Genomic DNA, 72,089 nt, shown 5'->3' on the forward strand with positions numbered 1-72,089 from the left:
GTCCATCATGCTTTGGAGGAGTTGGGGGTGCTGGTTTTGGAATATAAGGCATAAGAGGAGAGCCATGTGCAATTGGTTTGGGCTTAATGGTGGCTTTTGAACTGGGAACAGGATCAATAGGGCGGTAGTCCTCCAAATTTAAGTCAGTGTGGCTCTTCCTCTTGGTGCTTGGATCAAAACTCTCCTGCAAGGAAGATTTTCAAGCAAATTATTGAAGGAATAAAAAGAAGCTAAGATCAGCTATCCAAAGGATCTTCTGTAGATAACTCATATACCTTCAATTTCCTGCTATGTATCAGTGTTATCAATGTAACAGAATCCTCATCAGTAGCAGACTGGACCATATCTGTTGTATGCATTCTTACATTAGTGTTTGATCCGTAAGTTACAAACAGTATTATCTGATTAATAATGCTAAGTAGATCAACTTAACCTAAATACAATCTGTCTAGTATCCAATATAGCTAAGTTTGAATTCAAAAGCTACATCTACATGAGCTCGTGCTGGTTTCAAAGTCTACATGAGTAAGCTATTTTTTCCAACGTTTTAAGCTGTCAGCCTGTCACTTGCAGTGTCCATTATGGCGGCAAGACGGTCACTTCCTACTGTATGCATCCATGATCCATGGAAAGATGGGAAAAAAAGATGGGAAAAAGAAGAGAGACTGGGAGTGCAATTCCATTCTACTGAACTGGAATAGATAGCTGCTTTTTTAGTGTCATAAAGTTCTTCTTCACAAATTTACTTCTAAGCTTTATCCTGGTCATGTAACGTACACGGTACACTTGATTTAGCTGATTCAAGAAATCCAGAAAACCAGGTTGTTATTGCTGACGCTTGTTCAAAGAAATCCAGAAATCCAGTTTCTGTTTGCTGTATCAGTTTTTGCATTGATAAGAGATACACTTGATGATCTTGAATTTTATCTCCGCATGTTACTGTTTGACCATAAATCTGCATGGCTTATATTCTTATACAATTCGAGATTCTTAGCATACGATACGACAAATATATGTCAAAACTCAGAGCGAGTGGAAAGCAAATGTGACAAAACCGCAAGGAAGGCATGGGGATAAGGTAAGGGCAGCCCTTCAGAAAAAATATGAGCTAGGTAGTTCATAGATCAGAATTAGTTGCAATGATGAAAACCCCCACTACTGAAAACTCAAGTAAAAAAGCACCATAATATATGTCGAATATACAATTCTCCAGTGATCTACCACATCTTCTAAATTGCAATCTGGGTCAGGCTTTAAAACTGTAAATCATTTTGACAGAAAATTGTTCAAATGAGTAAATCAAAACGTAAAAAGCTAAAAATACTTCGGAGAATTGAAAGAGCCGAAGTCGAAAGCAACAACTAATTTGAAAATAGTATTTTTTTTTTATATGGAATTTGAAAATAGTCAGCCGAACTATAATCCTACAAAATATACTAGTGAGAGTTACCAGTTAGCTTAATTATGAATACACACATTGACACATGTTAACTCAGGTTTAAGCAAATTGCTCTGTGACCACTTACATCATAAGTTATACAAAGATAGCAAAAGCAGCTGAAGAAGGCATCAAAAGCTCTGAAATCAGATTGCTAATCAATCAGTACGTGTGGAAGTTCAATGCATGGTGGGTGCATCAGTAACGCCAGATCCATTAACTTATAATTTTAGAAAATTGGGTGAATGTAAACTGTAAAGTGCGATCAAGTACAGCTTTCTTGAAACATTTCAAGCAAAGATATCCCCAGACATCTTGTCACCATGTATCAATGGAAACATATAATCTCAAAACTGCTCTTAGTCTATTACCACTCATTATTCTTGTAAAAGGAAAAAACTCACATGACAAACCAAAACACACACACACACACATTTTTAAATATTTTTCAAGAAAGGGAAGAAAAGGAGCAACATTACCATGAGGGGAGCTGATGCTGCTAAAGGCCATGAACATAAAAGCTGTTCCCACAACCACAAACAGAACTGGAAACACAAAAGACCTCATGATCAAAGCTCACTTATGTGAGTACCAAAATCCAAGTAAGAAGTTCCTAGTGCTTTGTTTTTAGCCAAGAAAATGGCTACTTGGCTGTTTTACTGTTTTTTGAAGACAATGGATTCTCTCTCTTCTTTATTTTCCTTATTTAATGATAAGATATGGTCTGTGTTGGGATGAACTGTTGCAGAAAAAGGATAGTGAAAAAATTGAATGCTGAGGGTGGTGGGAAACGAGCCGTCTGAGTGTGGGTGCATATGAGGATTTAATGGAGTGATATGTATTCACCAGTGTGTATCAAGCTGTCAAAACTGTACATTATAATTGGCTCGTATTCAAAAATATATATAAAATGGTCCGTATTTCTAATTTCAATCAGAAATATCATCAGTAGATTACTAAAGCTAAGAGGCTTAGTAGATTCATTCCAAACATAGCTAAATAAAATAGAGAATTGGGCTGCGCTAAATTGAGATCTCAAGTTCTCAATTTCACTGCAATTGTCTAGCCCAAAAAAGAGAACGGTAGTTACACTACTTGTCTACTTCCCACCATTCAATATGTTTTAACAGAATCCAAGAGGACGGAAGTCTGAACTTTGGCTTTCAGAAACCGGTTCACAATTTCACATAATAAAGCCACCCTTCCAATATTTTTAATCCAAAAGTTTTTCAAAATTCAAAGGAGTTGCTGAATAAATCAAGAAGTCCTCAACATATGAGAAATACGCTCGTCCCACAAATAACATAATCCACAGAATATAGATTTTGGAGCTCTTTGAAACAGGCTCCAAGCATTCAATTTGTTAAGTCTAATGACAACACTAATCTACTCGTTGTGTATGTATTGCCATAATGCCATGTACATCACTTAATTCCTAGATAATAGATTAAAATTCAATTTTGATAGGTCCTTCACCACGACAAAATCTCAAATGACAAGTTAAACAACTCGGGCAAAATAGTGGGATGAAGACATGAAGTAAACCTTGACTTCAATCCAAATATCTGTTCTTTAATGCAGTATCTCGAACTGAGGCCAGAAAAAACAGAGTAACCATACAAAACGTTGTAGAAAAAAGTATCTTGTTAAACAAACAAGTTGCCATATCACAATTCAACCCAAATCCTAATAAATTCTACTCCACATAACGTTGGCCGGTCATCTCCACCTCCTTAACAGCAAGCTTCAACCTCTTAGCGGTACTGAAAATAAGTAAAATTCACCACTAGTTACAATATGAAGAGTTGTAGCAGTCATACATACTACTATACAAAAGTATAACAAAATAGTGAGGTGTTTGATTGCTCAAACCAAACTGTCCTGCCAAACCACCTCTTTTCAAGGCATTAAGCATACAATAGAAATTTCACCAACCTCAAAGAGCTCTGATGAAAAGTTTCATCGTGCATTCCTATCTAAGGTTTTCTTCAAAATTGCTCTTAAAGTAGGGGGTAAATTCTGCTGTATCATCACAGAACTCTCGACAGAAGTGGTTTGGCAAGAAAAATCCCCTTGTGCAATTAATCAAAGGGTTAATCAAAGAAAAATCCCCCGAGTCAATTAGGATTTCCATTTCCCCCCTACTAGATGGGAAAAAGTCAACTTGGGCTGACCGAGTTTTTTTTGTGTACTAACTAACCCTTAATCAAAACCATAAAGGTAGGCGGGCAAGTTAAACTTTAGAAATCCAAGAAATGTGTTAACATCTCAAGTCAACGAAAAACCAGTGTTCTAAAAAACGCTAGGCGATAGTCGGGCAGTGGGAGAGCGCCTAGGCCATCTAGGCAGTGCCTAGACGGGATAGGCGCTAGGAGGTTTTTTTTCCTAATATATATAGTAATACACACCTATACTATAAGAAATGAAGAAAATCATTTACCATAATTCAAAAAAAAACACAAACAAAAATACTTATTACAAAAATGTGTAATAGTTGAGGAATATCGATTTTATATAAAAACATACTCTTTGTTATAGTGACATAATTTACATTAGACTTTAGTCTTTTAAACTCATTCAAATCTTAAGCCTACACGGGCCTTTAATTTTCGACATTTAATCATTCAAAAAAAAAAAAAATTGACTAAACCGCCTAGAGGCCGCCTAGCCCGCCTAATTGATCCGCCTAGTCGGTCCACCGAATTTTCAAACGACTTGGGCCTAGGCGAGTCAGTTGGGCCTAGAGACCGCCTAGACCGATTTTTAGAACAGTGCAAAAAACTAACCTTGATGAAGCCAATTTCCTTGGCATTGCTGCGGAAGCACTGTCTGCAACACATCAGCCCATACTTTCTGATAAGCCCATGGGGATTGCCACACACACGGCTGCACAACACAACCAATGACCAACAGATATCATAATCAAGTAAGAACAATCATTCAAGTTACTAAAGAGGAAATTACACGTCAGAACTTGCCAAACAAGATGATGATCAAATAGCAAAATTAATAGATCTAGAATAAAAGACACAAAACAATTTTAAAAAATTGAAAGGTAGATGAGAGCATTGATTACAAGGAAAAAAAAAATCTTCTGCTAGAAAATTACTTTATCAGTACAAGCATTTTGTGGGCATAATAACTTTTTACAGATAATTATTCGCAACTTTTAAAACCTTGCAATACATTTACTGTAAACCATTTTCTAAAACCTTTAATAGCCCTCTAAAGCATCAAACCTAGATGCTGAAGCCAAACTGAACACAACAGGAAACAAGAACGCATACACCGCCTCCTAAGAAGCCTCTAAGTTCACTCGGAACGAATAGACCTATTTTAGTTTATAAAAAACAATGTGGGCTCTTCTTTTTTTATTCAGACACAGTAATACATGTTTGGCCAGATATGCTGCTCCGAATGCAAGGCCTGTACCTAAGATTATAAGCTACTAATTGAAAGTCAAAGGCTATGTTTGAGCTGATATCAGAAATGTATTTATAGAAAAAACTTGGGACGATCAGTCACAGCCAAAGCTGACACGGTCGGGGCTAGTTCATAGCTTTGTGTGACACCAAGTATATAATTTTCATATCACACTTGTAATAACCAATAATCATCACAAAACAATATGATATGCAAAGTAAGACAAAAAACACTACTAGTATGTCAGTCAATTACTGAGTATCTATGAGCAAAATAACAATACTGTAATAGTTCTTACATAAAAGCTTATTTTCTAGCTATACTATCAAATTAATCAAGCTATATACTTTTTACAAACACTTTAAGCAATACAATCATTTTAAAACGAAATATACCAGGTGCGGGATCCAGGGCCGTAAGTCTTAGGGTGCGAGTTCCACACATTTGAATGCCCCATCTTTCACGAACTTCTTCTTCTTCGGCGGTGAGATAAAAAAAACCCTAATCGCTAGTTTGTAGACAATCATTTTTTTTTTATGCTGTTTATATATACTACGGGAAACCCTACTTTGCCTACTCACTGGATCCATATTCGGATCCATCATGGGCCCATCCGAAGTTTGGCCCATCCATCTGTGGACTTTTTAAGAAGTAGAGATATATGAGAATGAATGAAGAGTGTTATTGTCATTATTTGATGGTCAAGTTTATGCTATCAACGAAGACACTGAAAAGGTAATTTATTTTACTGCTTCCATTTGCATTTTGTATAAGTTTTTTTAATCACAAAATTTATCAGTAATTTTTGTATGGCAAAAGTATTTTTTCGGATTTAATGATCATCTTCAATTTCTAAAATCTGCTGCCTCCAAATATTTCCACCAATATTTTCTTATGCTATTCGCTCTATTTCATGTAAATGTGTCATTTTCCTAATGTTTGCTTACTTCCTTACAAGGTTCTTAATTAGAAACTGATTCTTGCTTTAGTGTGTGAAATTAATTAGGAGTTGGCAGAAATTAATTAGGAATTGGCGAAAATATTATAATGGACAATTAATGAGAGAAATTTTTGAACCCTCTTTTAGTTTCGATGCAATTTCTAGCTTGCGAACTCGAGTTTGCAAATCTGGTAACTTCTTTCTATTGATTTTTGTTGTTCTACTTGCATTGATTTTAGACTTTCAAGCCTTTATATTTCTAAGAAAATTTCATTCCATAACAAGTGCATTTTGATTCTTTTATTTTTTTTCAAAAAATGTGTGGTCATTTCATTTCTCTATGTTCACCTTGATTAAGCTTGGCTAGATGAAATGGCTTTATCATTTCATGTTGGCATTTACGTGTTTGCTATGGCCTCAATTGTTTTCTCTGTCGTCTCAGTCATATTTTCTGCAAATCCCGCTCAATTAAATGATTTAATTTTAGGTAGTAGGAGTACTTACACATTTGCCTGCTAATACAGTTCGTATATTCGAAATATGCACAATTAGTAAAATTGTATGCATGCATGCAATTGGATACATTATGGAATCAGTAAAGTAGATGATGGTGGATTGATACCAATGATAATGCAAAGTACGTGAAAGCTTTAAATTCTACTACTCCTAATTTTTGAAGGTTAATAATTTAGCATCTTGATATATAGTTCTCTCATAGGCATGGGAAAAGAAGAGCATAGATGGGTTGGGTGTCACATCCTCAAACCATAAATATATTGAGCGTGATGTACTAGCATAGGATCCTGCTAACAGGGTGCTCTAGCAAAAAAAAACTCGCTCTACAGCAAAGCAGAGCAACCCTATAATACCAAACCCTAATAAACTCTTAAATCAACCAACCTCATCTAAACTATACATAAAACAACTCGGAATCATCTACCCATCAGCAAACCTCCATCTACAAACCTATATCAAGTCTCAAATCTAAGTTTCAAATCTAAATTTCTTCTTATGGAGAGGGAAGAAGCAACCCCACATGACCTAAGAACTAAACAAGTTATGGAAGATCTCCAGGATGAGTTATTAGAAAAACTCATATTTTCACAAATACCAGTAGAAGTTGATCTGAACAAACTAAGTGAGGAAAACATGAAGGAATGGGAACTTATGGCTATAGTCAAGTTATATACCAAAAGATGAATCTCGCTCAATACCATTGCTCTGGATCTCCAGAACCAATGGTGTACTTCTGGTAAGTTTCATATTAATACCCTGTCTAATGGAACGTTTACTATTATGTTTACAAACACCAAGGATCTAGATCATGTTGTTAACAATGGTCCGTGGGAAGTCCAAGGATATGTTTTCTCGGTTAAGAAATGGGAACCATACAAAGATGTAGAGGACATCAAGTTTCATCTGGTGCCTTTCTGGATTCAAGTAGCTGGGTAACCAATTAAGAAAGGCACAAACGGGAAGAAGACCTTGAAATCATTGGTAATGCTATTGGGAATTTTATTGAAGCCGACATGGAATGTTTCCATCAGATCCGGTCTCCTACTGTCAGGATTAAAGTTCTTGTGGATATAAGGAAGCAACTAGCGAAACAAGTTAAGCTGAATACAAGGTATCCTAAACCAGTGCTTGGGAAGGTCCAATATGAATATCTACCCATCTTCTGTTATTTTTGTGGTATGATTGATCATGGACACAAGGGCTGTTCTTTGAAAAATCGTCTTCTTGAGAAGGATTTGGACTATAATCAGGGGAAGAAAACTATTCCTTTCTTGTTCTCAAATTCATCCAGAGTTATAGGGCAGTTTCAAGGCCGGCTGAATAGCTCAGAAAGAAGGAAGGAAGAATCAATGAATGAATCTCCTATAGTGCAGGTTAGCATGACATGGAAAAACTCTTGTCAAGTTGAAGCGTATGTTATCCCAACTGCCAAGGTTTGGGCACATGTCACTCAAGGACCACCCCAAGGTGTCTCAGTGGTAGAAAAAGAGAGCCAAGGACCACTCCACTGTGTATCTGATACAGGACAAAAGAGTGTTGGCCTACATCATTAACGTGACCTCCAAGTTTTACCTACTTCAGAGGGTAATCAAGTAACATCTTTCTTACAACAACCTAATCACCAGTATGGGCCTACTCCTCAACAAAGCCCAAACCCCCAAGATAACCCAAACCCACTACAAGGCCCCATACCCCTATAAAACCCAACGGACCAGTATAACCACTTCAAACCAACGATAAATGAGGCCACCCCAAACAATCAAAATCTACCTAACCAACCCATACCAAAACAACCCGAACCCATCACTATTCAAACAAATATCATTGGTCAACAAAACGGTGGGAACAATAACCAAAGTGCTGACTTCTTTTTCACCTCCACAATCTCCCACACAAACAACAATCCTTCACAATATCTCTCTACAGAAAAACAAAAAACTCATAAAGCACCCATAGCTCAACCTAACCAAAATATTCAAAGAATGAGTAATTTAGATAGGGAAGAAAGGTATCTTCGTTTCAGGGAAAAAAGGTATCAGGAAATAACTAAGCTGAAATCCATGAAAAGAACTCTGGAAATTAGAAAGGCAAGAGCACAAGGGAGAGTTCAACAACCTCCAGAAGATGCTGTTATTATTAACCTCGCAAGTGAGGAGATTATCCCTTTCACTGGCCCAGAGCAAAACATAGGAATCTTGGAGACAGATGCTGTTGTTACAGGGGAAATGAATGCAGAAGGAAATATTGATGAAGTTGGACTAGATTTTCCTCTTAACCAAATCCATCCTGCTGAGTTTGAAGTTCTAGAAAGTGATATGATAGATACAGTTGTTGAGATTGAATATAATGAAGGAAGCAGTAAAGATAATACAGACACAAATGCAGAAGTAGTCATCAGGGGTAACAAAGAGGACATGGATGAGGAGATCGTTGCCAAAGAATTTGCTGATGAAGAGGCTCGAAGCTTCAGTACTTTGGAGGATGCAGAAGGACAGAAAGATTTTGGATGTGAAAAGAATGAGTCAAGAAATAACACTAAAGAAGATGATAAGAATGATACAGAGGTGAGTGAAGATGATATTTCTGCTAGGTTCAATGCAATGGTTGTCCCATATCACCCATTGTTGACTTTTTAATGATGTCTTGAAACTAGGGGTGTAAAATGGGCCAGCCCGACCCTCAAATCATAAAGCCCATATGATTTGAGGGGTCGGGCCTGTGAGGGCCAACACTTAAATTATACAGCCCTTGCCCTCACCTCAGCCCCCTTTAGAAAACTGCGGGCCGGGTCTATAGGCCGGGTTGTACAACTTGTCTATTATTCGAAACTCTTAATATAGTTGTATCGGAATAGGCCACTTTTTTTTCCCTTATAAATTACATAATACATAAAAGCAACGCAAGTAGTAACGAAATCTTGCCTGCGTGGTGGTTATGGCAGCAACGCAAGTGATGAAGGAGACAAGGTGGCTGGTGCATCCATAAATTTGCTTTGACGAATGTATTTGTCTATATATTAGCAGTGCTTAGAGTAGTGGCTTTAAGTTAAAATCACTTCACTTGTAGCATTTTTTCTTACATAAGTTATGGGGCAATTTAGATGAAGCACGAAACTTCCAGTCCTCCCTAAGAGTATCATCATTAAATAAAAATACTAACTACAAATACAAAGACTAGTTACAAACTTACAATTTACAAACCCTACACAAGTGGATGGTTTTATTATCAAACCTCTCGACCTCAAGTACCATCCATTGAACTTCAATCCACAGTTCCACACGCCAAACACACCTTAACCGACTTCAAAATTGGATGAGAACCTAACCCATTGTCCATCGAAAGTAGAGTGAACTAGCATTTCTACAAGGAAAACAAAAAATCAGAAAAGGCAAAAAGGAAAGTTGAAAGAGTGAACCTAGACATAGACAAAGAAGTTTGAAGTTTGAACATACCCGAAGTTTTCAATTACAAAATGTATCCTATGGTGTGCAAAATAACAAGAGAATTGTTTAAATGCATCATTAAGCTTCATAGTATTCTCTGTACTTGATTCTTGATCACAACTTATATTTGCTTTAGTCTTCAAATATCTGCAAAGCAAAAGGATAAATATTTACAGTTAGACAAATCCAACTCTTATCATTGGCTAAGTACTATGTAAATATAAAGAACTGACCTCTAGATAAAAGACATCATTCTATAGTCTGTACACATGCAACCATGTCAGAGAAGAAGAATCAACCAAAATCAGCAAGTTAAATTTCAATTAGATATAAAGAAATTAACTAAAGAACAGTGTGCCTGAGACTTCTAAACTTGCAACATTACTATGTAGCAAAATCCCACTTCATTTCAAAAGTAACTGAAGGCTTGTGGGATCACTTCATTTGGTGCAAAACAAAATTGCAAAAGCCCCCTTCCAAAATCTGCAAAACAATAAGTTAATAGTCAAGATTCTAGTATCACATAAAAATAAATACATAAATAAGTCACGTACACCACAACAATAGAAAGTACTAACGCCAAAATCCTCACGACCAAAGTCCACACGCTAGTACTTCACTGGCCGCTACATCCCCACGCCGCTTCATCGTCTCTTCCACTAAATTTTCATCTTGAAGTCCTTCCTCGGCTTGAAACCAATCCTTCAAACAAACCAAAGCTTCCATCGTCTCCGCAACAAACAACTCCTATATTTGGTTACCACTGCGTTCGCTTCCACTAAAAGCCGCCGGATGGAAAGTAACAAGCACCGTTAGTAGGTCACGTGCCAAGGCATGTAACAGGATAAGTACCTTTTTCATTCTTCCATCATCCCAAAAGATCAAATGTCTTTTCACTACAAACATTAACAATGGGCAGATCTAGATATCTGCTGCAATTCAGATTTGCTGAGTGAGTCTAGATAGCAATGTGGCAACCATATCTTCCACTACACAAGTGTTAGATAATGCCACATTAGGACTGGAACATTCACCTTTATCTTCATTTGGTATTGATAAAAAGTGCATACAATTTTCTTTTATATCGATTCAATCTTTTCTGACTCACAGTAAGGATAGGTCCGGACACAGTATCGGTTTCAGATTCATGATCAGATAAAGGTTCAGATTCATAGTTTAGGTCCAACAACAATTCTAAAATAGTAAACTTATACCTTGGATCCATACATGAAGCTAAACCAAGAAGCAAAGGGACACGCTTCCAATATTTATCATACTTGTCCTTCATGTCTTCATACATAAGTATAAAACCAAGTTCATTGACATACTTCTTTAATAGCAATGAAATTCTACTCAATTGATAGCAAAAGGCAGAAGAAGTAACATAACTAGTCCCTGAAAATAGCTTAGTCGAGTCAAAGAATATTTGAAAAAAATCTCTAATGACAATGGCATTATTCCAATCTTCTGGAGAAGGAGCATGTGGAAAATCACTATCATAGAAAAAGAGATCAAGAACTTTCTGATATGGAATTGCATCACGCAACATTATGAATGTCGAATTCCATCGAGTTGGCATGTCAACATGCAACCTCTTCTCCTCCATGTTCAAACTCTTACAATTCTAAAAAAACTTTTGCAATTTTGCTGGAGAATTTTTCACATGCTTTACACTCTCTCTAATGTTATCAAGAGAGAAATCAACATGTTTCAGTCCAACTTTCACTATAAGATTCATAACGTGTGCATTACAGCGAATGTGACACAATTGTTTAGATAACAAATCAGTCCCAAACAATGAATTTTTCAATCAAGACACAGCAACATCATTGTTAGAAGCATTATCCAGAGTGAAAGAACCTATCTTGCCACAAAGATTCCAACTCAGAAGGTTACAATACATTGCATCACTGATAGACTTACCAGTGTGGGGTGAAGGAAGCCAAGGGAAGCTTATGACCCTTTTATGTAACTTCCAATCTTTAGTGATGAAATGAGCAGTAATACACATATACCCTAGTTTCTGATTTGAAGTCCACAAATCTGAAGTGAAAGATATTTTTCCGGGGACAGTGTCTAAGAGAGCTTTCAAAGCAGCTTTGTCCTCTTCAAAAATCATCATGACATCACTTCTCATTGTGATCCTACTTGGAGGTTTAAACTGGGGACCAAAAGACTTGGTAATCCACCTATGGAAAGTCGGGCTTATCTACTTTAATGAATGGCAACTCTTCACGAACAAAGTATCGCACAATCTCGCGACGGGCTCTGTCTTGGTTAAAGGTGAAAGAGAATATGGAACCAGAAGGGCCAACACCAATGATGGTTTGTCCCGTATTAGTTGCTGTTCTATTGAGACAAGATTCCTTGTGCCTACGGAGATGACTAGTCCCACCCCTGTTCCCACAAGACAGCTTTTGAAAACATATTTTACATATAGCAACCATTGAATCAGACCCATCAGCATTTTTTACAACAATACCATCATCATTAATTTCAGCGGTTTTATCAATTGGGTCCAAACATCGAAATTTTGCGCTTTTTGTTTTTTAGGGGTCGAGCATAGAAATTCACAGACTCTCCTTCGCCCCATCTTCTTCAATTGGAGTTTCTACATCGATAATAGTATCTAATATCGAAGCTGACACGTTGGCCATTCCAATCATATACAAGTGTTAAAGATCTGCAAGTTGGAACAAACAAAAACCTTAGCACCGCACAAGCAAAATTCGTTAAACCGGAAGTGTGATACCAACCTGTCCAAAAAGTTAACGAAACAACACAATTTCAGCGGGATATTCATTCAAATACAAGCTGTCTTGACATTGTATGCTCAAGGTGCTTACATGAGTTGCAGAAGGTTAAGACTTTAATGTATCATTTTTTCAGTATTGTGGCATGGTTTTCAGACAAGATTTGGCTTGACCCTTCACCTATGAACACTTTATTATTGTCTGATATCTTGAAAATCTTCAACGTGACATTTATTATTACAAAATATGGTCTAGTGGTCAATCATCTTCCTCATGATTTTGAATTTATTTATACTGAGCTTTGTCGATCGGTCTAGTTATTGATTCTGGTGATGGTGTCACTCATGTGGTAAGATTCTCTAAAGGCTATACAAGAATTTTGGTCTACAGGCAATGGGTTTTCCTTGTTTTCTTGTCTAACTATGTTAGAAACTTAGAATTTGGTAGAAACTTGGGAAAAGGGATATTGGGGGACAGGTGGGATATAACCTCATTGGGTGTAACCTTTTGTAAGATGTGGGATATTGGGTGTAACTTGCTAAGATTATACATATATTCCAGGTACCTGTGGTTGATGGTTACTCATTCCCACATCTTACAAAACGAATGAATGTAGCTGGCAAGCATATAACCTCTTACCTTGTAGATCTTCTTTCGCGAAGAGGGTAAGAAGATTTATAAAACCGTACCAAAGAATTCCAGCAAGAAACAATATACAAAACCGTACCAAAAACATTTTGTAACAAAGAATGAACTTGAAATATATATAAAACAAGCTCATTAGAAAGCAAAGTAGAAATTACATCATATCATTAGAAAAATTATAGCTTACCTCCTTAGCAATTCTTCACTGATTGTCACTAAGTGTTACTTAAATAAATCCAAGCTAACTTGACCAAAACAAGTGCTACAACAGTCTTAGCCTAACAAGCCACAAAGAAACACACAACAAAATTAGAAAACAACACTATGAGAATGAAAATGAAACCGTACAAACAAAAAAATAAAGAAAGAAGGATGAAGATACCTAATTTAAAAAGATATAATTGGAAGAATGATTATGGGGGAAGAATGATTATGGGGGGAAGAATGGTTAGAGGAATAGAGGGATTAGAGGATGCATATTGTGTCATTTGTGTGCGGCGGAAATGAAGGCTAAAAAAGAAAAGAGAAAAGAAATGAGAAGTAGGGTTTTATTTGGTTGAATTTATATCAACCACTATACTTAAAATTTACATTTCTACCCTATGTAATAATAAGTAAAATTTAAAACCCCTAAGGGTATTATATGTAATTTTGTTTAGAAAATCTAAATATTAATGAGGGCCTTAATACGGGCTTTGTGAGGGCCTTAGAGGGTCGGGCCGAGGGCCGCCCTCATGTTTCCATATCTAGGCCCTTACCCTCCCCTCAAAACATGAGGGTCGGGCCGGCCCTGCCCTCAAATTGCATGCGGGCTTAAATTTGAGGGCTTTTTTTGTTCATGGGCCGGGTCGGGTCGGGCGGGTCGAGGGCTTGAGGGCCGTTTTTACACCCCTACTTGAAACTGTTGTGGCATGGCTACCGCCACTACTGTTTGGAATCTAATGGACCTCGTCCGAGAACATGAGCCAAATATAATCTGTTTATCAGAAACAAAGGCACAAGATGCGCGTATGATAGAAGTCCTTAAGTTAGTCAAGTATAGAGGTAGCTATTTTGTACCAGCTGTTGGAGCAAAAGGTGGGCTTGCTGTGATGTGGAAAGATGGATGCAATCTGGAAATCTTGGGAGCAACCTCAAACCATATTTTAGGTAAAATTAATAATATTGGTATTAATTCTGCATGGTACTTTACTTTTGTCTATGGGGACCTTAGAGCTCATAAAAGAAAGCGAGTCTGGGATGAGATTCATTCTTTTGCTCCCCTAATGCCTGGTCCCTAGTTACTTTTTGGGGATTTTAATGCCATCAGTTCTCCTGATGAAAAAATTGGAGGAATTTCTACTCTTACCAAAAACATGTCGGATTTCAATGATTTTCTTAATGATTTAGGTCTGTTTGACCTTGGTTTAAAGGGTTTTCATTTTACTTGGAGCAATCGTAGAAGGTATATGTATCAAGATCATATCTTGGAAAGACTTGATAGGGCTGTTGCTACCACATCTTAGATAACTCTTTTCCCTGTGGTAAGTGTTAAGACCTTGGTAAATTCTTCCTCTGACCATCTCTCTCTTTTCATTAACTTAGATCATGTGGACCCTTGTCCACCAAAACCTTTCAGATTTTTTAGTATGTGGTGTGATGACCCAACCTAGGGGTGGTGTTGTTGATAATGCCTGGAAGCATGAATATCTATGGGATGATGCTATCTTACCAAGGAAACTCCAAAATACTAAAAAGGACCTTATTATCTAGAATAAAGAGGTTTTTGGAAATATTTTTCAGAAAATAAAAAAGACAAAGGATGATCTTGAAAAATGTCTTAAGGCAGGAGCTAGAAAGCCTTATGGAAAAAGAAGAAAGTTTTTGGAAGCAGAAGGCTTGCTTTAGTTGGGTAAAGGAGGGGGGCAGAAACACAAAGTTTTTCCACCTATCTACTGTGTTTAGAAGGAGAAAAAAATCAGATTACCAAAATTATGGATGACAATGGTGAATGGCAGGAGGGAAGGAAAGATATTGGAGACACTATAAACTCATATTTTTCAAACCTGTTCACCTCGGAGAATCTTAACCCAGATCAAACTATTCTAAACCACTTCAAACCCATTGTTACTTAAAATGAAAACACTCTCCTCACCAAAATACCAACAAACTCTGAAATTTGGAGTGTTGTAAAAAAGTTTGGAAGTTTGAAGTCACCTGGGCCTGATGGCTTTCAGGGTATCTTTTACAAGCAATACTGGGATATCATCTCCCATACTGTGATACTAGCTGTTCAAAATTTCTTTATCCATGGGGACCTTCCACCCTCTCTAAATGAAACTTTTATTACTCTAATTCCTAAGATTACAAATTTGGACCACATCTCAAAATTTAGGCCCATAAGCCTAAGTAATTTCAGTTACAAGATCATTTCAAAGATTATAGCCAATAGATTCAAACCCCTCCTTCATAAAATCATCTCACCTTTCCAAGGAGCTTTTGTCAAGGAAAGATCGATTGGGGATAATACTAGTTTGGCTAGTGAGATATTTCACAATATAAATAAGATGAAGAGAAAGAAGCAAGGCTGGATGGCTCTTAAACTAGACATGGCTAAGGCTTTTGATAGATTAGAATGGAGTTTTTTGGATGATATTTTTCAGCACTTGGGTTTCTGTACCAAATGGAGAGAGATGATCAAAACTTGTATCTCTACTGTTTCCTACAATGTTCTCTTAAATGGATCCCCTTTACCAAAGGTCTTCCCTCTTAGAGGTATTAGACAAGGGGATCCTTTATCCCCTTACTTGTTTATCCTTGCTTTTGAAGCAATATCTAGGCTTTTAGCTCAGGCTGAACATTCTCAAGCTATTCATGGTATTAAGTTGAAGCCTTACTCACATCCCATATCTCATCTCCTCTATGTTGATGATCTAATCATTTTTTGCAAAGCTACTTTTGAGGAATCAGATAATATGAAGAATATTCTTCTCAAGTACTACCAAGCATCAGGTTAAGCCATCAATTGGAATAAATCCAGTATCTATTTCAATTCAAATGTTCATTCAAAACACCAAAAAATGTTGAAAAAGCTTTGGAAGGTAAGGGCTTTTGTTAAGCAGGAAAAATATCTTGGAGTGCCCATCCTCATATCTGGTAAGAAGAGTGTTTGTTTTGAATATCTTATTGACAAAGTTCAGAGGAAACTAGCTGGTTGGAAGGCCAAGGTTTTATCCCAAGTAGGAAGAACTGTCCTTATTAAAGCAGTTGCTCAGGTCATTCCTATTTATGCCATGAGTACCTATAGGCTACCCCTCAAAACCTGTGATTACCATGAAGATTGGAGAAATTTAGTGTGAAATGAAGCTGCGTGGGAATGGGAAAAAGAGGTAGCAACTCAAATTTGAATAGAATTTGAGACAAAACCCACTTAAAAAATATGTTAGAAAATTTGTTGGGCCTAGGCCCAACAGTAATAGTAAACTTAAAGGTTTCTAAACCTAATAGCTTCTACCTAATTAAAAAAAAATCTAATTTAAAATAAGGTGATTTAGCTTAAGGTAGTCCCAATAATATGGGTATTTGCGTTGGACCCAAAGTTTTACGTTTCTTAGCTTTAGGTAACCCTATCGTTAGTTAACCATCATTTACCAAGTTTGACCGTCTATTGTGGTGTGTTTGGTGTTATGCCCTATCAAAATACCACAACTACCCCTTACACGTTTTGCACGTGCCCACACCATAAAACTTAAAATCCAAATTTCAAATTATCCGACACGTGTCATAATCCTGGCTCCTAATAGAGTGGAGGTTGCAAAAAAGAAGAAGCTCGCTGTTCCAAAATATCAAAATTTAAGATATATACAAAACTAGAAACCTACGAAAAGTGAACTTCCAATCACTTAGTAAAACATAATCTATTAACCTAAAACAAACAATTTAACTACACATATCGAAAAACCAGGTAGCCTATTTTCTTCCTCTTCTCTATTATTGACTTCATTTTATTATGTATATTGCAGATAATGGCGTATGAAAATTACAGCTTATGTAAAAAAAAATACTAAAGGAAATTCTAGAAGCATGACTTAATATTCAGCAAGATCCGGTCTACAACATAGAATTAGATAACGGACGATTCAAAAACACTGTAACATTAAAGGTACCAAAAGACTTATTCTTTAACAATGAAGACATCATAGTTAAAGAAATTGATGGAAGCACCACATATTATGTTGCAAAAGCAGAGGATTTAACATCTTTTCACGCAATACAGTTTATAAAAGATGAACGTGATATGAAAATTGAAGACTTCAATTTCAAAGAACTTATGAAGAAAAGAATAGAAGTTGAAGAGAAATAGAATAAACTCGACATCCTCAAAAATATTATGCTAGATTGTTTGGTTGATGATAAACACAACAAAGATAAAATATATTATCTTGAAGAAAAAATTAAAGGAATGAAGGGCATGGAGAGTTCCATAATAAAGAAAAGAAAACCATGAGGATTAGTACTTGAATACCAAAATTTTATTATGTTGGTCACATAGTATTTTTTTCTGTTAAACGTTTATTTTAAACTTTAGATATGCATTAATTTCATTTATTTACTTCATTTGTAGCAAAATAATGTTGTTTTGAAATATATTCGTAGTTAACGTGCTATTCGAACTGCAGCATTACAAAAGAAGTCTTCTGATTTAACTGAAGTTCATGCCTGAAACAAATGAACCTAAAAATAGACGGACATTAATCCAAATTTATTGGAGGAAACAATGAAAAATTAAATCTTATAAAGAGTAGTTAAGTGGGTCAAACAGCGCATACTTGAGGATTTTGAACATCATCTCCCAATAACTAAAAAAAAAAACATATTTAGAAATATATGTGGGCTTAAAAGAATGCCTAAAAATCAAGAATAATGCTCTTTTATCTGTTTCGTCTTCAAAGATCGTGAGCAAACCATTTTCCGTATACTTTACCAGTACCCAAGCTATATACAATAATATAAGCATATGCCATGGTATAAGCTTTTTTCAAACTTGCAAAGTATCAAGACATATTACATTTCAAAACATAAAAAAATGTCATCCAAAAACATTAAAACTAACACCAACTTTTTAAAACTAACAAAACAGCAGTTAGTATTTCATAACAATATCTAAAGCTAGCATATGTGCTTCAGCATTGGATTTCGCTATCCATTTCTATGTTTGCAAAGCCACACAGTTGTCTTCCAAATCCCTAATATGAAATATTACTACTCTTGATGCAGGTCCACTACTAAACCTGTCAAATCAAACATAAAATATTCAATTAAACCAAAACATAAATTAGGATAAAGATAACACCCAAGTCCCCAACACATCCACATGTACAACTCAGCCTATTTTGTCTCTTAAGTATCTTAAGCAATTTGACTCTCTATTTCTGGATTTGCAACAGACACACATTTGATACTTTTTATAGGCCCAAAAATTCTTTCACAAAACAACCCATTTTTTCCGGTTTATTAGTTTTGTAATGAAAAGTATAGGGTTTTGTCACCTCTCCAACCATCTCTCCATTAGGTAAAATTTTATTGGCCCAAACACTTATTTGTTGAGGAAACCCCAACACATGCACATGTACAACTCAGCCCATTTTGTCTCTTAAGTATCTTAAGCAAACTAACATAGCCCATTTTAAAGCTCATAGACAAGTGTTACAATATGTATTACAATATGAGATAGTTACACCGACAAAAATTTATTTTAGCCTTGCAAAACACTATTTATGTTTCACAAATGGAGAAATTATGTGATAAAGCAGAACATGTGGATAACAGTTACACAACTGAACTGAAGAAAACAAACAACCGTCCACATCAAATTTATTTTGAAAGCCAATATAATATTCATACCTCAAATATATCTCTACATAGTTACTAATAATTTTCATAATAATTTACTATACTCAACCACTCATTGTTTTTCCATAATTCTTTGTCATAAATCAAATTAATTATGCCACAAAAATATTTGAGTAACCGAAATCGAAAACTGGTTGGAAATGAATTGAACTAACCCTCAATGATTAAAATTATTTTCATATCTCATAGCTATGCATAGTTGCTAATATTTCTTAGAATAATTTAATATCTCATAGCTATGCATAGTTGCCTCAAAAATCATAAAAACTAACACCAATTTTCTAAAACTAACAAAACAGCAGTTAGTATTTCTTAACAATATCCACAGCTAGCATATGTGCTTCAACATTGGATTTTGCTAACCATTTATGTGTTTGCAGAGCTACACAATTGTCTTCCCAATTCATACTCTGAAATATTACTCTTGATGCAGATTTACTACTAAACCTGTCGAATAAAACATAAAATATTCAATTCAACCTAAACATAAATTAGGAGAAAAATAACACCCAAGTCCCCAACACATGCACATGTACAACATAGCCCATTTTATCTCTTAAGTATCTTAAGCAATTGGACTAAAACAATATTTGACTAAAAAAACTTACACATCCATGGCGTCTACGGTAGTAGATAAGTAAGACTACAATGAATATGAAATCAAGATAGCACAGAGCGACAACTATGAGTTTAGGGGAAATGGGTTTGTGGCTAGAGGTGTAAGGAATGATGACGGAAGAATTTCTACACTTTGACTGAAAAAACTTTAAACATCATAAATTCCTATTTTTTTGTATTTAAACAATTAAATCTCAGCTTACGTCGTCTTCCAATGACTAATAAAAGAAACAAAATAAACAGAAAAAAAAAATTAAAATAACCAAAGACCAAAGACCAAACCAAAATAACATAACCTATTTCAAAGCTCATTTGAAAGCTCATACACAAATCTTTACAATGTGTCTTATTTTCAAAGCAGTAAATTTACACCGAGCCACTTATTTAACATTTTAACCTACTATTTAAATATACTGATGTATCAAAACTCCTAATAAGTGCAAGATTATACATCAAAGTTAAGATAGTTGTTAATCCTAATAAGTCAAACAACTCAACATTCGTTAGACTTAAAAACCAATGACAAATGAAATAAACGAAATAAATCGAAAAAACAAAATTGAAAATAAGCAGAGACCAAACAAAAATAACATAACCCATTTCAAAGCCTTACACAAACGGGGCAATTATATGATAAAGCAGAACATAAAGATAACAATTACACAACCAAACTGGAGAAGACAAATAACCATCCACATCAAAAATTTAGTGAAAGGCAATATAATCGACAAGAATTTATTTTCGCCTTGCAAAACACTATTTATGTTTCACAAACGGAGAAAATATATGATAAAGCAGAACATGTAGAAAACAGTTACACAATTGAACTGGAGAAAACAAAGAACCGTCTATATCAATTTTTTTTTAAAGCCAATATAATATTCATACCTCATATATAACTCTACATAGTTATTAATAATTTTCATAATAATTTACTATACTCAACCACTTTCTGTTTTTCCATAATTTTTTGTCATAAATCTAATTAATTATGTTTGTTAAGCTTTTTTTTTAATTAATACTATATTATAGTATTAATGTTGACATCAAAATTTGAAACACTACAATATTCTATATATAGTTAAAACTTTTTGACACATAATAGTTCATGAAAACGATCTCCATTCGTTGAATGGGTTTGAAAACTATATTTGTTCAATTATTAAAAAAAAACATTTATATAACAACACCCGTTCGTAGGATGGGTTCGAATATATGAATAATTAGAGTGAATAATTAGATAAGTAGACACTAAAATTTGAGGTCTATGCAGCAACCCCACTCCCTAACTCGTATCCTTTTTCCCTACCTTTATTGAATTATTATATGTTGATCTCTTGATTATTGTGTTGCAAGTTGTCACACGTGTGTCAGAGGAAGCGGGTGCAACTCAAGCAAATCAATCATAAGAGTCACTCAAAACCATTGATAAAGCCAAAATAATTGGCAAGGGTGATGACAAGACTAAATTTGTAAAGAACTTATAGTTGAGCTCATTTTGCTATTTCATACGTGTTTGATTGCCAAATGTAGGGAGGCTTTCTTTGTTATGCCTTTGTTCATACCAAAGCCGCTTCAAAAATAAAATTACTTTTAAAAACCCGAAAGTATTATTTTTGGGTTTTAATACCATTTTGGTTATTTTCATTGTTAAAAGTCGTTATTTTTTAAAATGTTTTCGAATTTGGGGATATGACTCGAGACCGCCAGTGAAACCTTTTTTTTCAAAAAAAATCGTCTTCTCTTTTTACCCTTTAACCGTTTTTCATATAAAAAAAATAACAGTTTCTGTGATTATTCATATTCTTCACCTGCTTTAATGGGTCAGTCAGTAATATCCGCAAAACAACCTACCCAAATTGTGAAAATTGTTGACACTCAATCTGTTCTTAAAAGGTATATTTAACTTTTCAATATGGACAAACTGTTTGTATAAATTACTCTTTTGGGGTTTCTTTAATTATGTGTTTCGAGGCTTTCTTTGGGGTTGTATAGTTTCTTGAGTTTGATTCTTTGTCACTCATTTCTAGTTGTTTGGTATAAAATTTTGGTCGGAATCAGCGCAAAATTTAAGTTTGAGTCTTGATTGTAATTGTGATGTTTTTTGCTATTTGGAACATGTTGCAATTTGAACTCATGTCTTTAATGGTAAGAATGAATTACTTTTTTTCCCCATTTTTAATAATTTTATTTTGGTACTAGTGGTGATTTTAATGATCTTTATTGGATACCATTTTCTTGGTTTATTACAGATGAGTGGCGATCCTGGCATATGGCTTTTCCAGAAAAGGACAACATATTTTGATGGAAAGGAACAATCACTGGTAGTAAAGAAACCGTGTTCGAAGGAACTGAGTACAAGCTCTCACTAACCTTTCCAACAGATTATCCATTCAAGTCTCTGAAAGTTAAATTTGACACTATCTGTTTTCATCCGAATGTGGACGTTATAAATAACTTATACATTTTAAAATGCAGATGCACCATGTTATAAACTTATATATTTTAAAATGCAAATGCACCACGTTATAAACTTATACATTTTAAAATGCAGATGCACCATGTTATAAACTTATATATTTTAAAATGCAAATGCACCACGTTATAAACTTATACATTTTAAAATGCATACACACCACGTATTTTAAAATGCAGATACAAAATGCATTTGATTATTTATTTTGTGGGTTTGATTAACTACTATTAAATAAAATGGGTTGGTTTAGGGTTTAATGTTTAGAAATTTAGGATATAGGAGTTAGGGTTTAGTGTCTTAAGATTTAGGGTTTAGGCTTAGGGTCTAGTTTATAGGGGTTAGAGTTTAGTGTCTTAAGGTTTAGGGTTTAGGCTTAAGATCTAGTTTATAAAGATTTTGGGTTTAGTGTCTACTGGTTTGGGATTTAGATTTAACGACTAGTGTCAAATGCCTCCACAAAATATTAGAGGCATAATATTTTTAGTTTTTTCATTACCGAAAAGCTAGTGTGCGCAGGGTGTACTCAGCGTATAACATCTGGGCCACTCATATAGGCACAAGTACTTGTGTATTGCAACAAAGAAGTACTATCCATGGGCCCTCATTCCTGCACACTCATGCACTCTGATTAGGGGTGTAATACGGGGCAGGCCGGGTCAACTGCAGGTCAAATAGTGATGGGTCGGGTCAGGGTGGGTCTAGGGGATACAAATCCAGTGGTCTCTGATAGGGTGGGGCGGGGCGGATTGAAGTGTTATGTCTTAGTACCATCACCCGGCCTATTGGGTCAGCTTACGGAGCGGGTTTTGGGCGGGTCATCCAGTCGGGTGGAAATTAACATTTTAACCCAATTTCACTAAAAAAAAACTTTCTAATTCTGCAAGTAATATATTTCCAATTCACAACATAGAGAAAAAATATAATCAATCAATAAAAAATAAATAAAGATAAAAAAACTTGAACTTGAACCCAAAACTATATCTGTAAATTTGAAACTTGTTTCTCGTGATTTATTATTTGTAAATTGATTATTTTCCATAATATGATAAAATGAAGATGAGAGCGAGGATCTATGGTACAAAACAATAAAATATAAACTAAAAAAATTAGAAATTAATATAAGAATGAATGATTCATCTTTTCCAAAATTCGAAAGTTGAATTTGAACTTTTGATATATGCCTAACGTTCAAATTTAAATATTTGAAATTGATGTTGAACTCATAAGTTTGTGTTCATATCTCCCAAATTTCTACAAAAATTAAAAGAAAATATAAACAGAATACAAAAAGATTAGAGTTAGAGTATTGAAATTGTGCGGGTCAACAGGGTTGGGTCAACGACTTTTAACATGGTGCGGGTCAGGCGGCTTAACGGGTCGGGTTTGAGCATAGAACCTACACCCATAGCCCACCACATAAAAACGGTGGTGGGGCGGGGCGGGTCTATTTTCGGGTCGGTGTGGGTTTGGGTGGCGGGTGAAGACCCCCCGATGATGGGTCAACGATTTTTTTTTACACTCCTAACTCTAATGCACCCTAGATTAGGGGTGGGAATTTGGCCCTAACGACCCTAACTCGGCCCTGACCGACCCGACCCTAAGCCCTATAAAGCCCTTACAACTAAAGCCCTTCTAGAGTTTAGGGCAGGGCCGACCCGACCCTAATGCCTTCTAAGGCAGGGTCAGGGCTAAGGTTCTGAAACATAGGCCCGACCCTAACTAAGCCCTAGTTATAATTTTACTATAAAATACACAACTAAAACTATCCAACTCCTTGTTACATATTTTCAATTATAAAATAACACTGTCCTTTGTAATTTATCACTTACCGTATGGGTACTTATAATAACTTGTCTTATATCATAAAAACTTGTAAACTTAATTGTTTCTATCTCACAACTCACATACATCTCACAACTCCCCGTCTAACCTAGTCGCCAAGAACAATAATGAGCACTGGGCACTAGCCTAATGAAAAATAGGTTGACGTCAGTAAAAACTCATTCCATACTCTTATTTGTCTTTGTGTTCTTCAATGTTAAATGTAATTTTGGTGAGATTTGAGTACAAGAAATAACGGATTTATGTCAGTGAAAGCTCATTCCAAAATGTGTCTTGTGCATTTTAACTGTAATTTTGAAATATAAATATGAGTCTCTATGTACTTCAGTTTATTAGATTGTGGATATGCATTTTAAATTGTTGGACTTATCAAGAATTATTACTAGATTGGTTGTTATTCAAATTTCAAAGTGGTGGGACTTTGAGTTTGCAAATCTTTGAATTTTTTTGTAATATAAATGAGTTTTAAAAATGATGCAGTAAAAAGAAGAAAATATATAGGCCCGGCCCTAAACTGTTAAAGAGGGCTTAGGGTAGGGTTAGGGCTTGAAATTTAGACTTATGACCCGGCCCTATGGGGACTTTAGGGCCGGGCTAGCCCGACCCGGCCCATTGCCCACCCCTACCCTAGATGCCCTATTTTCATTATATGCATTTTTAAATATAAAGGCAGGTAGTTATAAGTGAAATTTTTGTATGAAATTCAAATTTTTGTTTTGCATCCCACTACGTTACTGGATAGATAGTCGGTTATGCTTGTTTCCAAGTGATGATATTTTCGTCTATTACTGGTAAAGTTGGGTAACAGATGGTCAGTTCCATATTCTGGTCAAATTGGGGTATTAAATTCTAAAAAAATTTAAGAAGAGTCTTAAGACTACTAAATATTTATAACTAACTCCTCTAGACTAATTTTCTGTCTAAAAATATTTCCTATAGTTGTTGGAAGAAATTTTGTTCCAATATCTTTCTGTGTTCATTTTTGTAGCATTCAAGGTACGGGTTTAAAACCTTTAAAAAAAAACGGGTGTTGTGGTTTGGGCATGCTAGTGTTCCAGGATCTCTATACAAACAAGAAGCAATAAAATTCTTGAACACTCTAGATGCATTAACTGGTGCTTCAGGTAGTGCAGATATACAAATAGCACACATTAAACTATCCCAATCACCTTGTCTACCAACAGCAAATGGAAATTTTCCAAAATAAAATTCCAATAAACTAACACCCAAACTCCATATATCACCAGTTGGCATTACCGAATTTAGTGAAGGTTAATGGAGAGAGAGAGATCACAAATTCACATTGCAAAAACTGAATTACATTATGTGTCATCTACTAATTGTACTAAAGCATTACAAAATCAGTAGACAATATCAAGTTATAGCTTTGGAATTATAAAAATGGAGAGTCAATCTAATGTTTGTCCCAACTCCCAACAGACACCATCTATTACGAAATTGAGATTCACATAAATTATTTGTATAGGGAAGATAGTCTTCAAGTGCTCCAATGCGACATGAGCAACCACGACATGAGCAACCACGTTCTCTGCATCTTCTCGACTTGATCTCCATGGGCCACAATAAAGCTCGGACCTTTTAGTAAGAGATCAACCTGTCGGGCACTTGGACTCTCAATCCCTCTAGTCGGGGATACCAATTCGTCAATGACTTTTACAAAACCTTGGTATCTCGTATCATCTTCAGAACCAACAGCTGCAAAGAAGATTACACTGGGCGGAACATCTAACTATGCTTAAGTTTTTACATGAACCCAGACTGGAAGGGCGTCAGATTATTTTTACAGTGACAAGCCCGACTAAGCTTCATCTGTTCTTGTTTGCAATGCGTTGGGGAACTTAACAAGTGGTGCAGTGATTTCCTCACCGTCATCGAGAGAACTCTTTTCTTTCTTGGAAGGATACAGAAAATAATGTTGGACAATGAAGAGAAAGTCAAAGAAAATAGATGCCTGCAAAAGATCAGTTCAACTGATGTTAAAACTTTAAACACCTCCTGATCATGATGCATTGCTGGTAATTTGCCATATCAAATCAGGTGGATCTAAGCAGTTCTGCAGTCTTCTGTATGTACTGAAGAGTTGGCAAATTAGAAAGTCCCCCAGGTTAGTGTAAATCATTGGGAACATAACAGGCATTCCAGCCAAGATTTTAGTTAACGTGTCTATTTAACAAGAAATGTTCATTTTCTAAAATTTCGATTTATTTAACAATAAATGTTCATTTTCTAAAACTTCAATTTACTTGATAACTTTGATTTATTAATTACTAAATTTTAACTTTAGCTTCACTACTGACCCCACAAAAACGTCGAGGGCAAATCTCATGCAAATGAGAATTAAAAGCAAGCATTCCCCAATTTGAAATGGAATGACGATAGAAATTTGAATTATAGTACCATATGATTATATGAGTACACGTAGATATGACCGCCACTTATATTAGAATTTGTTTAAAAAGAGAGGCAGAGAAGTGATTTTCTAATGAAATGGTAATTCTAAATTGAAAGCAGAGCGTACCAAGGAAAGCAGGGTTTTCTCAATATTGCCATAATAATTTACCCATGAGCCTGCAAAAACAAGGATGATAGTTTAGTGTAGAAATTTGGTAACAGACTAAGGGGCTATTTGTTTTTTTGGGCTAAGTTATAATAGGGTATTATAAGACCATGTGTTATAAGAGGGTCTTATAAGATGGTCTTATAAAGTGGTTTGTTTTTCATTTTAAGTTCCTCTTATAAGCACTTGTAAAAATAGAAAAAACAAATACATGACATCTTATAGATGTTTATTTGACAAATATAACCCTACTTTACATCACATTTAACTTGAATAGATTAATTTGAAACAAACGTATAGTTTGATTTTCGGTTTCAAATCAATTTTGATAATTAGAATATCGATTTTAAAAAACTATCTTAATTGGCGGTGGTGGTGGTAGTAGTGGAGGTGATGATATTGGTTTTAATAGCGCGGTGGTGGTGGTGGTGGTAGTAGTAGAAGTGGTGGATGTCTTAATAGCACGGTGGTGGTGGCGGTAGTGGTAGTGAAGGTGATGATATTGGTCTTAATAACACGGTCGTAGTGATGGTGGTGGTGGTGGTGGTGGTGGTAGTGGAAGTGGTGGTGATTTTAATAGCACGGTGGTGGTGGTGGTGATAGTCTTAATGATGATGGTGGTGGTGATGGTGGTGGTGGTAGTGGCGGCAGTGGTGGTGGTGGTGATTTTAATAGTTTGGTGGTGGTGGTGGTAGCCGTGGTGGCTAGGGCAATGAAGTTATTTGGAGAATAAGATAATGAAAAGGGAAAAAGAGATAAATGAGGCTAGGGGTATATGGATGGGGGTGTTTGAGTCATTTTTCAAGTTATAAGACTTATATAATTTAAGTAGATCCAATTTTGGTACTTATAGAATTAGAGCATCTTATAAGACATTTCTAGTAGAATGTCTCTTATAAGAGGCAAAAAACAAACTAAAAAAAATGTCTAAAATCACTGGGCCACATCTTATAAGAGGTTATAAGACCTCAAGGTCTTATAAGAGGCAAAAACAAATGGCCCCTAACAGTTCCAACTGTAATTCTTGGTAAAATAACATTGGTGTAGCATGCATGTGAAGGATCTATACATAGCATATATTACATATGTATCCTTCAACATTGCATACCTTGAGCAATGGACTGCATAGCCATCTGCACATAGGTTGCCACACCTCCAAATAAATCGAGTAAAATGTTACCAATGCTCCATCCTACGGTGCTCTTTCAAGAAAAATTCATGAAAGCCTAAATTTCAACACAAATTCAAGGTCAATCATAAAACTCGGTAAACTGCATACAACAACAAACACCAATAAAAAAGGCTAGAAGTATCTGAAACCTGGGGACTGTAGTTGATGACTGTCATGGCAACTTGAATTGTACTGCAATGATCATAGCAACAAATATGTTATAATGAAGCCACACAATGACACAATACTTCGACTTATAGATTCTAAATGGACTAGTAGACTGATGGCTGAAATTCCATTGGACCTATTAAAACCCTAGAAATTAACAGTTGGTCTTTTGACCTGTGTCTCTAACAAAACTTAGTCTTTGTGAATAGAGAACTAATATGGGATTATGTTAGAAACATAACTGTATGATAAAAAATTCTAGTCAACTCTTAATCAGTAAATTATTTAGTGTGGTGAGGGAAACAGAAGTGCTCGGAAACTTCATACAAGAAGAAAACAGTTATTTGGATGGGAGGTGACCCTAGTACAAGTATAATGTAGTTATGAAAACTGTTTTAAAATTTATGGTGTCTTCTTCATTAATTTGGTGACCCCCTTTCTTAGTTGCGACAAGTTATTAGTAAACTGCAAAGTTGTATAAGGAAATGGTCATAACATGGAAGTTCGACAACAAGATTGCCAGATTAGAGAGAGAGAGTTTGGTTTTTTGAATGTTTTTTTAGATGAGATGTTGTTATTTACCTAGTTATTCCAAATATCATTTTTTAAGTGAGAAATATGCTGTTATTTACCCAGTTGTTCCAAATATCATTTTTTAAGTAAGAAATATGAAAATTGATAGTAGTGTGTGGATATAAAACGAGGAAATTACATTAGGATGAGAGGTTTTGTCAACATTTAAAGCTAGAGTCTGTTTCATTATTGTACAGAATGTCTCGTAAGTTTTAGCACCTCATTATTAACTCTTAACTAATTGAATGTGTGCATCAATTATAAGTTATCTGTAATGGTAAATGCTAAACTGAATGTTACTTGTTTATTATAGTTGGACTTGGTGTGGCTATCTTTTTTTACTTGCGTGTGTCGGCTATGCATGCCGGGGATGCCTGTATTTAAATTTGTTTTTGTCTCTTGTTACAGTCGCGCTGGTGGACTAAGTCTATTGCAGTTCCTGCTGCCACTGCTGTTTTTCGGGCCTTCCTTTTCCACCCTTTTCTGCTTCTGCAAGGGGATATGTAGATGCTGCGTTGCGACTCCGGGGTCTACAACAGCTTTTCAGCACGCTGGACGCAGGGTGGAGTGCAGTCTTTTTGGGAGGGCAGTGTCACCAGTAGCTTTCGTGTTTGCTTTACTGAGGTAACTTATAATATTTTACATACTAGCTTGTTAAATTTATTTGGTGTGATAGCTTTCATGTGTTGGATAAAATAAGTACTAGTATTGCTTGGGTTAGAACAATCAAACTTTTATAGGTGGTAGATGTCTTGATGATGTGCACAATTATTAAATATAGTATTAATAGCATAGAAATAGTGTTGAAAGGAAAATTTTGGCTACTTGCAAGTGAACAACATAACATGATTAACACACTAGAGCACGCTGTGAAGAAGTACAATGCAAATGGAGTACAAAGCCAGCAAGAATATCCGATCAATTCCTCGGAATGAAAGCAAACTTTGTACTGTTAATTTGAAAAAGAAGAATCAAATTTCAGAAAACGTCTCAACAGTTTGTACACTTGGCAAGTCATGAGAGATGAATTAGGTTTTGTACTGGTTTGATGCATAAAAAAGAATCAATAACTTGTATACGTTCAATTAATTACTGATTTTGAACTCATTTAGTAGATAGCTTATTCTGCTAAAGAAATGGTGTCTTAATTTTCAATATACACCATGAGTTGATTAGCCAAGCGAAAAATAAAACAGGATTTAAGAGAGTAAATGTATGAAAACTAATTGAGCAAACCAAGTGGTTGAAATGCTTCGTAAAAACCTTAAGACATAATTTGTTAGTTAGGTAGTCCACACTTGTGGTTGGCATGGTGTCGCACACCCTATTGCTTACAATATGGTTAGGCACCAGATTTAGTAAGTCTAACCAAATTGGTCAACAAAACAAACACATTTTTCTCAACAGGAGTTCAGGGCAGAAACTTCTTTTTATCCTAGAGTTTTGAGAAAGGTGATGAATCCGTAAGATATTAATTTGGATTAGACGCATTTTAGGAAGTGATTGTAATGACAGTTTAAGTAAAAAACACAAAGCAAAATTCTAAAAATGCATAATGTCTATTCAGTTATGGAAGGCACGGACCCGTTCTACCTTAACATTTTAAAGAGAAAGGGCCTAAGCACTTACAAACATCAGTGACAATTCAAATTGCTGGTACCTTTTGTGAATTAACTTCATATTAATTTTTTGTGGCTTCTCCTTACAATCTATTGCTCTTATATAACTGTGACACTTCATTGTTTTGTTTTCCTTTTGTCCAAACTTAATAAAAAGTTTATTTCATTATGGAAACCAATGCAATTTCCAAAATGCAAGTCACTAAAGACTTGGGGACTTTACAGTTGGGTTCTCAATAGGAATGTACTTCCCAACATCGCAATAGTAGCTAGGTCCTCAGTGTTACATGGCCTAACCACAGCCATGGTTGTCTTTCATACGCAGCTTATCGGTACCTGTATGAGCCCTTTAGTCAAATTTTCTGATTGACATGACTTTTTAAATAGTTAGTATGGCTCTCTAATATAATTTGGCTTTCCTTCTATGACCTAACGATAGTCACAGAGATGATAGATAATGTATATGTCTATGTTATAATTTTTTAGGCGATCTTTAGGATTGAAGTCATCTAGTCTCATTAGGCAGTAATGCATTGAAAGCTCCACTGAGTATATTCTTAATTGTTGAATTAATCACAACCATTCCATAATAATAAGAAAATTAAGCAACCTTTCTTTAAACTAAACTAACATGGTTTGGAGCTTCAAATGATATTCCAAAGTGTTTTGTTCAAGAGGGCAGAGAGTGTCACAGGCTTCTCTGTATTCGAAGGAAGTAATTCTTTTGTTTCAGCCGCAACTCCTTGCAATGGTGGCTCAATCTAGCGGATTTCAGTTCTTCTTCATTGTTGGTGGAAGTTCTGCTTCCTTCTAGATTCGAATAAAAATAACACAAAATCCCTTCTAGACAAAGACTCGAGCTTTTGAAAATCCCAAAAGCCATGCGTACATGCGTAATTCACTTTGTGACTGAAATGTAATGGTTAGTATTTAAACAGATTACCTTGCTAAACTTCAAACTTTTCTTTGGCGTGTCGCTTGGACTATGTTATGGTTAAATTTTGCAAAATCAAGTATAACGTCCACTAGAAGGTTGTCTTCACTGTCATGTGTATTAGGCTCGAACAGTCTAACCTTGAGGCTTGAGATCCTCCAGTGCAAGGGAATCTCTCCAATGAAGGAGCAACCTTCTTTGCAGGTGTTGGATTTGTGATCCCATTGAGACTATAGATTTTGGTAACTACAGAGCAAAATGGACTTCAACAAGGAGAAAATTAAACTTTTTGTATAGTTTTTCTTAGATAGTATAAGTAGGTAATAAGACTGACCTACGGTCTTATTAGAAGTGTTTGAGTTTCTCTTTCAAAAGGAGAGGAACCCCCGTTTAGTAGGAGCCGAATGATTCCAGTTTTAACTTGCTAGAGTTTCTTTTTCAATAGGAGCGGAATTCCCATTTTAATAATAAATGATGTGAAATTTTAATAGAGCTCGAAAAATACCTTTTTTGGTGGGAGTTTTAATATTAAGATATAGAATTGTGACTGATCGAGTTTATGTTGAACTCTACATTGGTTGCGAGAAATACCTTGAATATTTGCAAAACAAAATAAAAGAAAATTTTTTTTAAAAAAAAAAAAAAGAGTCAAATACATGTACATACCAACCATCTCATAAAAAAATGTATTGGGCTTGTTCAAATTATCTTCTTAATTTCTGAAAGGAATATCAGTGTACCAAAAAGTGCAACTTTCTTCAAAAAGATAACGTAGATGCAATTAGATGCACATTATTAAACGTAATTATAGTAAAAACAAAAAACAAAAACAAAAAAAAAAACTTGAATATGTCGAGGAAAAAATTATATTTAAATTGAGGTGTACGTAAAGATTGTTTGTTAAGTATTCAATCACACCTAGATCGACCTGGTTGAGATTGTTGACCTTAAATATTTTGTTGTCAATAAAAAAAAAAAAAAAAAATTGTTTGATGTGCCAAGAAAAACAATACTAGATTTAAATTGGGGCGATAAGTAATCGATGTCTAGTAGGGAGCCTATTATAGTTTGTAGGTGAATAAAGAGAAAAATATATTTAAATTTGTGTCATACGTAAAAGTTAGTTGTTAAGTAATCAATTCAAACATAAATGTGGTTGCGGTCTATTATATGCCATTAGTATTTAGTTTTCATCAAAATAATATCACTAAAAAAGTTTCGATGTGTCGAGGAAAAAAAAATTAATTGTGGGTGTAAAATGTTGGTTATTATGTAATCAATCATATATAGGTTTGACTAGGGCGTCTATTATAGAACACGAGTATTTAGTTTTCAAAAAAAAAAAAAATATATAAAAAAAACCTCGTAGGCAACTCTAACTTGTAATACTATAGGTTTTTGAGTACTCCACTAGTTTTAACTTTCTAATGCGATGACTCCTGTCACTCTGTCAATCTACTTAAAAAATGATATTCGGAACAACTGGGTTAATAACAACATCTCATTAAAAAAATTCAAAAACTCTCTCTAATCTGGCAATCTTGTTGTCGAACTTCCATGTTATGACCATTTCCTTCTACAACTTTATAATAAGTTTTTTCCACTAAAAATATATAATATTGTACCACTCCAAATAATACCCCTCACAAGAGCCAACACTGTCAGTCTAGCTTGTTTGCTCAGAACTATTATCCTTGGCATCAAACTCCCCCCACGCTTTCACAACCTCATGATTTGAACATGAAGTGTTGGAGTTACATAATAGCAAAAAATCGTCATTCTTCCTCAAAGAAGCACTTAAATATGCTATTTTCTTAAGTTTACTAAAGACTTTTCGCAACTAAAGAAAGGAGGTCATCAAATTAATGAAAAAGACACCATAAATTTTAAAACGGTTTTCATAAACATTACTTGTAATGGGGTCATCTCCCTTCCAAAACTCAATTTAGCTGAGATACCTTCGGTCCTCTAAATCCCAAAAATTCCAAATAACTGCACACGTAACACGTTACCCTTGGCAATAACACAAAGGAATAATCCACCACAAAACCCTAGATTGCGTATGTTTTTTCTCTTCGCATTTCTAGTTCATTTATTCATGAAATAAAAAACACACAGTTCACCCATCAAAGAAATGTAAAATACAAATATCTCCTACAAAGCAAACATGCTTGGGGACACAACTGAAATGTATTTGCACAACTCTAAGGGGTTTAAATACTCCTTGACAGTAGAAATATATGGCAATACTATCTTAATCAAATAACAACATGCGACTGCTAATGAAAACAAAGGATGAACAAGAAGAAAATAATAAAAATCAAAGAAACCTTCAAATGAATAAAGACTATGATATTTGATATGTAGTACAATATTCTTACCGAATATAGTTCTATTAAAATTTAGAGTTCGAAGATTTATACTTCTACAATTCTATGATGACTTTTTTGAATTCCGAATGAAATTTTACTCCACGGACTTTATCACTTTATTATGGTTGTTGACTTTTCAGTGGTGCTACAGCTGGCCTAGCCACCCAATTGTTGTTTTACCACTTGGAGGTGGCAGCCCTTCTACGAGCACGTACACCTGTCAGCTCTTTGAGGGAGGTGTACGAGTCTCTCTGGCGCAAGGGAGGACTAGCGGGACTTGCTGTCTTGTATCGTGGGTTTCCTAGTGCCACACTCAGGGGTGCTATCTTTCGGGAGGTCCAGCTTGGCTTGTTGAGCACTTCATCGGAGGAGTACGTGGACAGTTTCGAACAGGTATGAGAAAAGATAAAAAGATGTTACATTCTTTATTATGTATGCAACATTAGACATTATGGGGTAGAAGACGAGCCAAGTATTAACATGTTTTCCATACAAGTATAAAATATTCAATTCACAAAGAACCTAAAAAATATTCAATGAGAACTATTATATATCATAAGTATTTAGTTTTTAACGAAACAATATATAGTAAAAACAAAAAACAAAAAAACTTCAATATGTCGATGAAAAAATTATATTTAAATTGAGGTGTACGTAAAAGTTGTTTGTTAAGTAATCAATCACACCTAGATCGACCTGGTTGGGATTGTTGACTATAAGTATTTTGGTTGTCGATAAAAAAAAACAAAAAAAATTTGTTTGATGTGCCGAGAAAAACAATACTAGATTTAAATTTGGGCGATAAGTAATCGATGTCTAGTAAGGAGCCTATTATAGTTTGTAGGTGAATAAAGAGGAAAATATATTTAAAGTGTGGTTGCGGTCTATTATATGTCATTAGTATTTAGTTTTCATCAAAATAATATCACTAAAAAAGTTTCGATGTGTTGAGGAAAATAAAATAAATTTTAATTGTGGGTGTAAAATATTGGTTATTATGTAATCAATCATATCTAGGCTTGACTAAGGCATCTATTGTAGATCACGAGTATTTAGTTTTTATAAAAAAATAAATAGTAAAAACAAAAAACCTTGTAGGCAACTCTAACTCGTAATACTATAGGTTTTTGATTACTCCACTAGTTTTAACTTTCTAATGTGATGACTCCTGTCACTCTGTCAATCTACTTACTATTGTGATTTTTTTTTTTTTTTTGGTAATTACTTGTTATTGTGGCCAATTGTTTCGACAATATTGGTTTCCATTTGATTTTAAGAATTAATATCTCTAACTAGATTGATTGGGCCTAGGTGTTGCAGCTCAATACCACTTGATCAGCTAAGAACCCTTGGTGTCCATTTAATATGTAACTTTAAAACATAGAAATTTCAAAAGTACAATGTTAATAAAGGAATTATCTAGTGGTTTTTACAGAAAAAGATTAAGGAATTATCAAGTAGTTTTTACATAAAAAGATTATCTAGTGGTCTCAATATATCTATAACACTGCAGGTGACCTTTCGCAATGACTTGTGAATCCTCTGTATTGTTAAAACAATTATGGGTTAACACTAGATGAGCTAATTAGGATTTCTCTCCCACTAGATAGGAAATTAGGGTCTTCCCCCAATTTTTTTTTTTATTTTTTATTTTTTGTACTTGAGGAGAGACCCTTATCCCATCTAGTTTGGCTCATGTGGGGTTAATACTAGTTAACCCAACAATTATTATAAAAAATTGACCTAGTATAGTGGACTAAACCCCATCTCGTTATTTTTTTTAGTTTTTTTGAAATATTTAGAAATTAGGCCAATCTCAACCTGTATTAATATTATAATATATTTGTATACAACTCCATTTGCATATATGTCAAGTATTACATCCACGAAAGGGCCCCTGCTGTAGTTTGTTCTATAATTTTTCATGCCATAAGACTTGGCCATAAAGTCAGCTGTTTTGTTTGTTTCCCTGAAAATGTGTTCTCAATCTAACTAACAACCCATTATTTGGGTAATTGGCTGGGTTTTCATTAAAATACACATAGCGAACAAGACCCATTATTCGGATTAGTGAGTCTTTATATGAAAATCAATATATAGAATGCAATGTTAGCGTGATAGTTGGTAATTTATTTGGTATCAATACAAACCAATGAATGTTTTTCCACGTCGAGTCTTTAAAATTGAACATGGCCAAACATCATGAGTATGCCAGTACTCGTTCTCATAATCATAATTTTCATCCATCTCTCTCATAATTTATTCTGATTAAGTCGAACTAGTAAGTTGGGTACAAAGAAAACGCTGCACAACAAAGTTAAACGAATTTAAAGGTAAAACCTTAACTCCAAAACTCATAGGTAAACAGTGCGTTTAAACTCTAGTTTCGCTTTTTTGTTTTTTTATTTGAATTACCAGAATGTCATAAGTTTTCGTAAATTAACAGTACGTATATTATTGCTGGGTAATAAGTAATATTAATTATGAATTTTATTTGGTTCTCTTACATGAATGAATCAGTTGGTTGTAATCAATTGAAGTTAGATTATATTTTCATATTGTCATGATTATTATCGTAAAAGAACTATATTATGTGTTAGTTTGGATGAAGAATGAATTTCTAATGTGGTAAAAGATATGTACCGGACTGTGGTGTAACAACTATTTGTTTTTCCTTTGCAGAATGTCTTTTTTTAGGCATTTGGTGATGCTGCGTAATAACGCAGCAACAACCCGAAATTTTTCCTCTCATCTCCAACCCGTTAACACTGCATTGACAATCACGAAAAATCTTTCTAAGTTTCCATGGAAGATGCAGACGCGCTCTCTTATGGAGGCAGCAGCAGGAGGTTTAGAAGGAGGAAAAGTTTTTGATGTTGTCTACTGGTATCCCTTCTTGAAGTCTCCAACTGCCATGTTGGGCTACACAGCTGTGGCTGGAGGAGGCCTAGCCTGGACATGGATGGGAGAAGGAGGTGTCCCGCAGCATTTCCATACTAATGGGGACTATAAGCTTGCAAAAATGTTTGGGAGGGATTTCTACTTAACCTCCTTGCTGTATTCAGTTTTAGATGGTCTTAAAATGCTTGCTAGAGCTATTTACCTCTCCATTTTGTTTACACCAGTGATAGCAATGCCGCTGTTTGCACATTATTTTGGTCCTCAATACAGGGAAAAGTGGCTTCACTTTGTCTATGTTGCTTTGGAGAAAGCAGGGCCTGCATTCATTAAATGGGGTCAGTGGGCAGCGACAAGACGAGATCTCTTCCCTACTGATCTATGCAATGAGCTTTCAAAGCTTCAAACTATTAAAGCGCCGGAGCATAGTTTTGACTACACTAAAGAAACTGTTGAAAAGGCATTTGGGCGTAACCTTCTTGACATTTTCGTTGATTTTGAAGAGGCACCTGTAGGAACTGGACATCTAACCCAAGTGCATCGAGCTACTTTAAGATGTGATAATCCAGACAATGAAGAAAAGATCCATGTGGTCGCTGTAAAAATTAGGCATCCTGGTGTTAAAGAAACACTTGAGAGGGATTTATCGATTGTTCGCTTTTTCTCCAAACTTTTGAGTTTGATAATCCCTACTACTAAATTTAACTGGTCGAGGTTTGATGAAACTTTAGAAGAGTTTGCAGTTTTCATGGGTTCTCAAGTTGATCTTACCAGGAAAGCTGTGCTTTTGAGCTGTTTCAATCGTATTCTGACGTATAGTGTGAGCAAATGGTGGTATTTGGCTTGCCCTGAGCCTCTTTATCCTTTGGTTCATCTTGAGGTCTTCGTAGAGACTTTTGAGGAAGGGGAAAGTGTTGCACGCATTATACAGGGTGATGACAATCTGAAACCAAGTCGTAAAGTGAGGGATAAGATTGTTCGCGATGGGACACATGCAAGTTTGAACATGTTGCTGGTACACTATACTTATACTATACTCTGAATTAGTTGGACATACGCATCTTATTATTTTATTGTGTCAAATATATCAATTGGCATGATTTAATATGCTTCTTCACCTAACAATGAACAAGGAGTGGGGTTTAGCAAAACATCTAAGCTTCTAGATAGTTTCCTATTTCTGACCTTAAAAAATTCGTATACTGTATATATTGAAATCACCCTGAAACTATAGGACTACAATGAAGGGGCAGATACACGAAAAGTGTGTTGAACTAGTTATCACATTTCTATGTTCCTAGATCACAACATTTATGCATAATTTGCAAGTAACAAATTTGGAGCTTCACGTTGATGATGCATTTAATTTAGGAGATGCAAATAGTTTTTATTTATGTGTGTTGCTCTCTTAAGGCTGTCTGTTGCTAAAAATATCTCTATATATTTATTTTTACAGAATGACAGGTTTGTCAATACAGACATGAGTCCTAGAAACATCCTCGTTTCGTTAGATGGGGGGAAGCCTCATTTTGTCATCCTTGACATAGGCATGACAGCTAGGATTTCAAGCTCTGACGTGGATAATGTAACGCACATCCTCCAGGCTGTTGGCCGACGGGATGGCCGCACTGCTGCAGAAAATTGAGGTATGATTATTCATTATAGCTTGGGTTAAATTGTGGCAAGTAATAGACTGTGTAGCTATTTTACGCTGAAAGATTTCTGTGCCTCCACTTGTGGTGTTTGCTGTTATGTGGACCTTTAGCTAATCTGTTGTTTCTTAACTGATTTAAAGTTGAATTAATGGCGTATATTTAGAAATTATTTTACTGAACTTATTTAGCCATGATCCTTCGTTCAATAGAATGTTGAAATACATTGATGAGAGTCAAAGGAATATAGGGAAGAGAGACTTCTTTGAATGATACTAAAGTGTAAAACATTATGTGATACAATTGTGAACATGAGAAGAAGATGCTTGACCACCTTTGTTTGCCGGAGCATCTCCCTTGTTCTTGTTATGATTGACGTCAGAGGAAATAGCAATTCCCTCTGCAGGTTAATAAATCTTATCAACCAAAGTATTGGTTATATTGCAATTTTTTTTTCCCGGTCATTTTTCCATTGTACTTTAATGTATACCTAATTTGTCTTGAATAACCGAGTAGGACTAACTTCGTAAACGGATCAAGGATTGGTGACTTTCCTTTATTGTCCTTAGTATCAACTGTTTTTTGTCTTTCCGTACTTAGGTGATTCAGTGGCTAGCAGTTTAATTGAGACTCAGTCAGCCTTCACACTTCGCCTCTTTCTTCAACGTTTCTATGTGTATCTCCTGGATCTTTATTATCAAGCTCTCTTGGAAACATAAAACTGTGTATGCTGGTGTACTTTTTGCTTCTTATTTTTTTGTTTTTCCCTAATTAGTGCCATATTCGAGATGCGTGTTGAAGTTATTCATTTCTGTAAGCTGTCATGTATCCTTAGATTCGTCTAATTATTTTGCTGTTTATTAGGATGTGAGCGAGTCATTTACTCTATGGGACACTACCGGAGCTCTTGCACGTCCCACAGAGTTCTTGCAGCGCCTGCTTGAGAAAGCTCGGGACTATGACGTGAATATCAATGACAGTGCTTGCTCTGCGATAAGACATTATCTGGATCTCGAGGTATCTTGCTCTTGTCCCAGTGGCCTTTATTCTGGTTGAAGCCTGAATAAAGGAGTTTGCCGTAGTGGTTGTGTAGATATATCTGCACTGATCTTATTCCACATGGGTATTTGACCTTGTACTTCCAACTGGGTGTTTGACCTCCCAAGCTTTCACAAGCTTCTGTCAGGCTTTGCCAAAATTCTCTTTCTTCCATGCTGATTATTATACTAGGGAAATTTCAACCAAATGTATCTGACATCAAGTAGCCTGCACTAGTTTATAGTGCCCACAGACTCATGCATTTCAGAAAATTAAATTTCTGCTACCCTTCTTCTCATTTGTCTTCAAAATATATTTAAACACAACAATACTGTTTCATTTCTTTTCAAATGTTTTATGACTTGGGCACTTCTGCACTTTTTATTTTAATTGTTTGCCTATAATAGCCAGAAGGGAATTCATTGTGATTCTTGTTTCTTTTTTGCAGGGTTGGCAGCAGATTGTTTGTCTTCAATCAGTGAATAGAGTAATTCCAACACTGCAATGCCTTTTCTCAGGAGAGACACCTATACGGGGTGCGACTATATTGCGAAATGATAGGGGGCTAAGGTCCTATAGGACCACCGACTAGGGCCTTTTCTAGTGAGGTAGCTTGACTATTAATGGATGCCAGCCAGCCGTTACATTATTTAGGAAGATTGGGTTGGACAGTGATGCTACTGCTATAATTTTTATTTCGTTGCTATAACTTGTAAAAGTTAACATTAATTTTATATCTGTATGTATTCGTTACTGACAAAAGTTGCCTCAGTGATGTTATTTTTCTTACTCCTGATATCAGAACGAGATATGTATTATGTAGTCCCATCTTTTATTGATGGCTCCAATATAGCTTCATCATTTGCAGATCTGTTTGAAAATCAATGTAATATTCTGTGTCACGCTATTCGGTTATTAAATTAGATTTCTTGTTTTGTTATTCTTGTAGATGGTTCTCGAAAAGGTAGTCTTTTTAGACTCGAGGGAGCATTTGAAAAATCTTTTGTAGAGCTTCTGTTAAACTTTTTTAGACATAGAGAGCATTTGAAATGCCCAAGAGTAATTCCAACACTGCAACTTTTGTAGAGGTTTTTATGGGGTTTATCTACTATATATCTAATGATCTGGATACAAAAATACTCACATATGGATAAATTAGAATAGCAACCAACTTAAATAATTTTGGATGCTTATTAGGCATTTAAAATATTTTCAGAAGCATAAACAATAAGGTTATTTAGTCCCTTTTAGATTTTCTGGGCAAGCCGGCCCTGCATAGAGCTTCTGCTCCTATGCAAGATGCCTAGATTCTTCTGGGCAACCTAGATCCTTCTTTTGTAACTCTTATAGTGAATTTGTCAATATTGGAAACTCTGACTTTTCTCTGAGGACTGGATATGGTTTGGACAAGTGGACCTTTTGGATTGGAACAATTGGGTTCAGTTAATAGGCTCCGCATGTAAATACCATTTTCCTCGAAAACTATAGACATGGGCTTCATGGAATTTCAGATGGATAATTTGACTGATGAATCGCTCCATTAGCAGAGTTTAAAACCATCTTGTTTCCATTCTTTGATCTGTCGAGCAACTGGTGATTATGGAAATTTTGAATCATGCTATGTGCATTCCAAGTAAGTTTGCTGTCACCATTGACATCATCTTATTTACAGGCTTGCAACCCACTGAACGGCAACCAAATAGAAGGGAGGACAGCTCACAACCTCTGCGTCAATTTTCATCCCTTTCTCACTATCTACGTACAGAGTGTGTGGGAATGACATAGGACAACAACCTGATGATCTGATTGGTAGGGAATGGCTGCACTTTTATTGGGATAAGAGTTGCCTACGTATCAAGTTTCTTGGGGTAAACCTGAATCAAGTCTTACGTAGTTCATCTCTCTCTCTATATAAATGTTTGAGCTAACCTTCCATATTTGCTCCAGGCCGTTATGAAGTGTAGATCCACCTTGTGTGCTATCTTGGAGATTCACCATTACTCTGATGTTACAAAATAAATGTCTCTTTGATTGTTGCGTTGACTGAACTCCAAGATTGCGCTAGTTAGTTTGCTTCCATAACTAGCTGTAACTGATGCTGTTGGACGACCTGGGTATTGGGTCATGGGGTACGATCTGATAGTGTGGGACGAGCCGAAGGTGGACGACCTGGTATGTGGACACATGCACTGTAGTGTGGAACGAAGGGTACTTACACAACCCCCTTTATTTTTTATCCGTTCTTTGGACAGATGTCGTATGGAAAAAGGACGGTTAAAAAGTAAAGTTTGGAAGCACGTGTCTGACAGCTATTTTGTTTTAAATTTAGGTTTTGGAGAATGTGTGGGAACAGTGGGCTGGATTTGTGGGCGAGTAATGATTTAGGTGTTTGGGAACACGAAACATTTTTGTATTCTCGAGGTTTTGGTAGCTGAGGGGTTTTGACTTGTAAAAGGTTTTCGTCTGTTCATTTTACAAGCAAAGGAAAAAAAAATAGAGCGAAAAAAAGAAAGAAAGAAAGAAAGCTTCTCTTCCTTTGCCATCAAGTTTGTGTTTGTCAACTTAAAATTTTGATATTTAGTCTTTATTTGATTTTGCGATGTCTATGACTAGTGATAGTTTGAGTGGTGAGGTTGAAGTTGATGAATGGAGAGAGAGAATAGTAAGTGATGAAGAGGTTGATAATGGGGTTTGTAGTGGTGCTGAGGCTTCATCATCTCCTTCTTTGGAGACGAGGGCTGAGGATGCGAGGAGGCCTACGTCGGAAGATTGTTATACTTCTCTGAGGGAGGAGTTTGGTTGGGTCAGGGCCGACCTGGCCATGTACGACCTGAGGAGGGAGAGGAATTTGTTTCATAATGACTACGTTTCTTGAGGTGGAGGAGTAGTTATTTGCTATGGGCAGCTGGAGGCTGGGATGAGGTTGCCTCTATCCCGTCTTACTGTGGAGGTGCTGAATTGTTTGGGATTTCTCCAAGCCCTTTGTGGAGGAGTCTTAATTTTTGTCTGTTCCTGGGTCAAATCAATGTCCCCAGTCATTGCTTTGCCCCTGATCAGAACTCCTAAGAGTTGGGAAACATCGTCCAACGTGATTGTCATCTCGCCCCATGGCATATGAAACGTGTTGGTCTCTGGATGCCATCTCTCCACAAACGTAGAGACCAACATAGGATCCTGATGCCTGTATACACCTAAGACCAGAGCACATAAGCCGGTCCTTTGAAGCTCCACGTGAAAATTAGAACAGTCTGAACACATTCCGACGATATCCTATTGTACCAACTTGTTTAGGTGCCCATGGCACTTCAACACCCTCGCTCCGCCTAAAACAACAAAAACTCAGTATTAATGTATGCACAAGGTTTCGTAATATAAAATTTAAATACTAATAGACACTATATGATAATATTACCTGCCCCTCCCAAACATCGCGAGCCACGTGCACCGCATAGTCATACAACAGATGTGGCACACGAGGGCCACCTCTATAAACACTTCTCTGGAACTCCAAGTCATTGTTAAACTTTCTCACAATATTCACTGGAGGTACAGGTACAGGGACTTCCTCGTCATCTTCCTCCTCCTCATCATCATCTTCCTCCTCATCCTCCTCCTCGTCATTCTCCTCTTCTGCATAATCAACACCCTCTTCGTCATCTTTTTCACTATCATCTTTTTCACTATCAGCATGACTTACAACTACACTCTTCCCACGATCCAAATTTACGACATCATCATCTACATCTACATCTAAATCTAAATCTATATCACTCGGAACTGTCTCCTTTCTTCTCTTTTGATTTCCTAACTCTACACTACTAACAACTACATTACTGGGATCGGGCGAGTCACCACGACCCTAACTGCTACTCCCCCCCACCTAACAACTTCTTAGCACCCGTGAAAATACTTTTTGCTACATTCTTCACATTCTTTGTTCGAGGCATTGCTACAAAATACCCAAATAAATGAATAATAAGTAAATTGGCAATGCTGTAAACGTAAAATCCACATTGGCACATGTACAATAGCTTCACAGCAAACCTAAACAGGAAAGTAGTCAGAACTAAGGAAACGATCAGTAAAAAAAAAAACAACAAAGAGAAGGCAATAAGAGCATAGAACTATAAGTATCAATTTTTCAAGTAGATAAAACACTTTACTAGTTCACTGTAATATAGTTAAAAGGGCTGTAAAAAGACATATGCATATTCACACTATGAGTTGTTCCTCAAAACGTAACTAGGTTCTAAGGTGTGACAAGGGGAGCGTCTGCATGAGCACCAAGTTGTACAGCAACATTGTTTTACTTGTGCAACAACGAAAGCAATGAGGTAACTCTTATTGTCAACTTGCAAGATGAGATGAACTACTGTCAATATTTTTTTAGATAAAGAAGACAACTGATACACTTTAAATCACCATAAAACAGGGATCATGAATGATAAGAAGCAAAGAAATAATAAAAATTAATATCATAAAACATTTGTAAAGTTCACAAACAATATATATACAAGGTTGGCCATCATAGTTCATTAAGTTTCAGACAAAAACCTTCATTGGGTTTTCAATTCATGCAAAAACATGAACGCCTCACCAACAGAGGAGTTATTGAAAAAGATCCATGACTTAGAAACTGGGCATGCAAGTCTCAAAGAAGAAATGTCACAGCTAAAACTTAGCAGTGAACATGGACAACAAAAACAACATCATAGGTCTCATTCTGTATCACCACAAAGACCAAGGTTGGCTTCTTCTTTGAAAAAAATAGGTGGGGTGGTGGGATTTGATGGACCAACTGCTTCTTCCACGAATAGTTTCTTGCTTTCTAGGAAAACACTAGAAGCTCATTAGATATGTGGCTCAATCATATTAACCACAACTTTTTCGCATGTTTTAGGATGGAAAATTGGAAACAAACACGGTAGAAAATCATATTCATCTTGTAGTGAAACACTGAAACCCCGAAGGCCCAGACTCCAGAGGTCACACATTTTCTATGTCCCACAATCCCACCCCGTGCAAGTCCTGCAACTCAGTCTCCTTGTTCTTTTTGTGATAGCTCTTTGGCCATTAAACCTTGGCAAGTGGTAAACAAGAAATATGAACAAGAAAGTCCAACAATTAAGAGTTTAAAACAATATCACTGACAAGATATTCCATTTATTTGTACTTTAGGAGTTGTGACAAAGATGGCCAACTTATTTTTCCTTTTTCCTAGTGGCTCACTTCCTGCAATACACTGATGAAACTTCATTGTCTGCACATCTAAATGTAGCAAGTGACAAAGATAGTCTCAACACCTCTTGAACCTTGACAGATTAAAATGTGTAATTTGACTAATTTCTATGAAGATATGATCAACTCTACTATTTTAATCGTGGTCATTCATTTTTCTTCTTTGTTGTACATCATCACTAGGAACAAACAAACCAGAGTGTCATAAAAACATATCTTAGCTCTTCTATAGTTCTATCACCCACCATTTCAAAAAATAGGGCCACCATTTCAAAAAATAGGTGGGGTGGTGGGATTTGATGGACCAACAGCTTCTTGGAAACAAGGTTCCGCTTCATTTAGAAATTCATCTCCATTAAAAAGGGAGAGCAAAAATCATGCTCTCGAACCAGTATTCGTGGTAGGCAATTGTTAGAACAAATTGTGAAGAAGACAAGCGGTGATTAAAATAGGTTGCATTAAAGAAGATGAAATACAAGAGCTTTGAAAGTATTTTTTAGGTTGCATTAAATTAGCAAGTGAAGAAGACGAGCGATTGATAATATGCTAGCAAAAATATAAAAAAAACACTAATTGTTTAGAGAAAATACCTTTGAATTCGACGATAAGAGAAGGTAATAAGCGAGAAGAAGTTGGAGTTCACCTAGAAAATGGTTTTTTTGTGAATTCGACAAGCCAATTTTTTTATTTTGGTTTTGGTAGGTTTTTTTGCGATTTTTTGTGAATTTGACGAAGGGTGGTAACTGGCTATTGCCGGTTTCTCGGTTTGTTGCGTGTTTTGGTTGGGGGGTGTATGGTTGAAGTTAAGCCAACACAATGGGCAGACCCCGCCCAACTTCGCCTAACTTCGAGGTGCCTTAACACAAATCGGTCTAAAGAAGAACAAGACTCAATATACCCATCAAACTATTCTTCTCTTAGGTCTATTTGTTTTTTTTTTGTTAAGTTATAAGAGGGTCTTATAAAACCATGTGTTATAAGAGGGTATTATAAGATGGTCTTATAAAGTGGTTTGTTTTTCATTTTAAGTTCCTCTTATAAGCACTTGTAAAAATAGAAAAAACAAATACATGACATCTTATAGATGGTTATTTGACAAATATAACCCTATTTTACATCATATTTAACTTAAATAGATTAATTTGAAATAAGCGTATAATTTGATTTTCAGTTTCAAATTAATTTTGATAATTAGAATATCAATTTTAGGAAATTATCTTAATTGGCGGTGGTGGTGGTAGTGGTCTTAATAGCACGGTGGTAGTGATAGTAGAGGTGATGATATTGGTCTTAATAACACGGTGGTGGTGGTAGTGGAAGTGGTGGATGTAACACGGTGGTGGCAGTGGTGATAGTCTTAATAGTACGGTGGTAGTGGTGGTGGTGGTAGTGAAGGTGATGACATTGGTCTTAATAGCACGGTGGTAGTGATGGTGGTGGTGGTGATAGTCTTAATAGTACGGTGATAGTGGTGGTGGAGGTGATGATGGTGGTGGTAATAGTGGTGGTGATGATGGTGGTAGTAGTGGCGGCAGTGGTGGTGGTGGTGGTGGCTAGGGCAATAGAGTTATTTGGAGAAGAAAATAATGAAAATGGAAGAAGAGAGAAATGAGGCTAGGGGTATATGGGAAGGGTGTTTGAGTCATTTTTCAAGTTTTAAGACTTAGAGAATCTTTAGCAGAGCAACCAAAAAAACACCAAAATTTTGAACCAAAAAAACACCAAACCAAAAAAACACCAAGCAACTTTAGGAGCAACATCAAAAAAACACCAAGCAACTACGCGGTTTCGCCAAAACCGCGCCATATAGTCCACGCGGTTTTGCCAAAACCGCTCCATAAAAGCCCATCTTACAGGTCCAAGCCCATGCGGTTTTGCCAAAACGGCACGGTTTTTCCAGAAATCGCGTGCTATAACCATTTAACTCTCGGTTTTGCGATGTTCTCTTCATTTTTCATGTTCCCTCTCATTTAACTCATCTCCTTGAGCCAAAAAAAAAAACACTACCAAAACTCTTGAAGATTTTTTCAATGGATCATTCATCTTCTTCTGATTCATCTTCTTCTGATTCTTCATCGAGCTCCAGTTCGAGCTCGAGCTCTTCAAATGATAACACTGCAGTTAAAACTCGTAAATTAGTGGCTATTGCTCTACTTTTGGTTCGATATCGTCTGAGTTTATTGCGTCAGCAAGAAGCGGAGTCTTCTTATAGACCACATGGTGGTTCGAAGAAAGGAAGAAAATATAAGCCTCGTCAGTACGAGGCAACACTAGCTCGTGTAAATGCTAACTACTTCGGCGCAAATCCTATATTTCGTGACCACGACTTTTGTCGCCGATTTCGTATGGGTTAGTCATTATTTACTCGTATTTTCAATCATTTTAATCATAATGTACCATATTTTCAACAAAAAGTTAATTGTGCGGGTAAGTTTGGAATTAACCCAAAAATAAAAGTAATTGCTGCTATACGAATGCTTGCTTATGGGACTGCCGCTGATCTAGTAGATGATATGTTACATGTTGCTGAGCCAACTGTTCATGAATGTATGCGCTATTTCTGTGATGGAATTATTATTAGAATTTTTGGAGATGAATACTTGCGCAAACCAAATGCTGCAGATATTCAACATTTGCTTAAAGAGTCTGAGGAACGCGGATGGCCTGGAATGCTAGGAAGCATTGATTGCATGCACTGGCAATTGAATAATTGCCCATCTGCGTGGCAAGGGTCTCACACTGGCCATAAGCATAAACCAAAAGTGATTTTGGAGGCAGTTGCCGATCGTGACGCATGGATTTGGCATGTTTTTTTTGGAATGGCGGGTTCTCACAATGATCTTAATGTGCTTGACCGCTCACCAATATTTGATGATATAGTCAATGATGAAGCTATTCCTTGTAACTACACTGTGAATGACCATCATTATGATATGGGCTATTACTTGGCTGACGGTATTTATCCTAATTATGTCACCTTGATTCAAACGATTGCTAAACCGACTATTGCACAAGACAAACATTTTGCAAAGAAGCAAGAAGTCGCTAGAAAAGACATAGAATGGCGTTTGGTATATTACAGCGTTGGGCTATTTTAGCAAATCCGTGCAGGTTATGGTATTTGGAGAACATGGCTACTGTTATGAGGGCTTGCATTATTTTATACAATATGATTGTGGAAGATGAACGCGAAATGGATATCCCGCAGTATATTCCTGATTTGGAAATACCAAGTAGAGAAGGTGCTTGTGAAGATGAACGCCATTTTGTTCTATCTCATTGGGCATCTGGCATCGAGAGGGTTCGTTCAAAAGTTGTTCATGATAGATTGAATAATGACTTGGTCGAGCATTTGTGGAGTAGGCGTGGGCGGACTTGATTTCTATTTTTATTTGCACTTCATTTAGACTTTGTGTTTATTTATCGTTTCAATTTCTATGTATTTGTGTTCCAAGTTTATTTCTATGTATTTGTGGTTTTATGAAAGGATTTCTATATATGAGAATTTTGAAAATACAATTTTTTTTTAGAATGATAAAAAGTATCAACTTTAAATTAAAAGAAAATATTCAATTAAAGTACATTCTAATTAAAATTAAAATACAAACTTAAATTAAAGTACGTCATTAATTAAAAGACATAAATTAAAAGACAAATTAAAATACTCAAATTAAAAAACATACAAACTCAAATTAAAAGACATATAAACTCAAATTTAGACTATGCACTACTTTGACTACTACCAGTGATATTGCCAAGTAGATTCTTCATTTTTTGTAAAATTTCTGCCCTTTTGAGTTGCCAAATTTCGCGCTCGTCTTCGGGTAATCCTTCTAATTTCATTCCTAATATTTTCGCATCATTTTCATCTTCTCGAACTCGGAGCGCATCTTTCTTCAATTGAAGTTTTTCTTTTTGGATTTGAAGCTTCCAATCCATCAAACTTTTCTTCAATTGAAGTTTTTCGAATTCCATCTCATCTTTCTTCAACTATCTTTGAGCTTCCAATTCATAGCCTCCTTTGGTGGTTTTAGAAAGTTCCATCAGAAAAGCATCAAGTTTCTTAGCGGATTCATCCCTCCACTTTAGAATCACCTTCTTCTTTCTCTTTTTGCCTTCTTTTTTTGTCTTCTTTCTTTCCAAGAGGTCTATCCTCAAGCCCATGAACTTGCTGTGGATCATAATCCATTGATTGAGTTGTCGCAGTTGATATTGGAATTGATGAACCTCCTTCCCCACTGTTTGACTTTGACTTTTTGGTGGGATGCAAATCATTTCTCAACTGTAGCCTCTTCCATTTGGATGAGTCTTTCACCATATTATAGCATTGCATCCACTTCCAAACCCCATTATGCATCGCATATGCACTTATTGCTTCCTCAACCTACCAATTAAGCAAAAACTAAATTAGAATTGAAAAATGTATTTGTTAATCAAAAAAACAAATAAAAAGTAAATACTTACCATCATATTGTCATTATAGCCACTTGGAGGAGGTGCTTGAATTTTAGAAAGAATAGCATGAAACTTATTGATATTAGCTTGAATAATAGACCAACGGTGTTTCATACCCGTCAAGTTGTGTTCGGTCATTCTTCCTAAATTTGCATGAAATGCATTTAGAATTCTAGCCCAAAAATCGTTCGACTTTTGCTCATTTCTTACTACACCATCTTGACTAACTTGTAGCCAACTATTGGTGAGAGCAATATCTTCTTCTTGTATCCATGAAGCCCCTCTTGATTTTGATTTTGGTTCTTGACTCATTGTTGTTTTAAGAATAGAGAGTAAAGAGTAGAAAATAAAGAGTAGAGAGTAGAGAAAAGAAGTGAGTGTAAAAATATGGGGTGAGTGTTTCAATTTATAGGGTTAGAAAGATATAGCCGTTTTTTGGCCGGTTTTTTGCCGTTGTTGTAATTGAGAGCACGCGGTTTTAGGAAAACCGCGCGGTTTTGGCAAAACCGCGTCATAGAAGCCCATTTAGCAGCCCAAGCCCACGCGGTTTTGCCAAAACCGCGCGGTGTTCCTACAACCGCGTAAGTGATTTGATACAGCATCAAACCTGGAACCAAATATTGGTTGATTTGGTGTTTGGTTTGGTGTTTTCATCAACATGTAGCTCCCCTGAAGTTGAAAAACACCAAATTCTTAAGAATTCGTTGATGCTAGGTTGATATCACTGCTAAAGATGCTCTTATAGAATTGAAGTAGATCCAATTTTGGTACTTATAGAATTGGAGCCTCTTATAAGACACTAGTTTTCAAATTCGCCTTACGAACGGATGCCGTTATATTAAATTATTCTAAAAAATATTTGAACTATGTAGATAGATCCATTTATGAGATATGAATATTACATTGGTCACTCATCCAAATTTCTTGCAACATGAAAATCACACTCCAGAAAATAATAATAATAATAATAATAATAATAATAATAATAATAATGCACTTTTATAAAAACCCTTCGAGTTCTTTTTGTTGTTTAATAATAGAAGTTTGATAAAAAAATTTGTGTGAGAATGTCCAATGAGGCGAAATTCATATTGAATATACTTGAATAGCAAGTCATTCCCAATCATATACTTGTTGAGACATTTCCACTACACATAAAACAACAATGTTTTGAGATTAGTTCAATGCATTAGCATTTAATTTCTGATTTTCCGTTAAATATTGTTTGAGATTAGTTCATTGCATTTGTATCCAGTTTTTGATTTTCTGTTAATTCATCTTTGATGTTAGTTTAATGCAATTACATCCAATTTTTGATTTCCCATTTTTCAATTTTTGTTAATTATTCTTTAAGGTTAGTTCCATGAATTTGCACTTAGTTTTGGATTACACGTTAATAACTCTATGTTATGAGGTTAGATCAATGCATTTGCATCCAGTTTCCTATTTCAAGTTAATTATCATTTGAGTTTAATTAGTTCAATGCATTTGTATCCAGTTTTCGATTTCCCGTTAATTATTTTTTAGGTTAGTTTAATGCATTTGCATCTAGTTTTCAATTTCCAGTTAATTATTCTTTGACGTTAGTTTGATGCATTCACATCCAGTTTTCAATTATACCTGAATGATTCTTTGAGATTAGTTTCATGCATTGGTATCCTGATTCCGATTTGTCGTTAATTATTCCTTGAGGTTAGTTCCATTTAATTGCATCCAGTTTCTGTTTTCCTGTTAATTATTCTTTAAAGTTAGTTTCTTGCAGTTGCATCCAGTTTTCAATTTTATGTTAATTATTCTTTGAGATTAGTTTGATGCGGTTGCATCCACTTTCCGATTTTATGTTAATTTTTCTTTGGGGTTAGTTTGATGCAGTTTCATGTTGTTTCCGATTACCCGTTAATTATTCTTTGAGGTTAGTTTGATACATTTGTATCCAGTTTTCGAGTTCCCGTTAACTATTGTTTGAGATTTCTTGAATGCATTTGCATCCAGTTTCCGATTGTCTGTTAATTATTCTTTGAAGTTAATTAGTTCAATGCACTTGTATCCAGTTCCTGGTTTCATGTTAATTGTTCTTTGAGGTTAGTTCATTGCAGTGTTACATTCAGTTTCGATTTCCCGTTAATTATTCTATGAGGTTAGTTCATTGCAATGTTGTATCTAGTTTTCGATTTACCGTTAATTATTATTTGAGGTTAGTTCATTACATTTGCATCCAGTTTTCAATTTTCATCCCACTAATTATTTTTTGAGATTAGCTCAATACATTTGTATCAAGTTTTTATTTCTCATTAATTATTCTTTGAGGTTAGTCGATGCATTTGCATCCGATTTCCGATTTCTCATTAATTATTCTTTGAGGTTAGTTAGCTGGATTTGTATCCAGTTTTCGATGTCATGTTAATTATTCTTTGGTTGAATGCAGTTGCATCCAGCTTCTAATTTTCCGTTAATTATTCTTTGAGGTTAGTTAAATTCATTTGGATCCAGTTTCCAATTTCACATCAATTATTCTTTGAGGATAGTTTGATACATTTGCATCCAATTTTTTTATTTCCCGTTAATTATTTCTTTGAGGTTAGTTTATGCAGTTGCATCTAATTTTTGATTTCCCGTTAATTATTTTTTGATGTTAGTTCAATGCATTTTTATCCAGTTTTTTATTTCTTGTTAACTTTTCTTTAGCGTTAGTTCAATACAGTTGCATCCAGTTTCCAATTTTCCACTAATTATTCTTTGAGGTTAGTTCAATGTATTTGCATCAAATTTTTTGATTTCGTTAACTATTTTTTGAGGTTAGTTCAATGCAATTTTGCATCAAGTTTCGATTTTCCATTAATATTCTTTGAGATTTCTTCAATGCATTTAATCAATTTCCAATTTTCCATTAATATTTTTGACTGGTTCAATTTTGCATCAATGATTTTGCATTAATAACTCTTTGAGATTAGTTCGATGCATTTACATCTAGTCTCCTATTTCCAGTTACCCTTTAATTATTCTTTGACGTTAGTTCATTGCAGTGTTGCATCTAGTCTCCGATTTCCCGTTAATTATTCTTTGAGGTTAGTTTGATGCACTCACATCCATTTTCCGGTTACCCATTAATTTTTTTTTGAGGTTTGTTCAATGCAGTGTTGCATCCATTTTCCTATTTCCCATTAATTATTCTGAGTTAGTTCAATGCAGTGTTGCATCCATTTTCCGATTTCTCTTTAATTATTCTTTGAGCTTAGTTTAATGTCGTTGCATCCAACTTGTGATTTCTCATTATTATCCTATTTCCCGTTAATTATTCTTTGGGTTGATTCAATGCATTTATGTCTAGTTTCTGATTTTCTGATAATTATCAAAGTTGGTGTGTAATACCAACTTCTATTTATCGTTATGTACAATCCTCAAAGTAGATAATAAGAATGTTCATCGTTTGCTAATTCATGTTAGCACGTAAAGAACATGAGCACTGATATGTTTATTGATTCAATGACCCTTTATCCAAAAAAACTCAGGTACTCCTCTTCATGGTTTAATATTTGAAAACCATCAGAGACAAATGTGGAATGTGGTTCGTGATAGAAGGCAAATAAATACTTAATTTACTAATATTGCAATTACAAAAAAAAAAATCACTCTTAATAACATGAAAAATTCAAAACAAACCTATGATAAAAATTTCAATTTTGTTCTACAAAAGAAATCTATTAATTAGAACTCCATCACAAATTAAAGTGAAGTAAAGTATAAGAAATAGTCGAATTAACACTGAATCACAACATCACTCTATATTAGAAATGAATTCAGACTGCAAGACTAACAAAAACAAAAAGTTGGATAAGTTGCCTTTTAATATATATCAGTTGCTCTGTAGAGTCCATCATCAATAACTCGGGCATAGTCAAGCAAGATTTCAATGATATCAATGAATTTACATAGATCTAGATATGGATCAGGCGCAATTTCCGCTAGATAAGCATCAATGAGTCGTCCAACCTTCAGGACTGAGCCATGACTTGGAGAACCAAGACCTTCAAATTCATACCCAAATGTGATGCTTTTTTTAGATTCTTCATCTTCGATTTGTTGCAAAAGAAACCAAGTGCTAAGAAATCATTCCTTTTGTAATTGTAAGTGGGACGAAAGTACCAATGAAGTAGCTTAAGGCTAACAAAAATATAGTAAAGCAACGCATATGAAAGAAAATCAGCATTATATTAGATTAATAGCACACCATAATTTAAGAACATACAAAACAATTAGGTTAGAAAATCAATCAAACGTATCCAACTGGGTCGAAAAACGCAGTACCGACCGACTTTAACTTTAAGATACATTAAACATTAACTTGTGAACCGAAAAATCGGGAAAACCGACTCCCACAAAATTTAAGAAATATCAAATATGAATTATGTTGTGTGCCTGAACTTCAATTTTAAGAAAATAAATCAATATGAGCATATTACTCAACTATTATGGTACGTGATCATGGAACCTTTTGGTTTCCCTCAAGTATCTATATTATCATGTAGGTTTACATCATTTTACTTTAAGTATGTAAGGTTTAAAGTTTTAGATCCACTTACTAATGTTCTTATGGAACATACTAAAATATGTGGATAGTATATAGATAGTAGTGACGACTAAAATAAATAACTTAATCTTCTCCCTAGATGAGGAAGTAGACTGAGTTGATAAACAAGAGTCCATTATTCGCTGCACTTCTTGATTTTGTGTTGTTGGCGGACCCAATTTGGGCGGGCGGGTCGCCCATGCCCATTGTGTCATTGCTTAACTCATAAACCATACACCCCCCAACCAAATACCAATAAACCGGCAAACCGGCAACCCCACAAACCCACACACACTCGATTTCCATTTCGTGATTTCTGCTTCAAACCCTCGATTTCGCGCTCAACCAAAAACTCACAAACACTCAGAATCATCCCTTCTCTTCAAACACTCGAATAGCATCTCTCACTCGATTTCTAAAGGCAAGATCCTAAAAACGCGATTTTTTTTGTTTGTTTGTTTGAATCTTTCTCGAATGTGTATACATTATCTTGTACCTAATTGTTAGTTTCGTGGGATTTCATAATAAGATAATCCAGTTTGTCGATGGGAATAGTAGGGCCTTGATAAAGTTGTTCAATCACTTTGTGAATATATGTTCTCTGCAATGCTCTGTTCCTATGTTATTTTAACTTGAAATTATGAAATTATGGTGTAACTCATGAAATTATGAGCAGTAGTTGTAACTCATGAAATTATGGTGTCTAGCTAGAAATTGCTACGTCTGTTTTTCCACTTCATTCGTGATATGTAGTGGGGTTTGGGCTAGTCTTTATAGGTGGCTTTATGAAAGAGCAAAAGTGATTTCAAAACCGTTGTGGTTGTTGTATTTTGCTATATATCGTAACATTTTTAATGCCGGAAGAAATGGCTAGCTTATATTTGTTTGTTAGTTTAATCTTTTGTATTTTTAGTTTCTTCCATCATGTTAATGGAAAAAGATTTTTGCATTTTTAATCTAATTGGCGTTGCTATGGGTTTGTTTGATATTTGTTTGCTTTATAAACATTTAAGTGGGATTGAATTATTAATTGAAGATATTTTGTTTGTTTACTTGATTGGATTTATAAGAGATGAATGATTCAAAATAAATAAATCATTAAATCAAGCAATGAAGTTATGAACTTATTGTCTCTCCGTTGATATCACTAGATTTTTATTTGAGGCCATATCGATTGAGAATCGCTTTTTGCTTTCCTTAGCAAGGAGAAAGGAAAGAAACCGTTTCTAAGTTGTTGGCGTCTTTGAAAATATACTACTTATATAGCTCGTTTTGGTAAGCGTTCTATCTTTCTATTTTTTTTTTTTTTTTTTTTTATATATATATAATGTTATGTTTGATTCAATTCTTTTGAATTCTAGACACCCATTTTGTACATGCAAATCATAGTAGGAGTGTGACGCTTAACTAAACTAATTAAGATCCCGACTACCTACCGCCCCTACCACAGTACTCTCTCGTGCATGGTCGTAAGGCTTCTTTCCAACTAAGAATTTGCCATGAAGATCATGCAAGTACAAAAGATTAAAAGTTTTTGACATTTTAGTTTATGTTGGACGTCCTAAACTAGCAAGAGAGACACCAAAATTCATTAATGTGTATCGCCGACACTGTACTTACCTCAAACTCAAGACCACGTGGCTGCATTTAACTTGCATTTATGCCATATGCTCGAATCCAACTTAATAACTGATAGCAATTTTTCTATAATGCCTCTTGCTATATATGTGCAAAGTAAATGCATTCGACTCTACAGTTTTCTCTGGCTTCTTGATCTTGATGTGTTATGTATACAACTGTGACTTTAATAGCTTCTACACTCAGTTCATATTCATTAGTTTTTGAGTTAGAGACTTAAGATCGAGTATCGACAGTTGTTCCCCTTTGATGTTGGTCTTTCTTCGTTCCTCCACTCGTGAGATTATGGCCCTTTCATTTTCCCCATCGAGCTTTAGCTCTTATATTGTCTTTCTCTTATGCCGCGTCGACTATTTTCGTTTTACAAATGTGCTTCTTTTTTCGATGTTCATTATCTCCATGGCGACTTTAAAGTTTTATATGAGTCGTTCTCACAAAGTTTTCCTAGTTGATTTCGCATGCTACAAACCTAGAAATGCATTGAAATGTAGCTACGAGACCTTCATGAATCAACTAAAACTGTTGGGGGTATTTTCAGAAGAAAGTTTGCGGTTTAAGAAGAATATCTTGAATAAATCTGGGTTGGGAGAGTCAATATACTTACCTTAGGCATTCATGAGGTCACCACCAAATCCATATCCATGCATGGAGGATGCAAGAAAAGAAGCAAAAACTATTTTATTTGGAGTCATAGATGAACTTTTGACAAAAACAAGAGTGAAGGCTAGCGAAATTGGGATTCTAGTAGTGAATAGCAGCCTATTTACTCCTACTCCTTCCCTGTGTTCTCTGATAATAAATCACTACAATTTCAAGATTAATATTTTGAGCTATAATCTTGGTGGGATGGGCTGTAGTGCTGCTCTTATATTTGTAGTAGACCTTGCCAAGAATCTCCTAAAAGTAGGTTCCCTTTGAATTTTTCTTTTTGTTTAAGAATTCCTCTTAATCGTGAAGCCATCATCATGCATTCATGCATGAGAGGGATATTGTTGTCACAATTGTGCTTCCATGCTTGGTGCCGGCTTACCGGCTATATGAAATTATGGAACAAATAAGTATAGTGAACGAACACTTATATTGGTTGAATTAGATTGGGTTTTTTTTTTTTTTTTTCTTAATGTGTGGAGGGGGGATTTAATAGAGGAGTATAGTTTGCTTAGGTAGCATGCACACCTTAGATATAGATTGGCATGCACACCGCCTTATTTCATTCTTTGTTTTTTCACGTTGGTATTGCAACAATTTGAATTAGTTGAATGTCATATTTTTAACTCCTATTTATTTTGTAGCAATGCCTCGAACAAAGAATGTGAATGTAAAGACTGTAGCAAAAAGTGTTGTCATGGATGCTAAGAAGTTGTTAGGTGGGGGGAGTAGTAGTTCGGGTCGTGAGGAGCCTGAGAAAAAGAGAGAAAGGGCAACAACCACCTCGGCATCAATCCGTAGAGAGGATCGGAAAGCGGATGATCTCAGTAATGTAGTAAGTGGTGTAGAGTTAGGAAATCAAAATAGAAGAAAAGCGGACAGTTCTGAGTGATGTAGATGTAGATGTAGATGTAGATGTAGATTTACATTTACATTTAGATGTAGATATAGATGATGTAAATATGGATCGTGGGAAGAGTGTAGCTGTAGGTGATGGTGAAGAAGATGATAGTGAAGAAGATGACGAAGAGGGTGTTGATGATGCAGAAAAGGAGGACGCGGAGGAGGAGGAGGATGACGAGGAAGTCCCTGAAGTCCCTATACCTGTACCTCCTGTGAATATTGTGAGAAAGTCCAACAATGACTTGGAGTTCCAGAGAGGTGTTTATGGAGGTGGCCCTCGTGTGTCACATCTGTTATATGACTATCACGGTTGCACGTGGGTTTGCGATATTTGGGGGGGGTAATATTATTATATATTGTCTATTAGTATTTAAATTTTGTATTCTGAAACCTTGTGCATACATTAATACTGAGTTTTTTTGTTGTTTTAGGTGAAGCGAGGGTGTTGAAGTGTCATGGGAACCTAAACAAGTTGGTACAATGGGATATCGTCGGAAAGTGTTCAGACTGTTCTAATTTTCATGTGGAGCTTCAAAGGACCGCTTATGTGCTCTGGTCTTGGGTGTATATAGGCATTAGGATCCTGTGTTGGTCTCTGCGTTTGTGGAGAGGTGGCATCCAGAGACCAACACGTTTCATATGCCGTGGGGCAAGACGACAATCACGTTGGACAATGTTTCCCAACTCTTAGGAGTTCCGATCAGAGGCAAAGCAGTGACTGGGGACACTGATTTGACCCTGGAACAGACAAAAAAACTCCTCCACCAAGGTCTTGGCATACCCATGGACAAGATAGATGCGGAGATGAAATCCAATAAGTTCACTTCCAAAGTTAGGATGGATTTCTTGATGAAGCAGTTTGCTGGGAAGGTAACGGATGAAAATTTACGGGATGAAAATGGGATTGTTGTGAAGAAGGCGTCAACCCAAAAAGAGTTGCGGTTTGCTGTGAGAGCTTATTTGTTGTTTTCCTTTGGATGTACCGCCTTCACCGACATGTCTGGAACTGCAGTTCCCATTTGTTATCTGAGACTGCTTATGAAATTTGCCAAGATCAGAGACTACGTGGGGTGCAGCCTTACTGGCTTACTTGTACAGGGGTCTTGGGACTGCCACAAGTGCCAAGGTGAAGGGTGTTTCAGGCTATTTCACTCTCCTACATGTATTAGTTTTTTTGTTTTTCTTTTCAATGTCAATTTTATCTACCTATTACAATATTAACTGGGTGTCTATGTTAATCTAGGCATGGATTTATGAGTACTTCCCGGTATTCAGGCCATTCCCAAACGAGGACTATCAGTTGAGTATGTCGCGTAGTCATAGGTACTCAGTTACTCAGTCTTTTTATGCTAGCACAACAGCTGCATTGAAGCATACCCGAGCGATGATTGATAATATGACTTGTACCGATGTAAGCATTTTTGTATGTAAATAGTTTTATTTATTAATTGATATTATTAGTATGTGGTTAATGATTAATTTCCTCGATCATATGCTATTTGACAGGTTGAATGGTATCCCTATGCTAAAGTCCGAGCTATACGGCCGGTGGATGAAATAGCATTTTTCGAGGGATTTATATGCTTTCTTGATAATGTCGAGCAATACAATGTTTCGAGGGTTGTGCGTCAGTTGGGTCATATGCAGTTTGTACCTTCAGATCTCCCAAGACCAAAGACCTCGACGTGAACTACTTCGGATGCGGGTACGATGTGAAAATTAATATTGTGTCTTCCTACTGGAGTAAATGGCAGAATCACTTGATACAACTTGAACATCGAGGACCCATTCCGTCTTATCCATGGGAGTGTGTTAGTAGATACATGAGTTGGTACGAAAACAATAGTCATATTCGAATGATAAACCCTGATCATCTTAATCACTACTTCCTACAGAGTCTTCCATATCATAATCTAGTGAGTTAATACTTTACAACGTTAGTTTTTTTTTTTTTTTTTTTTTTTTTTTGGTATTTTATAAATGTAAATGTATATACTAATGTAGTTTTTCATTTTAATTTTGACAGCACCCCGTCGTCGATGAAATTTCTCGTTTGCTCAATCAAGGCCTGCAATTGGGTGGGACTGCGATTCCAGACGATGCACGGAACGAGTTCATGGAGGCATACAATTTGACCCGAGTGCAAGTTCATTGGCGGATGATATCGTTAAGGAGCATTGGATTTAGCAATGTTGAGTTTGGTTAGTTTAAGGTTTAGTGTGTTGAGCATTGGCAGTCTTGTTGGAAGTCTTGTTGGAAATGTGTTATAGAGCCAATCTTTTATATTCTGTAGCTTACCTCTTTTTATCTTGTGTTGGAAGAGAATGATGTAACTTACTCTTGATGGTTATGCTAAACTAAGTTCTAATTATTTACTGGTTATTTATGTGAATGGTTTGTTTGTCAGTTCTCAATCTTATGTGTGCATGCTAGTGTTTAGTTTCCTCATAGAGTTCTGAAAATTTCTTCAAGGATGGCAGTGATTTGTTCATCACTGAATTGAACTCTTGGGTTTACAGAGATTACCAGAGATGACATTTATTTTGTGTTGAGTCCTCCGTCTTTGTTCTTGTCAAACTTTTGGAATATCTTCTTCACTTTCTCCACTCTCATTTCTCTTATGCCATGTATAAAACATTGATAAATTGCCAAAACACGAAACATCTATTTTTTTGCCTCTTGAACGGTATGGCCACACCATTTGGGACTAACAAAGAAGTCATTTTTTCCAAGTTTTAGTCTCAAACGACATGGCCACACCGTGTGGCACACCGTTCAAGTGGCAAAAACATCAAACGGTGTGGCCATGTCGTTTGAGACCTAGTCCAAACGGTGTGGCCACACACTTCAAGCGGTGTCAAGTTGGCAACAAAAACAGAGACAAGTCATTTTTTCAAGTTCAAATCTCAAATAACATGGCCACACCGTTTGGGACCTAGTCCAAACGGTGTGGCCATGTCGTTTCAGACTAACTCCAAACGGTGTGGCCACACTGTTTAAGTGGTCAAAAAACAGATAACTCATTTTTTCCAAGTTCAAATCCCAAAAGTCATTTTTTCCAAAATCAAACAAACATACATACATCCATACAATTAATTCGACAAAAAAATACCATCAAATTTAAGAAAATTATATCAAAAACCAAATTACAATTCCAACCACATGAACATTAATTACATAGACTTATTCCTAGTCAACATCTATTATTGGTATTTTGGACTCATCATTAGTGTGCTCGTCTTCCAATACTAAATTGGGAATGTTCAATGCCGTAAATTGCGCTTGTCTTGGTTGTAATGCAGTATCCCAACTATCTGCAATTAAGTGTCGAGCTCTACGCCATCTTCGCATCGGTTTTAGAACCGGACAATCATCAACAAGTTCAACATGGACAAAATGACATCCCTGTACGTAAGCGGTACCCAACACTTTCTTTACTCTCTCGGATTTGCCGGTTCTCGATTGGCAAAATAAGATGATGATGTACATACTTCCTAAATGTACGAGGGCGACATTAAATCTCAAGCAAATAAATATCCGGCAAAAGGGCATGCTCATCCACTTACCGGGGGTGCCCAACCGCATTCATGGGAAATTGTAGGTTTCACGTACCTAATCTCTTTGTGAGTGTACAATGTACGATTATAGGGGAGGTTGTCATTAAGTTCTTGTAACAACTCATTTTCATCCACGACCACTCTTCCCGACTTCTTCCTAGTGCAATGCACATTTTTCTATATTGAATTGTCATCACCCACGAGGGTCATCCACTTTAACAATATATTTGTGCAGTTCTTTTGGAATGTTCAAACCGTAATGTCTCAGGCCCCTCAGGATGCCAATGTCTAACTTTTGAGGTGATTTTTTAGAAGAGTTATTCCGTGGTGTGGTTGTTTTAGGTGGTAAAGGTGATTTTTGAGAAGAGTTATTCCGTGGTGTGGTTTTTTTTTGTGGCAAAGGTGGTTTCGGAGAAGACTTCTCTGCAGGTGGGTTTGGAGTAGCGTAATTCGATGGTGTGGGTGTTTTATGAGAAGGCTTGGAATTTGGCGTACATTTTGATTGTTGCAACGAGACCCACTCTTCATGCTCACGTTGGGAATGTTCAAAACCAGATGAATCTCGCTTTGAAGAGTTCTCATCCTCAGTTGGAAGCTTTTCTTGCAAAGCTATCCTTAGGGCCGACCTTTGGTTTTAAGCCTCCTCATGAGGTGGTTCTAGCCATGTACTTTCTAGCACGGCAATCTCCATAAGTTTTCTAACCATAACCTCTCTTTTCTTCTTGAAGCCATTTCATACCTTTTCATAAACATATCCATGAAGGTCTACAATCGGGACCAACACCCAAAAAACACACTTGGAAAAAAGCGGGCGAGTTTTCCAAAAGGGATCGATAACACTCAAAGATATAGAACGTTCTTACTTTTAAAGTTCAATGATTTCGTGAGCACATGACAATCCATGACTGGTGCGGAAATAACACCCACAAATGAACTCAGAGTCCTTAGCAGCACGGCTTACACGGGTATTTAGTTCTTCATAAAGCAAATCCAAACATTTTCTTGAGACCAGGTTTCTAAGTTCACGAAATAAAGGAATCCGGTGGTGGTGCTGGGTTACAATCAGACTCTTCTCGAACGTACCTCTAATCTCAGACAGTTGGATCTCTAAAATCGGGTGGATCAAGTAAAACATACTTAGAAAATCATGTCTGTTTGTGTTTCCTAGAACACGCGTTTCACCGGAAAGCATGAGACCTTTCGACTCTATTGGGGTCGTTGTACTCCCAAAGTGAATCGTTGATCGTCAACAACATACGAATCGATCCTTGTAAGGCAACCAGTCTCTCGTAGATAACTAACAAAATTGGAGTACTCAACCCTATAGTGTTTTTCCAAAGCAGCAATTCTACGGTTGAAGATATCCTCAGTCCTCGATTTTATTACAGTGTTCCACGAGAACTAGCCTTTATCTACAAGTTCTGTGGTGGGAAAAAAATCATTGCATTTCTGAAGGACGCACATAGAGATATGCCATCTACAGAGATGTTTGTGTGCGTCAGGAAACACAATATCAGTGGCACTCATCAAGGCCAAGTCCCTGTCAGACACGATCACAGATGGCCTTTCTTCACCCAGCAAACCGTTAAACTGACGCAAAACCCACTCATAGTCTATCGATGTTTCGGACTTGAGCAACACTTGACAGACCGTGAAAGACTTCCAGGTTGAAGTCACCCCCACAAACTGTACAAAAGGCCACCGATACTTATTGGTTTTGTAGGTTGCGTCTATGATGAAAACTTTTGGAAAAGTCCGAGCCATTTTAACACCGTCCGGATGGGCCCATAACAATCCCGTTATCTCATCCGTATTCATATCTTCTCTCACCTCCTCAAAATAATAGTTTTCTGCTAACAACTCACGCAATCTCTGCATTTGTGAGCGATCGTTCATATCCAATGTCCTCACCTTGTGCCTGGCATTGTAGACTTGATATATGCTAGATAGGTTATTAGGAAACCTATGTCTGATGGACTTCAAAACTTCTTTAGGCTTAACTCTATTTTGAGTCATCTTTAACAAGAACTCGAATTGTGGAACAGTCAGTCGAGTAGCAAATGCATGTCCTTCAAGGGTCTTCGCCAATGGATGGTTGTGAACACCATTAAGAACGACAATTTTCCAACTATCGACGAAGATCTTCGCGTTGGAAAATACATCTTAACTTAAAATGGACATCCACGTTTCTTGGTTCCCGTATTTCTCTTATTAGCTTTCTCTGCTTTTTTGTGTGAGCGATACACGCCGAACTCCATAATCTAAATCTAGCCTTGGTACTTTCGGTTCCCGTTAGCATTCTGCGACTTCCCAATTACCACAACCACATTACATTGTTTTCCCCGAGCAGTTGCCCAACCAATTACGTCACTACGTGTATGAAATACCTAAAGATATGAAAGAAAATAACAATCAATAAACTAATATAATTTCATTTAGAAAATAAAAACAAGTGAAAACAATGCCTACTATGTACCTCTTCTGTAGTAAATATTTCTGTTGTATCCATTGAAAGCGGTTGAACATCATCCACGTCATTTGAGTTTCCAGAGTTTTCAAAACACACCGAAGGATCCTAAATAAAGAACAATTGTTAATTGATGTTTGGCTTAAGTACCAAATGCCACAAACACACCGTTTACCACTGTTTGTGTTTTTCTATGTTCAAATCCTAAAACGACATGGCCACACCGTTAGAGATTCCAAAAAATAGAACTTCATATTTTTTCCAAGTTCAAATCCCAAACGACATGGCCACACCATTCAAGTGGCAAAAAAATAGACAAATCTTTTTTCCAAGTTCAAATCTCAAACGACATGGCCACACTGTTTGGACTAGGTCCCAAACGGTGTGGCCATGTCATTTGAGACTAAGTCCAAACGTTGTGGCCACACCATTCAAATGGCAAAAAAACAGACAAATCATTTTTTCCAAGTTCAAATCCCAAACGACATGGTCACACCGTTTGGGACCTAGTCTAAACGGTGTGGCCATGCCGTTTAGAACTAAGTTCAAACGGTGTGGACACACCGGCAAGTTTTTTTTAGTCCATATGCCAAACGACATGGCCACATCGTTTTGGACACAATCCAGACGGTGTGACCAGACCGTTTGGTGTGAAATACAAACAACCTAGCCGGGTCGTTTAATTACTACATGCATAATTATTACATGTATAATTACTACATGTATAATCACTGTACACATCAATAATTACTACATGCATAATTATTACATGTATAATTACTACATGCATAATTACTACATGCATAATTACGTTTAATTTAGATTTACCTTATTCTTATTAAATGCATCATCATTCATTCCTCTATTTTCTTCACTTTGAACTTATTCTACATTTTCTTCTTGAATGAGGTCATTTGGAACTTATTCTATATTTTCTTCTTGAATGGGGTCATGATACATTACATTTTCTTCGTCATCTTCATGTTCTAAAATGGGGTTGGGCTCTTCCATTAGTGTTTAATGTTAGGGTTTAAGGGTTTAAAGGTTTATGGTTTTTATGGTGGAAGAGAAGAGAATAGAAGAGAAGGGCTAAAAAGATTGCAACAAGTCAAATTCACTTTGGTTTGGGGTCTGCCCAACACAAAACAACTTTTGGGACCAATGACACATTTGTAATAAATGTTTTAGTTTTTGGGGTCTGCCCAACACAATATGGGGTCCGGCAGTAACAAACACCATAAACAATTAGGGTTGATGTATATACATAAAGTGTATGGTTTGTCAATCTTGGAAATCACAGTCAAACGTTCTAATGTTAGACCTTCATTACCTTCTCTCTTAACACTCCAAACTTTATGGTAAATACAAATCAAAATAAAGAAGACTTTTGAAATCAACACATACTGGGGAGGTAGAGAAAGAAGACTTGTAGAAAGGCGACTTTTGAAATCATCACAATAGTTGTAAATTGAAGAACTCGAGAATATGGGATACTTAGAAGTTCAAGAATTGGGACTTTTAGTTCCTATTTAGTTTTTTTTTCTTGATTTGAATAGAGTTTCTCCTGTAATCTTTATTATTCTTTGTTTGGATGTGTATAGATTAGGAACATGAAACATAATTAATTAGGACTCTTGAAGAAGAGAGTCTCTCCTGTAATCCTTATTATTATTATTTATTTGGATGTGTATAGATTAGAAAACAGAAAACATAATTAATTAGGACTCTTGAAAAGAGATTTAGTATATAAAGGAAACATAATTAATTGGGACTCTTATTTATTATTTTTTTTTCTCCTATTTTTTCTTAATCCCCTGCTTACGTGGGGAGCCCGGAATTGCTATTATATATACTAGTAAACGGGCACGTGCGTTGCACGTGCTAGGAAAGAAAATTGGGGCGGAGAAAATCAAATGAATGAACGCACGTAAATTAGAATAGTAAATTAAAAACTTCAATAAGAAAAAAAAAAAAAAAACACTTTAATACGGTAGTTGTATTCTTTGTTTGATTCAATTTTTGATGCTCGCCATGTTCTTAATAATAAATATATTGAAGAGGTATTTAACTGCTTGTAATTTAATCAATATATAATTATTAGTGTATATGCCACAAACTAATTTAACAAAAAAAATAGGTACTGGGAAAAATGCTAGTGTTCTACATAAAAAAAAAAATTGTTGAACTGGTATTAAAAACTCTAATATTGCTTGCAATAGATGGAACTTCTGTACGTCAAAGGTGTCATGTTGAATAAAAACCTCATCTATAAAATTGGGGTGGAGAAAATCAAAGGAATGAACGCATGTAAATTAGAATAGTACATATTACATTTGTTTGAATGGATTATGTGTAAAATGTTTTAGAATAATACAGGCTGAGGTCTAACAAAAAAACTTCAATACGCTAGTTGTATTCTTTGTTCGATTCGATTTTTGCTGCTCTGCCATGTTGCGAATAAATATATTCTAAGAGGTATTTAACCGACTGTAATTTAGTCAATATACAATTATTAGTGCATATGCCACAAACTAATCTACCAAAAATATAGGTATTATGTTAATGAAGGTAACATTTGTGCTGCTAGTTGTGTAATTATCTTGTCGAGCATTTATATGTGATTGAGGAACATTGTTGGATTCATATGAGTGTACTACCTGTAAGATATAAGAATATTATATCATTGTGTGCAACATAATTGTTATTCTACACTGGAGAATAAAATATCTAAAAAAAATGCAAGAAGAATAACTTTTTTTTTCATCATTGTCTTCAAAATGATCTAGCGAATCCATCATCTTTTTTTTTTGTCGGTATAAGTAGGTAGCTTGGACAGAGAGAATTTGTAGCTAGCTAACAAAAGTAATTTTATTTATTTATTTATTTATTTATTTTTTAATTTAGAAACAATCACATTGGGAAACAATTAGAAAAAATGCATTGGATACTGTTAATATTTGTTCTATAGATCTATTAAGTCGGATATAATATGTGAAATGAATTGAATGTGTAAATAATAGCTTTCCGAAAGATGGCTATGTGGCAATATTACAATTTAAAATCTTTCAATATAATGTGGATCTTATTTCATATGTATGGAGATTGAATGATTAAAATGATGGAGTGTTGATTTTTTCAAACTATCTGTATGGATGCGACAAAAGGAAGAAATTATGGATGCTAGCTAGTTGTATCGCTGAATATATGACATATGTTTCACCCTGTTGTTAGTCGCAAATTCCTTTGATTAATTATTACATTGGTTATTGGTCTCCATTTTAAAAATGTTATTAGCACCCAACTCCGCAGGTTTCGGGCTTCCACTTGATTAACATAATGCAATGGAATGTTGGTTCTTTGAGAGTCAAATAAAGTGTAATGATCGAGTAGTTAGCGGAAAAAAGTGCATGGTGAAGAAGTGCGAGATGTATTATAAAGCGTGATCCATTGTGCATACTTACTATGCTATGCCTAGATGATTATAGAAACATTTTGTCAGCGACAACAATTTTGATTATATATAGAAACATCCATAATACATACTTGGTGTCTTGGGAAAAATGCTAGTGTTCTTCATAAAAAATAAAAAAAAAAAATTGTTGGATTTGGTATTAAAAACTCTAACACTATAAAATCCGTTTTTGCCTTGCACGTGATTGACAAAAAAAAAAGTGTAAGATCCTTATAGATTGTAATTTTGCAAAGGAACACTTTTAGTTGTTTAGTATGGGAGGAGTATGCAAGGCTTGCAAATGAAATTTTACATATAATTGTTGTAGTGAGCTGTGAGCCATTGTAGATGGGTAGCTACCAATCCATTTATTTTAATTAGCTACCAATCCATTTATTTTAATTAGCTACCAATCCATTTACTTAGGGTAGTTCCAATGGGGGTGTAAACTGTATAGAGTGTAAAGTTTACACTCCAAGTGTCAAAAACTATTTCCAATGGGGTAGTATCACGTAGGTAATAGACTATTAGTTGATAGAGGAGATAGGGAATCTAAGCTATTAGTTGATAAATAGCTTTCGAGCGACACTTTAACCAACATCCGAAGGAGGTATGTATGTAACTCTTTGAAGTTTAATGCACAGGTAGGGGTCCTTAACCCCATCACCTTATTAAAGAAAAAGGATACGCTGACCGAGTATGTGTGAGTTCTGGCTGCTTTGTGCACCATCATTAGGCTTTTGTTTGTGGATTAGATGTAATGTGTTTAGGCTGTGGTGGGGTTTTGTGGCAGGGGAAGGCGGTAGATGATACAGGTTCAGCCGTTTCATACAATATTTTTTAGGTTTTCCTTAGAAGGCTAAATTTAAAGTCGATATACTGTTGAATTTTACCTTTTGGATAGGAGTTTTATTTGTGTTGGTTGGAGCAAAAATTGAAAGGAGACTTAGTTATTTCAGTCATGGGTACCAGTGTAGACTGTAGAGGATGTTATGCTATCCGGCTAACGGATATTCTGACATGGCCCAGCCCTGCTATCCCAAGGCAATCGGATTGAGTAGTGTGTTTCCACCTGGTCAGAATCTTTTTGCAACTTGTATTATCGGTTATATATAGGAATGTAGAACATTAAGTTGAGAAGAGTGACACAACAACTGTTTTCCTTTACATGGTTAATCAGATCAAATCCCTTTTTGTAATCCCGAAAGCACTCTAATTTGTGCCCACATTTAGAAAGAAATGTGATTTTACTGTGTTTTGACTTTTGAGTGTTGCAAAAAAAATTTATTCTTACTCTACACTCAATTATGAGTTCATAAATTCTATAATGACACGGTGGTTTTGTTTTAGCAATGTCAGAGTCTGCTTCGACTTCGATATTTTTTTTTAGACTACGACCTGTGCAGCCCTTTCCCAAGCTCCTTTGTTGTAGTAAGTATTTGTTAAGAATAAATTGTGCATAAATTTCCATAAACATTAGAAATGGATATTGTTATATGCTGTTGAGCATTCGATCTGATGGGAAGCTCCCAATCAAATTTTTGATAGTTGGAGAACTGAGATGAAACTAAGCCTAAGCAATATTTACTTAGCATGCAAATGTTGGATTGATCAACTATAAGTCTCAAGAGCTAATAAATTGAAGGCTTTATATATGATGAGTTTCCATGCATCGAGAGTTTTATATATGTTAATTGCAGCTTGCAATCACGATTTGAATTACCCTTCTTGCAGTTATACAAATAGTCCTCCAACAAATTTAGTTAAATCCAGATAAATTAAAAAAAAAAAAAAAAAAAAAAAAAAAAAAAAAAAAACCTCCAAAGGTTTGCAATATTATTTATACTAAACGTGGTGTGGAAACACCCATAGAGTCTAAGTACAGGTTTTTTACAAAGGAAATCTGGCAGTCTACTATGCGAACACGGCAACACATATTTGTGGCTATTACAATAACATAAGAGGCTAGAATGTCCGCTGTAGAGTTTCTCTCTCTGTAGATGTGTATGAGAGATACATCTTCAAAGAAAGAAAAGAGATAAGTCAATAATGTCTCCACCGCCTCCCAAGGTCGGTTTTGTCTTCTCCTCGATGCATTGTATCAATGCCTTTGGATCGCATTGAATGTGTATGTATATGATCTTGTAGTAGATGGCTAAGTGTAGAGTCTCAAACTTAGTGCTTATGCTAGAAATGAGTTTGCAGATTGGGACAAAATCTAATCCAGATAAATGGGCCTTATAGAACATGGAAACCGAAATCCGCTAGTCTAGGGTCATCTCAATGGCGACTCTCCGCGAGGGCATGATCGTTTATTTTTTTATGCCCCAATCCATCTTTAACAAGATAGCGTGTTTCTTTCTCTCTTTCCTCGTTCATAGGCTCAAAATACCACGAGGGACCGTCCAAAACTGTAATATGTACTCTGTGTTTCAGGTTGGAAAATTTGTAGATGTTTCCTCGAAGCGAGGCTCTCTGCTGTTCATCCATAACTTCCCATGCGCCTTTTCCAAGTTTGACATACTAATAATAACATTCGACAAACTGAATCACTCAAAACAGATCCTAGTAAATAAAATTTGCTTCAACTTCATTTTCTTCGATAACCACTCCTTGTGGTTTGCTTTCGAATCGTACCATGTCGAAACCACCACCACCCGGGATGAAAAAAGAAAGAAAGAAACATTGGTTCTTTGAAACTATGTATTGAAAACTCAATAAAGCGAGAATCTTAACAAAGTAATCAATATTTTGGGGAGGAAACCCTTATTGTTACTCAAGAAGTGGACTAATGGCGTTCTATTAAGTAAGATTCAAGAAAGATTGAAAGTTTACAAAAATATCACGGAGGAGGCCCACTACTGCGGAAACATAAGAACCAGCTTGGCTAGGCTATGAGCAGCCCATTAAAAGTCCTACTTGGCTAGGCTTGCAGGTCATTACATCAAAATTTGCGAGAGAAAGCCAAAATAGAATTTAAAAGGGTTGACACTTTGACATCCCCAAATGCGAGTAGTTCCTCCAGTTAAGGCTTTAGTGACACATTGATTGTCTCCAAATAGGTGTACTTGTTGCAGTCCTAGCCATTGTATGCGGTGCAAGCCTTGTCGCTAGTTCCGCAAACATAAAATTCTGACGCAATGCAATGCATGTTTGCTATTAACTTAGTATCGTAACTCTCAAAATCTGTCCATCTTCACTTGTGCACATAGAGCACCGGCAGCTCCTCTAGAATTTGACATGCTAAAGGCACCATCAAAGAGTATTTTTCGGCCAATCATTACGAGACTGATTTACAGTTTGAGTTGCAACAACATTACCATTCTCTAGCCAATGGTCTTGTTCAACAAAAGCCTGTCCAATTGACTTCAAAGCGTAATCTGCATGTTTCCACAAAGTGTGCATAGAAGCTTGAGCTCCTTCCATCTTGACTTGGTTTATGTGATTCCAAAGTTCAAAAGAAAAAAAAAAAAAACAGGCCCCTAAGGTGTGTGTCATCACATGCAAGAGTTCAAACTAAGATTCCCGGTTTGTTTTTAAAAGCAGGAGCAAACTAACCACTAATAAAGTAATAAGCAATTACTTTGGAATGTATAGTGCTAAAATTTGAAGCAAAAACTTCACTATAGAACTAACATTTAGATCTACATGCATTCAAGATACCCCATAAAAATTTGAACAATGAAGAAGCAAAGGACAAAGACTAATAAATCTAGCTAGTGACAAAGTCTAATAAATCGAACAACAACAACTAAAAGGTGTGGCTCTCTATAACATCGATATGTTTAGGAAAGCACTTTGAAACCTGAATAAAACCGTTGATGTATGAGAACATCATATCACATAACAAACATAATACAAAATTAAATTTACATGTCATGGGATCTTTGGAACACTACAACTTGACACATAAATTTTTGAGATTTGATAGGTCCAAAAATCACTTAAAGGAACATGACTCTATCAGATTTTCTTGGCAAATTAAAATTTATCACCAAGGTGTGAAAAATAAACTATGGAAAAGAACCAACATAAGATGTTCACATGTTATATGAAAACCAACCAAGCACAAAAAACAAAATGTTCTCGGGGCATTCTAATTCGCGAGATGTCTTTGAATTTTCTTGATTTGCATAGGAAAAAATGCTTCAATATGCAAAGGAAAGCCATAAAGAGCGAGCAAAATTATTATATTAGTATATTACTTACAAAATGAATATTATGCATTGCAATGTTTGATTAAGAAGGTTAATCTAGCACTTAAAAAACCAAAAGAAACAAACTTTACCCTTTCTAGTTGCAATTTGCTAGGATACTCGGAAAGTTCTTTGAAACCGTGGAACAAATTTTGGACGATTTGGAATGACACCCGCTTTCAAAACTATTCCGAAAGCACATGTGAAACGGGGTTAGCATAACCGTAATCAGGTTCAAACCTATATCGTCTTAGCCAAACAAACCTTTTGCGTTTTACTATTGAATGCATATTCAAACCTCAACTTTACGGGATCGCCAATCTCCACGTGGCTATACTTCAACCGTTTAAGCGTTTAATTCATTTGAAGTCAAGTATTCAAACCATCTAGTTGGTCTATCCCATTCCCTAATTCGAGGGAGGCAAGTTTTGTTGTCTTGATTTGCATACGATCTTTCAAACCTATACTATAAAATTGGTCCAAATCAATAATCGTTATTAGAGAAACTATCAATATAAAAATTTCAATATGATGCTCATAAGCCGGTTCAATATTATATTTTCTACAAATGAGCACAACTACCGAAGGAAAATTCAATGAGCAAAAGGATTACAATCTTACATGAAGCATTTACTTGAGAACAAAGGTTTTCCATTGGGCATAGATCGACTACTTCGGACAAAGAACAACTCTTGAACCTCGCCAAAAGCTCCATTCATTGCTTATCACAGTTCTCATCATTGCCACTCTTCAAAAGCGAAAACTTTCCGCACCTCGAAGATTAGAAATGGATCTCTGTTCTTGCCAAAGAGTAAAATGGCATAGCCTTCCATGGTGACCAACTTAACTTACATATAGAAAAGTTTTACTATAGGAACCATAAGGCCATACACCTTAAATGCTAACATGTTCACGATAACAACGTCATGACTCACGAACTACCATGCTCATGTAAAACTAAATCAAATACAAAGGAAGTGCCCAACAAAGTCTAGATTTTTCGATTACATGTGATTCTATAAATATTCTGAAACTAAAAATAAAAAATAAAGTAAATAAATAACATGGACACCATTTATGAAAAAACAATTAGAAAAAAAAAAACGGATTATATGAACCAATGAGAATATTAGTAAATGAAATGAAGACCCAAGTATGTTTAGAATGGTAAGCGTGCATCGAGGGATGAAGGGCAGTAAAGCAAATTTAAAATTAGAAGAATAGAAGACATGGAAAAAGTAAAAAGTTTTTCAAACTAACCTCATCCATTGCATCGGTGCAATTCCTACAAAATAGAAGGAGGGAGACAAAATATTGGAGGTTGGGGATATAGAGATACTAAAAGGAAGAGAAGAGAATATAAAAATCATTCAAAGGAGAAGAGAAAAATTGGAGTTGGAATAGAAGGAAATCGAGATGGAGAAGTCGAGGAGATGGAGAAGACGAGAGATGGAAAATGGGGTGAAGCGGTGTCTTTTGGCTATATTATACATTAAAAGCAGAATTTCCCATAATTTTCCGTTTTTTTTCCCGTTTTTTTTTTCCGTTGTTTGTTGAATGACAAATTTACCCTTGCACATAAGGGTTGTGAAAATTTTGTGGGTGAAACTTTTTGGGTACCCTTTTGATTTAAAAGTTTGTATTATTTCAACTTGTTCAAATTTGATTTAGTTCAAATTGTGGGTGAGTTAAACGATCCGTTAAAAGAGAACTTTATTTTTTATAAGCGTTATATGAAAGTCGCGCAATTACATTTTCTCAAATAACTAATCCGGTAAAAGCGCCTATATTACACAATGAAAATGAACAAAGCGAAGAAATTAATTGGTTTCAAAAAGCGTGCACGATACAAAAAATTGTTATGTTTTTGGAAAAAGGTCCCAAGATTTTAATCGGCTATAATTGCTACAAAGTAGAAATCCCCAACATACCAATGGAACCAAGATTCACCACTTAGAAATCTACAAATCAGAAACCATT

The 72,089-nt window shown here is 35.7% G+C and overlaps 4 protein-coding genes across 7 annotated transcripts in view; 1 reads left to right on the forward strand and 3 right to left on the reverse strand.

Annotated features, from left to right (window-relative positions):
- The window catches only part of LOC147491336 (uncharacterized), a 2,331-nt gene extending 186 nt beyond the window's left edge, over positions 1–2,145 (reverse strand). The window contains exons 1-3 of the mRNA XM_086565208.1: positions 1,918–2,145; positions 276–346; positions 1–184 (exon numbers count right to left, since the gene is read on the reverse strand). The exon at positions 1–184 is cut by the window's left edge and continues 186 nt beyond it. Of these exons, the coding sequence (XP_086421334.1) occupies positions 1–184; positions 276–346; positions 1,918–2,005 (343 nt within the window). The 5' untranslated portion in view covers positions 2,006–2,145. The remainder of the gene's footprint in view (positions 185–275; positions 347–1,917) is intronic.
- An 844-nt stretch (positions 2,146–2,989) lies between these two features.
- On the reverse strand, positions 2,990–5,417 carry LOC147491337 (small ribosomal subunit protein uS14z/uS14y/uS14x). The gene is made up of 3 exons (XM_086565209.1): positions 5,257–5,417; positions 4,225–4,324; positions 2,990–3,201 (listed from the first exon to the last, which is right to left on the reverse strand). The coding sequence occupies exons 1-3, from the start codon at positions 5,316–5,318 to the stop codon at positions 3,193–3,195; spliced, it is 171 nt and encodes a 56-aa protein (XP_086421335.1). The 5' UTR covers positions 5,319–5,417; the 3' UTR covers positions 2,990–3,192.
- Positions 5,418–11,570: 6,153 nt separating this feature from the next.
- LOC147491338 (zinc finger BED domain-containing protein RICESLEEPER 2-like) lies at positions 11,571–11,897 on the reverse strand. The gene has a single exon (XM_086567235.1). The coding sequence runs from the start codon at positions 11,895–11,897 to the stop codon at positions 11,571–11,573; it is 327 nt and encodes a 108-aa protein (XP_086423361.1).
- A 21,446-nt stretch (positions 11,898–33,343) lies between these two features.
- Positions 33,344–39,929, forward strand: LOC147491339 (uncharacterized). 4 transcript variants are annotated; one of them, XR_015199585.1, is made up of 5 exons: positions 33,344–37,314; positions 37,756–37,945; positions 38,552–38,676; positions 38,816–38,968; positions 39,438–39,929. XR_015199585.1 is itself a non-coding variant. In XM_086568535.1 (3 exons), exons 1-2 carry the CDS (start codon positions 36,085–36,087, stop codon positions 37,942–37,944), a joined length of 1,419 nt encoding a protein of 472 aa, XP_086424661.1. In that variant the 5' UTR covers positions 33,345–36,084; the 3' UTR covers position 37,945; positions 39,438–39,929. The 4 variants fall into 4 exon arrangements, 1 of the variants encoding a protein (XP_086424661.1); XR_015199584.1 differs by lacking the exon at positions 38,552–38,676 and having other exon boundaries at positions 33,357–35,734; positions 36,084–37,314; XR_015199586.1 differs by lacking the exons at positions 33,344–37,314; positions 37,756–37,945 and adding an exon at positions 37,973–38,357.
- The last annotated feature ends 32,160 nt before the right edge of the window (positions 39,930–72,089 follow it).

Source organism: Coptis chinensis, chromosome 6 (genome assembly GCF_015680905.1).
Source record: "Coptis chinensis isolate HL-2020 chromosome 6, ASM1568090v1, whole genome shotgun sequence".
Lineage (NCBI taxonomy): Eukaryota > Viridiplantae > Streptophyta > Magnoliopsida > Ranunculales > Ranunculaceae > Coptis > Coptis chinensis.

Excerpts from the sequence above, each read along its gene's own strand:
- LOC147491339 (XM_086568535.1), top strand. The coding sequence starts at position 36,085 with ATGTCTTTTTTTAGGCATTTGGTGATGCTGCGTAATAACGCAGCAACA. Across the intron at positions 37,315-37,755 it reads CAAGTTTGAACATGTTGCTG|AATGACAGGTTTGTCAATAC; the intron begins GTACACTATACT and ends TTATTTTTACAG.
- LOC147491338 (XM_086567235.1), bottom strand. The coding sequence starts at position 11,897 with ATGAGAAGTGATGTCATGATGATTTTTGAAGAGGACAAAGCTGCTTTG.
- LOC147491337 (XM_086565209.1), bottom strand. The coding sequence starts at position 5,318 with ATGGGGCATTCAAATGTGTGGAACTCGCACCCTAAGACTTACGGCCCT. Across the intron at positions 4,325-5,256 it reads GGCCCTGGATCCCGCACCTG|CCGTGTGTGTGGCAATCCCC; the intron begins GTATATTTCGTT and ends TGTGTTGTGCAG.